Here is a 72089-nt window from a genome sequence, read left to right on the forward strand (position 1 = left end):
GATCTGAATAGATTGCTTATTTTTCTTTGATCTGATTAGTGCCATTCTCTTTGTTATAGGTGTTCACGTCACTCTAAGCTGAAAATGCATTATTGTACTGTGTCATGCATTGTTTGTCGCATTCTGATAATGAGTGTTGTTTACAGCCTGTCGCCGCTCACGGCATGGCTTGCTTTTGTGCGAGCTACCGCCGTTCACAATATTTTTTTCTTTTTTTTTTTTTTAAAAAAAGAGGAATCGTCTCATTAGCGGAACAATGGCAAGAGACTGCTATTTGTTGTTACTTACACTGCTGCTTTCTTTGATAATGATCAACAAGAACCAAATAATAGACTGCGTATGATAAGAGATGTTGTGAACGAGAGTTTAGCGAAAAAATTTTCTCCGTTTGAAAATCTTTGCAGATGCCTCTTTTGTACATTACATTCTGCACAGAAATTAGTCATCTTAGATTTAAAAATCTAGTCAATTGCCGTGCTTCATTTCTGACTATCACTATTAGGCATAAGAATAATACGAATATAAACATGACATGATATGTATATTCTTCCGAGTTTGCTGTTGTCTCACACTAGTTTCGTAGTTTATTAGGCAGACAGGATTTAAATAAGATAGCAGCAAACACGAAAGAATACATGGCAAAATATTCATAGGCCTATTATTCTTATGGTGAAGAGAATACTGCATCTGATTCACAATTCATAAAAGTTCCTATTAGCAACCATCTCTTCTCACAGGTAGGAAAAAATTCAGAACGTAGAGTTGGTCATATTGACAAACATCCCAAATAGTCTTGCCAGTCCGATTTTCGTAGTACATTGAAATGCTGCTACATTCGAATATGAACAATACGGAATTTGTATTTACTTCGTTAGATAATGTATGAAAATGCAGTGGTCGAAACTCGGGGCGGAGAAAAAAGTTCATCTTCCACCTTTTTTTTACATTTATTTGCTGACGCAGAGGTTTGGCACCAGTATTATCTTTGTGCCTGCAAAGCATGCCTGTGTAGTGCTACATGTATTAGACGGCAGAAGTTAGTTGTGGCAGCACCTACCAACATTTTTCAGAACTTCCGCTTACTTTGCACTCGATTCTAAGCTGCAGGCGGTTTTTTGGATTACAAAAACCTGAAAAAAAGTGCGGCTTCGATTCGAGTAAATACGGTATATAGACACAAGCAGACATATGTAAAGGCAAAGTTCTTGTTTGGTAAGTTACATCATCTTTGTTTTTAGATATATTTTTCGCAGGTGGAATGTTTCCCTCTCAAAGGTATGAAAATTTTAAAAATAATTCTCCATGAGATACTTAAAACCTTCACTGTAATGTAATCCCACAGCGAATCTTTGTAAAGCTCTTGTGCTTCATTATCTTGAATCGCTTTTGCTTCTGTAAGTCATTCTCAAAGCCTCTTCTCATCTTCTTCTCCCACAATCTATCAGTCAGCATTTCCTCTCCAATTCTCTTCGTCCTTCACCTGGTCGATTCGTATTGTTCATGCTCTTCCAACTAGCCCCCTTCTTCTGCCCATTCTGAAGCTCTTCTTGGTAGTCCTTCTTTTCCCCTTCTCTTAATGTGACTAAACTATTTCAGCCTATTTCTCTCCATAGTTTCTTTTAGAGGACTGATCTGAAGCATGTTTCGCGTTGTTTCATTTCTTATGCTATTCCTTCTTTTCTTATCCAGGAACCCTTGTAGGAAGTGCATCTCCTCATACCTCTTTGACCTGGTCCAGCAGTCCAGTTCTTAGGTCAAAAGTGGTAGGTAACGTGACTTTTATATCATCTTTACTTCGGCATGAGCTCTTCTACAGACCAATAAAAGCTGTTATACACCAGCAATTCTCCTTATCAATCTCAGACTGGTTCTCAAGTGAAATCACTTCACTATATACAACAGCATCACCCACAATTAATATTCTGTATGTTGGTTATATTACCAACTTAGACATATATTCGGTTGGTGCATAACTTCACAGTGTTTTTGTTTTGCATGTTGATATTCTAGTTGCTATGGAATTATTTATCAATTGTCATTTTTTATCTGCACTTCGCTGTTGCTATTTGAGTTTAGGTATTGTCATTTTGTCATTTGAAAATAGTAAGTGAAGCTTTGTATGCTAGATTATGGAGTGGCAAGTGGAGAAATCAGAACATTTCCAACATATTCTTGTGTTTGAGTTCAATAGAAGGGTGAGAGCAGCAGAGGCAGTCAGAGACATTTATGCTATGTATTGGGAAAATACGATCAGACAGATCACAGAAAGAAAATGGTTTCCTGGTTTTGAGGAGGATCGTTTTGACAATTGTGACTCTCCATGGTCAGGAAGATCTTTATGGTTTGATGAAGATCTTCTAAATGCATTAGTCCACAATGATCCACATCAGTGTACTTGAGAACTGACAAATGTGAAGAACCATGAGCATTCCACCATCATGTGACATTTGGATACACTGCGGTAGGTTCAAAATTCAAGTGTATGGGTTATGCATCCTCAAAGCCAAAATCACAAAAATCAGTGGGTGTCCATATGTGCATCTCTGCTTGCTTGTCATCAACTGGCTTCTGAACAACACTGAGCATACCTATCATGACTATTAGCAAGAAATAGTGTCTTTATGCTAAAATAGGGAAAAGAAAGGAATAGTTGAGTCCAAACAAACAAACAACACCCTGTAAAAATCCCTGGGTGCATCAACAAAAGACAATGTTACGTATCTGGGGGAACAATGATGGCGTGGAGTTCTACAAATTGCTTCTCCAATGGTAACCATCACTGCTGACATTTATTTGTCAACAATGGAGACATCTTGCAGATGCAATTCAAGAACAATGACCATGAAGACTGTGTGAAGTGATGCTACTCCATGACAATGCCTGCTCACATTCTCCTAGACTTACAAAAACGATACAGGTGCTGGAATTGAGTCAGTCTGCACCCAACTTATTCATCCAACCTTGCGACCTCAGATTGCCACCTTTTCTGCCCTCTATCCAGCAACCTTCAAGGAAATTACTTCCCAGAAGAAAATGCACTCCAAACATGGCTTGACGAGTTCAAAGTCGAGTGATTTCTACAGTTGAACAATTGAGAAGTTACCCAAGTGTTTGCAGACTTGTGAAGGAGAATATATTATTGATGACTTAATTTTCTGTTATGTATATCTGTTATCTTTATTAAACTTATAGAATAATGCAAGGAACTTATGCACCAACTCAAAATATTAATAATTTGTGATAAAATTCTAATTACTTATACACTTGATAATGTTTCACTGCAGCAGCACATATCGATTTCTTTGCGAAAAGCTGCCCTAGATCCTGTTCAGTAACTGTCAGAAACTGTATGACAAGGCTTTTGAACTCAAAAAAATATGGCAATCACCTTATGAATATTATCTACTGCACTACTTTTAATACAATAGACACAGAGAATAAGTTGAATGTTATATGACAATTACTTCTAATATTAATATTGACACCAAGGAAGAAGGAAGTAAAAATCTAGTAAAATGATCATATTGCAGCCCGTTACGTTCCATACCTAAATTCACTGAGGCTTTTGTTGCTGCTTCTTAATGTGCTGTATGTTAGCATACTTCCGTCGATATTCAATGCAACAGTGTGAAATTGTGAAGAAGTTTCTGTAGGGATGGCAGGCAAAACCATAATTATAAGGACCACTGAACATAAAACAGTGCTGAAGGCTGGGAAATACAGTTAAATCAGTCACAGCTGATCACACTCTCGGGTCAGCACGGATAGTGGAACGGATTTCTGTGACACACAAGAGCTTGCATTCAAGAGGAAGCAGTATGCTTGAATTCAAAGACGCAATTGGAATATACAAGGGTGAAAATAGCTTCAACAGGAAAGGAACTTCCATCATTTTCTGGGAACTTCCACCATTGGCAGCAAGCCTGAAATTATAAAGGTATATCCCATTGGTAATGCCACTAAACATACTTAAGATCTCTCACTTTGGACTCAATTCCAAACTACTACGTGTAACAGAAGGAGAATGGTAGCAGCTCAGCTGGTGATATATTACAACAACAACTAAACATATCTCCTTTCGATTCACATTCCCTTGCTTTCAACAAGTAGTTTTAATTTTAGTGACAATTCTGCCAACAGACAATTCTACATATTCTATTTCACATCCTTGTGATGATCACAATAACATGCTGTAAAAGACTTTAAGCATTTTAAATCATAGAATTCAGAATAAAAGCCTCAGTTGTGACCACCTACTTTGATGTCAGTTTAGTTATGTGAGGTTTCATCAGATGAGGTGTAAGAGGTGTTAGCACGTAAGTGATTGTGTTCAAACCTAAGAAACTGTAGGTAGGTATTACTACAGTAAGAGTTAAAACATACTGAATAAAACAAGAAACAACTTTTTCCTTCCACTGAAATACTAATATGTTGAACCTCAGGGTGCAATTCTTGACCTCTTCTTGATTTATGTGGGTGAATTTGTTGAATATATGAGTCCCAAAAAAACTATACTATTTCCCCATGACACCAGTACATTGCTAAGTGTATCCATCCCAGAAAACCTCCAGCTCACTGCAGAAAGGTCTATGAAAATACTTTCAGAATGGTTCGTCAAAAACATACTCATTGTAAATACTGGAAAAAAACTGTGTGTCAACTTCCATTTATTTCCACAACCTAGCCAAACATCTATTCAAGTGAGATTAAAGAATGATTCTCTAGAAAATATAGGTGTTGTGACATGGCATGATGGAGTCTTCTCATCTGTTATGCTTTTTCTCTCCCATAAATAATCTTTTTAAGAATGAAATTTTCACTCTGCAACAGAGTGTGTGCCAGACCAAGACGAACTCGGGACCTTTGCTTTTCGCGGGCAAGTGCTCTACCAACTGAGCTACCCAAGTATGACTCGCAATCCATCCTCACAGCTTCACTTCAGCCAGAGTTTGAGTCTCTGTCCAGCACACAGCTTTAATCTGCCAGGAAGTCACAATTTTTAAAAAAATTTTAATCCTACTCCCAAAATACAAAACTGGCATGCAGCACTTAGATGAAACTCTCAAGATTTTATTTAGACTTAATTGCACTTAAATTTATTGTTCAGGTTATTATTTTGGTTGTTATGTTTACACTGATGTAATCAGTTTTCATTAGAGCACTCATAAACTGAAGATATAATCAACTGATGTCAATACTACAGTTTCCAAAATACAAAAAAAAAAAAATGAGTTTGCGGGTTTTCTGGCTATAACGAGCGGCTGCACCTCTGAGACACCCCCCCCCCACCCCCTCCCTCCCTCCCCGGAAGTGCAGAGCACTGGGGGAAGGACGTGGGCTTCTTCCTGTGTAGTGGTGTTGTGGGATGCTCGCTGGTTGATAGGGGTGTGTGTGAAGAGTCCATGCTGTCTGTACAGGGCGGACTAGTGCTGGTATAGTCCACCATCCAGTGGGGCAGGGGGGTGTGGGGGGCAGGGAGAATAATGTAGTTCGGAAGAAACACTAGAACACTCTGTGGGGGCACTGGGTGCCAACACTTGTGATGGGGTAGTGTCACATGCAACACGTGGTTGGGCCTGAGGCTGTGGATTGTCCCACGCAGTGCCTGAGCGAAATGAGGGTAGAGTATCATCTCACACACAACAACTGATTCACCCACAGGTGTAGGCTCGGTGCACATATGGTCATGGTGGGGTGCAGGGGAGTGGGCAGTCTGTGTGAGAACGGGGTTGTCACCTGATGGAGGTACACTCAACTCAAGAGGGTGTGGTACAGATTCCTCGATTGTCCATGCTGGTTTCATGCATTGAAGGGAAACTGTCTGCTGACAGCCATTGATGAGAATGTCCATAGCATTGACCGTGTGAGCCACTACTCGGTGCGGGCCAGAGTAAGGTGGCTGTAATGCCAGTTTGACTGTGTCATCCCGTAACATAACGAACTCATAAAAGAGTCCAATGCCAAATGCAGAAAGACCCAGGGACAGGTGTGTGGTCATGGAGGGGGGTTGCGGATCGCAGCTATGTGTGTCCGGACATGCTCAACTACATCGGAAACGTTGGATAGGTCAACGATTGCTTCGTCGTTGACGAACCCTGCGGGGCGAACTAATGTGTCGCCATACAGGAGTTCCGCAAGTGAGGTCTGGAGGTCTGTCTTGTAAGCCGTGCATACTACTAACATAACCCAGGGAAGGGTGTCAGACCACTCACCACCGTGGCACCTGAGGGCCACTTTCAGAGTCCTGTGCCACCGCTCGACCAATCCATTGCTCTGTGGGTGGTAAGACGTAGTGCAGAATGTATCCACGCCACAGAGCATGCAGAGTTTGTTGAATAGCAGGGATTCTAATTGGCTTCCCTGGTCAGTGGTGATGGATGTAAAGCAACTGAATTCAGCTATTCAGGAGGATATGAATGCGCGTGCTACGGAATCTGCTGTAATGTCCTGCAGGGGTATCATCTCCTTGATTGCTGCATTTCCATTTCTGTACACTGATTCAATGTGCACGCATTGAGCATTAATTTCAAGTTTCTGAATTGTTTTCTATAACACCTTGCATAAGCATATTATTAATTTATGTGGTAGCAGGCTCTTTCAGGACCAGCAACATGGTATAGGGTTTAACAAAAAATTGTTTTTCTGTAACCTGAGCTTACCAAGGTTTCTAGTAGTTGTTCTTTCTCAGACTCACTCAGTAACCCCCTGCTTTGTTCCTTTTCCCACATTTGCCTCCCTGCAAGTCAGTTTCAGCTTCTGTTATAGGACCTGATATACTATTATGTCCATCCAGAGTTTCTACAGATGCATTTGAGAAAATTATTGCTCTTCCCTGTTCCACTTCCTCAATTTGGCCTCCGCTAATGACTGGCACTTTTATTTCTTTGTTCTTCAGAAGTGTTATTATCAGTTGGCTGGAAAAATCAGGTGCAGCTGTACACTTAACTAACCAATCTATACTGAACAGTTCTGTAAGTTTAACTCAGAAACTATTCAAAATTTATGTTCACCTGTTATCATGTCTAATTCAATTGGTAACAGTAGTTCTTCCTTCATCAGTTTTCCTTTCATTCCCATAATCTGAATAATTTGCATTCCTTCCACTCTATTACTGGGATAACTCCCTTGCTCTCATATTTTTTGGTAGAATTCTTTGCTTGGGACAATTGTCACCTCCCGAGTCTAAAATAATGTGTGTTTTTCTTTCACCATGCTAAGCCAGCTATAATAGGTTTTGTACCTTCAGATCCTGTTTTATTTTTGTCCTCTCCCAAAAGTTCTTCTCGAAAGCACTTTCTTGGTCTACTGCTTTGATTCCTACAGTTGGGCCCTGTATTTTCAAACACTTGGTTGGTCCCTCTGTATGACCCCAACCATAGGATCCTTGTTGTTTTCCTCATCTTGATTATAGCCATTACTATGTTCTGTTGACTGTTAGTTCAATTGTTGTAACACTGGTCGTACTCAACAGAAGCATTGTGTGATTTTTGTCTTTTGTCGTTAAATTTTGTTTGTTTTGTTTCACAATACTGGCTAATGACTGTGTTACCTTCTTTTCTTTGTAATACTGTGGTTATCTGGCACACATTTTGGCCACCTTGTGACCATTCTTCTTCTTCTTCTTTTTCGTGTAATGTTTGTAGTTGGCCTAAGTCAGGAACTGTTATAACTTCAAGTTGAGCAAATATATTTCAAGGAAGACTCAGTACATGAAAGTCACAGATCAAGTAAACAGAGTAAGACGTGTGTACTCTTTAACAGTCAAATCATAACTGAGTGCAAGTCTAGCGGCCGCTGGCTGGCTGGCCGCTTAGGTGGCAGTGCTGCTGCATGGCTGGCAGACAGCGCCGTTTGTAGAGTACGCGTGTAACTGCATGGCGGCACTTTGAAAGATTGGAGAGTCATAACACTTTCCCCCCTTTGAATTTTTTGCACAGGTCTTGATGGAGGTGGCCTGTAGATTGCTAATGTCAATAGGTGATGTTTGACTGGCCGTAAAGTCTCGAGGAGGAGGCTTCCCGTACGGACAGAAGTCTCACCATGATAAAGAGTCGAGATGACAGGGGCCCCGTGCATCAATCTGCCCATTGCGGCAAGTCCGGTTGTTATAACAGGAGACATGGGCGATGTGTTCGCGTCCGTAGGAGAAGGAGGCGAGTAGAGTTGTTCCGACAGATGATGGTCATCTGGTTCCTGCATGGGCACATCTCCTGGTGGCGTCAGTTCTTGTGCTGGCACCGATATAATGGTGAGAGAACTGTGTTGTGAGTAATGAGAGATTCCACTATCCCGAGTGACAGGTAGAGCCGAAGGTGGTATAGTGGCATCTGGAACAGGCGTTGCCGGCACATGAGGTCGGAGCTGATCCGAATGACGCACTGCAACACCCGTATCCGTCTGGATTTCATACAGGCGTCGGCCACGGTGTCGTAAGATGCGGCCAGGACTCCATTTTGCCGCCTGCCATATCCCCGTACCCATACAAGGTCGTCAGCGGTGAACCGGCCAAGCGAAGGCATCTGCGGCCATAAGGTGGAAGGCTGCAGAAGATGACGTAATGTGCGGGGCTGTCGGCCATGTAAGAGCTCAGCCGGGCTGTGGTCGCCCATGGGGGTGAAACGGTAAGAGTTTCATCATTTGAGCCTTAAATGTGCGGACCAGTCGTTCAGCCTCACCGTTTGACTGTGGATGGAACGGAGGGGCCGTGACGTGCATGGCGCCGTGACGGGCACAAAAATCCGCAAAATCGGAAGACGCAAATTGCGGACCATTATCAGTAACAAGAGTAGAGGGAAGTCCTTCCAAAAAGAAAATGCGAGCTAAAGCATTGGTGGTTGCTGCGGTGGTAGGCGACATGAAACGGACAAATTAAAGGAAAGTTAGAGTAGGTGTCAATAACGAGAAACCAATAAGTACCTAAAAAAGGTCCCTCGAAGTCAGCATGAATACACTCCCAGGGCTTCTCAGGCGAAGGCCACAGTGAGAAAGATGACTTCTGAGCAGCAGCCTGTGACTCACAAGGGCCGCAGGCAGCGACCATGTGTGCGATTTCAGAGTCGATGCCGGGCCAGTACACATGACAGTGTACCAGAGATTTCGTGCGAGAGACACCCCAGTGCCCTTGGTGAAGGAGGCGCAAGACCGAAGCACGCAAAGACGCAGGTACCACAACACGTGGCGAAGCATTTTCGGTGGAAAGGAGGATAACACCATCCCTAGCCGTGAGGCGGTAACGCAAAGTGTAGTAGTTCTGCAACGGATCAGAAGTCTTAGCGGACGGACGATCTGGCCAACCCTTCTGAATACAGCGTAAAACCCGGGAGAGGGTAGTGTCAGAACCCGTAGCAGCTGCCAGCCGGTGCCCAGTGATGGGGAACCCGTCCACAACCCGCTGCTCGGCAACATCCAGGTGCAAACACAAAAGTTCGTCCCTATCTAATGCCAGATCAGGACCCATGGGAAGGCGAGACAGTGCATCAGCATTCGCATGTTGAGCCGTCGGCCGGAAATGAATCTCATAATTGAAACGAGTGGAAGGAGTATATAGAGGGTCTATACAAGGGTGATGTACTTGAGGGCAATATTATGGAAATGGAAGAGGATGTAGATGAAGATGAAATGGGAGATACGATACTGCGTGAAAAGTTTGACAGAGCACTGAAAGACCTGAGTTGAAACAAGGCCCCGGGAGTAGACAACATTCCATTAGAACTACTGACGGCCTTGGGAGAGCCAGTCCTGACAAAACTCTACCATCTGGTGAGCAAGATGTACGAGACAGGCGAAATATCCTCAGACTTCAAGAAGAATATAATAATTCCAATCCCAAAGAAAGCAGGTGTCTTAGAAGGAAGATTAAGGAAAGGCAAACCTACGTTTCTAGCATTTGTAGACTTATAGATAGCTTTTGAGAATGTTGACTGGAATACTCTCTTTCAAATTCTAAAGGTGGAAGGGGTAAAATACAGGGAGGAAAAGGCTATTTACAATTTGTACAGAAACCAGATGGCAGTTATAAGAGTCGAGGGGCATGAAAGGGAAGCAGTGGTTGGGAAGGGAGTGAGACAGGGTTGTAGCCTCTCCCCGATGTTATTCAGTCTGTATATTGAGCAAGCAGTAAAGGAAACAAAAGACAAATTTGGAGTAGGTATTAAAATCCAGGGGGAAGAAATAAAAACCATGAGGTTCGCCGATGACATTGTAATTGTGCCAGGGACAGCAAAGGACCTGGAAGAGCAGCTGAACGGAATGGACAGTGTCTTGAAAGGAGGATATAAGATGGACACCAACAAAAGCAAAACGAGGGTAATGGAATGTAGTTGAATTAAGTCGGGTGATGCTGAGGGAATTAGATTAGGAAATGAGACACTTAAAGAAGTAAAGGAGTTTTGGTATTTGGGGAGCAAAATAACTGATGATGGTCGAAGTAGAGAGGATATAAAATGTAGACTGGCAATGGCAAGGAAAGCATTTCTGAAGAAGAGAAATTTGTGAACATCCAGTATTGATTTAAGTGTCAGGAAGTCGTTTCTGAAAATATTTGTATGGAGTGTAGCCATGTATGGAAGTGAAACATGGACAATAAATAGTTTGGACAAGAAGAGAATAGATGCTTTTGAAATGTGGTGCTACAGAAGAATGTTGAAGATTAGGTGGGTAGATCACGTAACTAATGAGGGGGCATTGAATAGGATTGGGGAGAAGAGAAATTTGTGGCACAACTTGACTAGAAGAAGGGATCGGTTGGTAGGACATGTCCTGAGGCATCACGGGATCACAAATTTAGCATGGGAGGGCAGTGTGGAGGGTAAAAATCGTAGCGGGATACCAAGAGATGAATACACTAAGCAGATTCAGAAGGATCTAGGTTGCAGTAGGTACTGGGAGATGAAGGAGCTTGCACAGGATAGATTAGCATGGAGAGCTGCATCAAACCAGTCTCAGGACTGAAGACCACAACAACAACAACAACAACAACAACAAAAACAACAACAACAACAAATTGAAACGAGACAAGTAAACAGCCCAGCACTGGAGGCGGTGTGCAGCGTTGTCGGGAAGTGATGTTGATGGATGAAACAAGGAAACAAGTGGTTTGTGATCTGTAACAAGATGAAATTTGGATCCATATAGAAAAACACCAAACTTATGAAGAGCATAAATAATGGCCAAAGCTTCTTTTTCAATTTGAGACTACTTTTGTTGGGCATTCGTGAGCGTTTTGGAGGCATAAGCAATGGGTTGTTCAGAACTGTCAGAAAAACGGTGCGCAGGGTCTGCCCTGACCCCGTATTGAGAGGTGTCCGTGGCAAGCACAAGATGTTGGCCAGGTCGATAAATAGCCAGGCACGGGGCCTGTTTCAGCATAGTCTTCAATTTCTGGAAAGCCGCATCGCATGACGCGGACCAGTGAAAAGGCACGTTTTTATGCAACAGGCAGTGCAACAGCTGAGTCATCGAAGCAGCAGACGGTAAAAACTTGTGATGGTGTGCTATTTTCCCCAAGAAGGCCTGCAGTTCTTTAACAGATGTAGGGCGAGGAAGGGCATCGATCACAGTAACAGTTTGCTGAAGCAGACGAATACCATCCCAAGAGAGTTGAAACCCCAAGTACGTGATAGATGCCTGAAAAAATTTTGATTTCTGGAGATTCCACTTAAGACCGTCAGTCTGTAAGACATGAAAAAGTGTGCAGAGATTTTGAAGATGTTCGTCAGTGGTGGAGCCAGTGACAACAATGTCGTCCTGGTAATTTACACACCCAGGGACAGTGAGCAATAATTGTTCCAAGAATCGCTGAAAGAGAGCAGGGGCGCTGGCAACCCCGAATGGCAATCGTTGGTATCGATAGAGGCCGAAAGGCGTGTTAAGGAGCAGAAACTGCCGGAAGCAGCGTCGAGAGGAAGTTGATGATAAGCTTCTGACAGGTCAAGTTTAGCAAAATACTGGCCTCCAGTAAGTTCAGTGAACAATTCTTCAGGTCGAGGCATAGGGTGAGTGTCGATAAGGCATTGAGCATTTACAGAGACGAATATCACCATTTGGCTTAGCAACGACAACGACAGGAAAGGACCACTCACTGGAAGTGACAGGAAGCAAGACCCCTGAAGCAGTGATACGATCCAGCTCCAATTTGACCTGATCACGAAGGGCCACAGGAATGGGCCGAGCCCGAAAATACTTAGGCCAAGCAGTGGGTTTGAGAGTGATATGAGCTTCAAAGTCGTTTGCACGACCTAACCCAGGAGAAAAAAAGGGACGAAAATGTCGTCGACAAGGAATCCAATTGAACATAAGGAATAGCATCAGAGATGATATTGACAGAGTCATCTATGGAGAACCCAAAAACGCGAAAGGCATCGAAACCAAAAAGATTATCCGCGTTACTATGCTCGACCACAAATGTGGGAACAGTGCGTACGACAGATTTGTAAGATACCTCAGCATCAAATTGTCCCAAGAGAGAAATCTTCTGTCTATTGTAAGTCCGTAATTGCCTAGTGACAGGTGACAGGATTGGAGAACCCAACTGAAGATACGTCTGAGAATTGATGATAGTGGCAGCAGAACCAGTATCCACCTGCATGCGAACATCTCGACCAAGTATTTGGACAGTGAGGAATAACTTCCCTGTAAGGGAAGAAGTACAATTGACAGACAACACAGAATCAGAATCAGCATCATGTTCATGAACATCATGTATGTGGTTGGATTTGCAAACGGATGACACATGACCCTTTTTTTTTGCATTTGTGACACATGGCTCAACGTTGTGGACAATCTTCTCGTGAATGTTTCGTAAAACACTGCGGACATGAAGGAAGTTGCCGTGGATTTTGCTGCAGTTTCTTAGAGGTTTGTTTATGGTTAGGCCGAGGTTGCGCTTGGAAGTGTACTGCAGCCACATCGGCCGACGGGGACACACCGCACGCTTCGTCAACATCGCACAGGGGTTGTATTTCCCCAATGTCGCCCCATGCCTCTATTTGTGCTCCAGCGGTGCGAGAAATTTCAAAAGACTGAGCAATGGATAGGACTTCATCTAGAGTCGGATTTGCCAACTGAAGGGCACGTTGCCTAACTTCTTTGTCGGTCGCCGATCAGATAACAGCAACCCATACCATGGAATCGGCATAGGATTCTTTGTGAACTTCAGTAACAAAATGACACTTTCTACTGAGGCCGTGAAGTTCAGCAGCCCAAGCGCGATAGGATTGATTTGGTTGTTTCTGACAACGATAAAAGGCAACACGAGAGGCTACCACATGCGTTGGCTTTTGAAAATAGATGGACAGAAGTGAGCACATTTCAGCAAAGGACAAAGACGCAGGATCTTTCAAAAGAGCCAATTGCGACAACAACCAATACATTTGAGGTGAAATCCATGAAAGGAACAGAGACTTACATGTTTGTTCGTCCGTGACATGAAATGCCAAGAAGTGCTGTCGAAGACGTTTTTCGTAATCAGACCAGTCTTCCGCCGTCTCGTCATAAGGAGGAAAAGTAGGTGTAGACAACGACAAGAGATGCCCCGCATTTGATGCCATGACGAAATCACAAATCACATTTGTGAGAAGCGTTTGCTGCTCTACGAGACCTTGCAATAGTTGCTCTAAAGTAGCCATGGAAACATGTGAGTCAACAATGGAAAAGAAAAATCCCATCCTCGCCGCCAATTGTTATAACTTCAAGTTGAACAAATATATTTCAAGGAAGACGCAATACATGAAAGTCACACATCAAGTAAACAGAGTAAGACGTGTGTACACTTTAACAGTCAAATCATGACTGAGTCCGAGTCTAACGGCCGCTGGCTGGCTGGCCGCTTAGGTGGCACTGCTGCTGCATGGCTGGCAGATAGCGCCGCATGTAGAGGACGCGCGTAACTGCGCGGCGGTACTTTGAAAGATCGGCGAGTCACAACAGTTACGAGTTGCTAATCTTTGTACATCCCTTCACAAGAAGTTTTGCCTGTATGGTTATAGGTAATCTCTTCGTTAGAAACCTGGTAACCTACTCTTTGTCCATGTACTTTTTGAATAATTTCACATGTTCTGAATGCTATTTAAAATATTTCTTATAGCCTCCCCATTTCTTGTTCTATGCTTTTGTATCTGACAGTTATAGAGCGAACTTCTCTCGATCCCTCACAAGTACCCCTCTTTGAATACTTCATGTAACTGGTAACCCCCCATTCTTGTAGACTGTCCTCCAGTTTTCATGTGGCACACTCTTACCTTCTTTTCATCAGTTCATTTAGCTGATAACCCTTCTTCAAATGACTCCAGGAACAAAGCTGAGTGTACTCCTCTCCCTTGCTTAAAGGATGGTATCTTCTTTGATCATCCCGTCCCATTTATACTGTCCACTCATCCAAAAATTTTCATAAGATACTGTCTATTTTCTAGAATGCTCCCAGAATAAATATCCATATTATTCTCGTAGGGGCTGCCAATGTGCTTCACTCCAGTTCCTTTTATCAAAACTCTCCCAATTGTTGATTATTCCCTTTCCTTCGTAACAGCTTTTGAGTTCCCATATTCTACCTCCTAGCTTCCTATAATACATAAGTTCTCCATCTTTCTTTTTATTTTTTCAAACTTTCTATAATGACTGTCCCTTTGTGATTTAAGGATGCGTTTTCCTAGCAAACCCACTACATTGCTCCCCAGTCTTATTTTGTTGTTTCCTGCATCTCCTCCTGTTCTGTTTTGAAACCTTCCCACAAAACATTCATATCTTCTCTAAGTTGCTTTAACTGTATTATCATTGAACTGAAGAAACTTACTAACATGTTTCTTGGCCTCCTCTCTTGACTCATTCCTTAAAGTACTTATATCTACTGCCAAATGCTGTATGCTATGATTCTTTGTTTCTTTATCTAGTTTGGCTTGTAAAATATGCCCATCAAGTTTTTTTCATGTTATTATCTATCTATGTTGATAGTTCCTCTATACGATTAGCTATTTGCTCCTTGATGGACTTCTTCTCTATCCTAGATTCCTGAATGTGTACATTCAATTGTTCCTGAACCATATCCCGATTTACCTTCAAACCTGTATGTACTTTGGAATCACAGCTACTTGCTTGAGCATTACACGCCTCTAAACCTTGCTTCACTGCCTGCTTTGGAGTCACAACTACTTGTTTGAGCATTACAGACCACTCAGGCTTCCTTCGCTTCCATAAAACTATCACTGATAGCACTTTATTATGAAAAGGAAAATTGACGAAATAAAGAATGGCGTGCTCAAAACTCTTGTCCACAGAGCTCACACCATCTCCGACAGGGACAGTCTCCAGCAAGAATTGGACCATCTGAAGACCGTGTTTAGGAGGAACGGTTACAAGGAAGGGCAAATTCGGAAGGCTCTACATCCCACACCTGCAGCACTGGCAGAAACTGAGGATGAACCTCAGGAGGAGGCGGCCTTGGCTATTATTCCGTTTTGTGGGGCCTTATCCGGAAAAATTGGATGCATTTTATGTAAACACCAAGTGGAAACCATCTTCTGTCCTCCAAGCAAAACCAAGAGCCTTCTTGATAGTGTCGAGGACAACCTTGGTCTACGTAAATCAGGGGTTTATCAGACACCTTGCCAATATGGTAGTGAATACATAGGGCAGACCATTCGTACCACTGAGGACCGATGCCTAGAACATCAGCGGCACACTAAACTGCAACAGCCCATTAAGTCGGCAGTCGCTGAGCATTGCCTGTCAGAACTCCACGTTATGGATTATGGCCAAACCAAAGTCCTTCCACAGACTTCCAAATACTTGGACTGTGTCATCAAAGAAACCATAGAGATCAGAGTAAGGGAGCCACAACTAAATCGTGACAGCGGTTACATCCTCAGCAAGGCATGGGAACCCGCGATCACGGGATTAAGAAGAAAAAGGATATTTCCCAGAGTGTACCGACTTCGGGGGAGAAGGGAAGAATAACGAGAGCGGTGCCAGCAGACACCCCTGAACGAGAAGACCTAGGACGCAGTGCCCAGACGGTGGGAGAACGGACGCTGTACCTGGACTGTGTGCAGGGCGCGGACTGCACTGACTCATAGGAAGCGTCTGAGGGAGGAGCAAGAGGGGGATTGTCCTATATATACATGGCGCTGGGCCACCACCGGTCAGTACATCAGCGCACCTGATGATGGCAACGTTGTCGATTGCCGAAATATTGTGTCCTATGCACACTCATACCAGGCTGTTTACCCGAGATTTATTTCGTCATAAAATACACCTGGAGAAATTGAAGAATCACAAAAGGAAAGTTGCTACTCACATTATAGTGGAGATGCTGGGTTGCAGATAGGCACAACAAAAAGACTGCCACAATAAGCTTTTGGCCAACATGGCCTCTCACAAAAATAGACCCCACACACACACACACACACACACACACACACACACACACACAAACATGAGACTGCAGTCTCTGACAGCTGAAGCCACACTACGAGCAGCACCAACATTGCATGATGGTAGTTGCAACTGGGTTGGAGTAAGGAGGAGGCTGGGGCAGGGAGGGGGAGAAATAGCACGGTAGGTGCTGGGAACAACCGGTACTGCTGGGGAGTGCACAAGGATGAGATGGAGAGAGGGTAGGGCAGCTAGGTGCTGTCAGGAGGTTAGAAGAGAAATTGTGGGGGGAGGGGGGGGGGGGGGCTAGCGGAAAAGGAGAGGAATAAAAAGACTGGTTGCGATGGTGAAATGAGTGTTGTGTAGTGCTGGAATGGGAACAGGGAAGGGGCTGGAGGGGTGAGGACAATGAATAATGAAGGTTGAGGCCAGGAAGGTTACAGGAATGTAGGATACATTGCAGGGAAATTTCCCACCTGTGCAATTCAGAAAATCTGGTTTGGTGGGAAGGACCTATATGACACAGGCTGTGAAGCAACCATTGAAATGAAGGATGTTGTGTTGGGCAACGTGTTGTTGTTGTTGTTGTGGTCTTCAGTCCTGAGACTGGTTTGATGCAGCTCTCCATGCTACTCTATCCTGTGCAAGCTTCTTCATCTCCCAGTACCTACTGCAACCTACATCCTTCTGAATCTGCTTAGTGTATTGATCTCTTGGTCTCCCTCTACGATTTTTACCCTCCACGCTGCCCTCCAATGCTAAATTTGTGATCCCTCGATGCCTCAGAACATGTCCTACCAACCGATCCCTTCTTCTAGTCAAGTTGTGCCACAAACTTCTCTTCTCCCCAATCCTATTCAATACCTCCTCATTAGTTACGTGATCTACCCACCTTATCTTCAGCATTCTTCTGTAGCACCACATTTCGAAAGCTTCTATTCTCTTCTTGTCCAAACTAGTTATCGTCCATGTCTCACTTCCATACATGGCTACACTCCATACAAATACTTTCAGAAACGACTTCCTGACACTAAAATCTATATTCGATGTTAACAAATTTCTCTTCTTGAGAAACGCTTTCCTTGCCATTGCCAGTCTACATTTTATATCCTCTCTACTTCGACCATCATCGGTTATTTTACTCCCTAAATAGCAAAACTCCTTTACTACTTTAAGTGTCTCATTTCCTAATCTAATCCCCTCAGCATCACCCGATTTAATTTGACTACATTCCATTATCCTCGTTTTGCTTTTGTTGATGTTCATCTTATATCCTCCTTTCAAGACACTGTCCATTCCGTTCAACTGCTCTTCCAAGTCCTTTGCTGTCTCTGACAGAATTACAATGTCATCGGCGAACCTCAAAGTTTTTACTTCTTCTCCATGAATTTTAATACCTACTCCGAATTTTTCTTTTGTTTCCTTTACTGCTTGCTCAATATACAGATTGAATAACATCGGGGAGAGGCTACAACACTGTCTCACTCCTTTCCCAACCACTGCTTCCCTTTCATGCCCCTCGACTCTTATAACTGCCATCTGCTTTCTGTACAAATTGTAAATAGCCTTTCGCTCCCTGTATTTTACCCCTGCCACCTTCAGAATTTGAAAGAGAGTATTCCAGTCAACATTGTCAAAAGCTTTCTCTAAGTCTACAAATGCTAGAAATGTAGGTTTGCCTTATCGTAATCTTTCTTCCAAGATAAGTCGTAAAGTCAGTATTGCCTCACGTGTTCCAACATTTCTACGGAATCCAAACTGATCTTCTCCGAGGTCGGCTTCTACCAGTTTTTCCATTCGTCTGTAAAGAATTCGCGTTAGTATTTTGCAGCTGTGACTTATTAAACTGATAGTTCGGTAATTTTCACATCTGTCAACACCTGCTTTCTTTGGGATTGGAATTATTATATTCTTCTTGAAGTCTGAGGGTATTTCGCCTGTCTCATACATCGTGCTCACCAGATGGTAGAGTTTTGTCATGACTGCCTCTCCCGAGGCCATCAGTAGTTCTAATGGAATGTTGTCTACTCCCGGGTCCTTGTTTCGACTCAGGTCTTTCAGTGCTCTGTCAAACTCTTCACGCAGTATCTTATCTCCCATTTCGTCTTCATCTACATCCTCTTCCATTTCCATAATATTGTCCTCAAGTACATCACCCTTGTATAAACCCTCTATATACTCCTTCCACCTTTCTGCTTTCCCTTCTTTGCTTAGAACTGGGTTGCCATCTGAGCTCTTGATATTCATACAAGTGGTTCTCTTCTCTCCAAAGGTCTCTTTAATTTTCCTGTAGGCAGTATCTATCTTACCCCTAGTGAGACAAGCCTCTACATCCTTACATTTGTCCTCTAGCCATCCCTGCTTAGCCATTTTGCACTTCCTGTCGATTTCAATTTTGAGACGTTTGTATTCCTTTTTGCCTGCTTCATTTACTGCATTTTTATATTTTCTCCTTTCATCAATTAAATTCAATATTTCTTCTGTTACCCAAGGATTTCTATTAGCCCTGGTCTTTTTACCTACTCGATCGTCTGCTGCCTTCACCACTTCATCCCTCAGAGCTACCCATTCTTCTTCTACTGTATTTCTTTCCCCCATTCCTGTCAATTGTTCCCTTATGCTCTCCCTGAAACTCTCTACAACCTCTGGTTCTTTCAGTTTATCTAAGTCCCATCTTCTTAAATTCCCACCTTTTTGCAGTTTCTTCAGTTTCAATCTGCAGTTCATAACCAATAGATTGTGGTCAGAATCCACATCTGCCCCAGGAAATGTCTTACAATTGAAAACCTGGTTCCTAAATCTCTGTCTTACCATTATATAATCTATCTGAAACCTGTCACTATCTCCAGGCTTCTTCCATGTATACAGCCTCCTTTCATGATTCTTGAACCAAGTGTTAGCTATGATTAAGTTATGCTCTGTGCAAAATTCTACAAGGCGGCTTCCTCTTTCATTCCTTCCCCCCAATCCATATTCACCTACTATGTTTCCTTCTCTCCCTTTTCCTACTGACGAATTCCAGTCCCCCATGACTATTAAATTTTTGTCTCCCTTCACTATCTGAATAATTTCTTTTATCTCGTCGTACATTTCATCTATTTCTTCATCATCTGCAGAGCTAGTTGGCATATAAACTTGTACTACTGTAGTAGGCATGGGCTTTGTGTCTATCTTGGCCACAATAATGCGTTCACTATGCTGTTTGTGGTAGTTAACCCGCACTCCTATTTTTTTATTCATTATTAAACCTACTCCTGCATTACCTCTATTTGATTTTGTATTTATAACCCTGTAATCACCTGACCAAAAGTCTTGTTCCTCCTGCCACCGAACTTCACTAATTCCCACTATATCTAACTTTAACCTATCCATCTCCCTTTTTAAATTTTCTAACCTACCTGCCCGATTAAGTGATCTGACATTCCACGCTCCGATCCGTAGCACGCCAGTTTTCTTTCTCCTGATAACGACGTCCTCTTGAGTAGTCCCCGCCCGGAGATCCGAATGGGGGACTATTTTACCTCCGGAATATTTTACCCAAGAGGACGCCATCATCATTTAATCATACAGTAGAGCTGCATGTCCTCGGGAAAAATTACGGCTGTAGTTTCCCCTTGCTTTCAGCCGTTCGCAGTACCAGCACAGCAAGGCCGTTTTGGTTAATGTTACAAGGCCAGATCAGTCAATCATCCAGACTGTTGCCCCTGCAACTACTGAAAAGGCTGCTGCCCCTCTTCAGGAACCACATGTTTGTCTGACCTCTCAACAGATACCCCTCCGTTGTGGTTGCACCTACGGTACGGCCATCTGTATCGCTGAGGCACGCAAGCCTCCCCACCAACGGCAAGGTCCATGGTTCATGGGCAACGTACTCAGCAAAAAGTTGGTCTACTCTTTACTTTGCCACAGTTTGTCAGTGGCCATTCATGTGGAACAACAGCTTGTTGGTTGTCGTGGCCACATAGAATGCACACAGTGGTTGCAGCTTAGCTTATAGATCACATGACTAGTTTCACATGTAGCCCTCCGTTTGATGGGATAGGTGATGTTTGTGATTGGTCTGGAGTATATGGTGGTGGGAGGATGTATGGGACAGGTCTTGCATCTAGTAGGTCTATTACAGGGATATGAGCCATGAGGTAAGGGGCTGGGAGCAGGGGTGGTGTAGGGATGGATGAGTATATTGTACAGGTTCGGTGGATGGCAGATTACTACTGTGGGAGGTGTGGAAAGGCTATTGGGCAGGACATTTCTCATTTCAGGGAACAGCGAGAGGTAGTTGAAACCTGGCGGAGAACGTAATTCAGTTGCTCAAGTTCTGGGTGGTTCTGAGTTATGAGGGGAATGCTCCTTTGTCACCGAATGGTGAGACTTTGGGAGGAGATGGGAGACTGGAAAGATAAGGCACGGGAGATTTACTTTTGTACAAGGTTGGGAGAATAATTACGGTCCGTGAAGGCTTCAGTGAAACCCTCGGTATATTTTGAGAGGGACCGCTTGTCACTGCAGATGTGATGACCATAATGCTGTTACAGTCCATCCTGGATTTTCCATTGTTTGACTGATAGCACTTTATTATTAACAAATAATTTTATTATTTCTTTCATAATTCATGTACAATCTGATATGTAGCCTCAAGTTTCCATGATTGTCTTTGTCCTAAATGCCACAATACCGTACACAAAAACTTTACTCCACTTATGAAGTAATTGTACACTAGAAATATTTCTCTAAATATACGACCACATCATTATCGTTGCCATATTCCCTTACACCACTGTTTCAAGTAATAAGAATCTTTGTGCACAAAACTTTAAATATATTGTCTCCACAGCACTTCCATCAACACCCTGTTTATGGATATAAGGGTTAATGTCTCATAGCAGTGTCATTGCTTGAATTGATAGGAAAGTGTCGTTGAGTTGTGATGACTGGGTTGCTGTGATGACATGATCAGTCAGTGGATCTGCACTGTGAAGAGGAGGAGTGTAACGGATCGCAAGACAGTGCTGTACTTCATGCTGCCATCACTTTCACTCCAACTGCACAAAAGAAAAACCTTTTCCCCTCTCCTTGGCTTCTTCTTCCTTCCTTGTTGTTTTGTGCTTCATCTTTTTGCTTGCCTCCTCTTGCTTCAGCATATCTCTGGACCTCAAGTAGCATCAAAGTTTTTTCTTCAACCACTTCATGATTTGGTGCAATCCTCTGCCAGTCTTCTCGATCCTGCCATGTTTGCCACATACAGTGTGTGTAGTGGTACGACCTTATACATCTGTTGTACTAAACTGATGTAAAGCTCTGACAGGTCAGGTGCTTTATTAACAGCCAGGTCAGATGACTATGAAATTGTTTAAGGCCATTTGCAACAGAAAGTCCAAAGATAAATGGCTCACACAGGTTCTTGCCACTTTTTTTGCGTGTAGAAGATTGGAGGATACCTTTTATCTTAATGTTAAAGATTTAATGTATTAATCTTAGATTTTCTCCACCTTTTTGTGGTCTTTTTTGTACTGATTGCTGTGCCAACGACAGGTAAACTTTGTCTCTGGATAGGTCTGGGACACATAATTAACCAATTTGATTTGTTCAGAATTTGTATCCAAAATCACTGCTCTAATATTATACATGCACCTCGAAGAATGGCTGAACAAATTGTATTTACATAGTCATTCAATGCACAAGCTTTTTGGGTTGCTCACTTTTTGTACAACACTGAGCTGGCAAATAGCTGCATGTTTTTCAACAACCAAAGATAATCAGTAATGCTGAGCACTGGACTTTACTGCCTCTGACTAAAATGTTTGTTACCACTTTAAGCTGTCCAATTCTTGAACATAACTCTTCATCAATTTTATTCATTACAGATAATATATATCTTCAAGCCCTTTCTAAATCATTTGCAGATTTCTGCCGTACAGTGCATGGTGAAGAATACCACTTAACACTACTAGTCATTTCCTTTCCTGTTCCACCTGTAAATAAAGAGAGGGAGAAACTACTACCTATAAGCCCCCATACAAGTCCTAATTTTCCTCATCTCACCAACATAGTACTTATGCAAAACTTATGTTGGTGGCAGTAGGATTGGTCTATAATCAGCCAGTTCCCTAAATTCCTGCAATATCACCTCGCGAAAAGAGTGTCATCCTTCCTCCAAGAATTCCCATTTGAGTTCACAAAGCATCTCTGTAATACTTGCATGCTAATTGAACCTACCAGTAACAAATCTAGCAGCATGCCACAAAACTGCTTCGATGTCTACCTTTAATCTGACCTGTTAGGGATCCCAAACACTCAACAGTATTAAAGAAGGGTTACACTAGCATTCTATAACTGTCTCCTTTATAGATGAGTTACACATTCCCAAAATTCTAACAGTAAAATGAAGTTACCATTTGCCTTCCTTTCCGCCATCTTGACATGCTCATACCATTTCATATCGCTTTGGGATGTTATGCTTAGATATTTGGTTGATGTGACTTTCAAGCCGAACACTACTAATGCCGTATGTGAACATTACAGGATTGCTTTCCCTTCTCATCCACATTGCCTTCATTTTTCTGTTTTTAGAGCAAGCTGCCATTCATCGCAACAACTAGAAATTCTGTCTAAGTGACTTTGTATCCTCTGACAGTTGCTCAATGAAGATAACTTCCCCTACACCACTGTGTCAACAACAAAAAGCTGCAAATTGTTGCTCAATTTGTTCATCAGATCACTTATGTATATAGAGAATAAGAGGGATCCTACAGCACTTCCCTGGGGCACTCGTAATGATACCCTTTTCTCTGCTGAACCCTCACCATCAAGGACAGTATGCTGGATTCTGTTACTTATGAAGTCTTAGGGCTGCTCACATACTGCGAACCCAGTCCATATCCTCAGACCTTTGTACTGGGGCATTGTGTCGCTATCCAAAAATTTATGAATGTGGAATCTGCTTGTTGCCCTCCATTCATGTTTTATGGGATATCATATGAGAAAAGGAAAAGCTTGGTTTTGCACAAGTGATGCTGTCTAAACCTGTTCTTAATTGTGGACAGAAGGTTTCTGTATCAACAAAATTTATTATATTCGAACCTCGAATGTGTTCAAGAATTCTACAGCAAACTGATGTTAAGGATATTGGTCTGTAATTATGTGCATGTTTACCTGAATATAAGATGAGGTTTCTCCCAAATTTGTCATTCAAAAAATACAGTGTTATGTTATATTTGCAAAGTAAACTACTGTCGCAAAGGTCAACATTTTTCATTGCTTAGTAGTGTATATAGTGATAGTCTTATACACTCCTGGAAATGGAAAAAAGAACACATTGACACCGGTGTGTCAGACCCACCATACTTGCTCCGGACACTGCGAGAGGGCTGTACAAGCAATGATCACACGCGGCACAGCGGACACACCAGGAACCGCGGTGTTGGCCGTCGAATGGCGCTAGCTGCGCAGCATTTGTGCACCGCCGCCGTCAGTGTCAGCCAGTTTGCCGTGGCATACGGAGCTCCATCGCAGTCTTTAACACTGGTAGCATGCCGCGACAGCGTGGACGTGAACCGTATGTGCACTTGACGGACTTTGAGCGAGGGCGTATAGTGGGCATGCGGGAGGCTGGGTGGACGTACCGCCGAATTGCTCAACATGTGGGGCGTGAGGTCTCCACAGTACATCGATGTTGTCGCCAGTGGTCGGCGGAAGGTGCACGTGCCCGTCGACCTGGGACCGGACCGCAGCGACGCACGGATGCACGCCAAGACCGTAGGATCCTACGCAGTGCCGTAGGGGACCGCACCGCCACTTCCCAGCAAATTAGGGACACTGTTGCTCCTGGGGTATCGGCGAGGACCATTCGCAACCGTCTCCATGAAGCTGGGCTACGGTCCCGCACACCGTTAGGCCGTCTTCCGCTCACGCCCCAACATCGTGCAGCCCGCCTCCAGTGGTGTCGCGACAGGCGTGAATGGAGGGACGAATGGAGACGTGTCATCTTCAGCGATGAGAGTCGCTTCTGCCTTGGTGCCAATGATGGTCGTATGCGTGTTTGGCGCCGTGCAGGTGAGCGCCACAATCAGGACTGCATACGACCGAGGCACACAGGGCCAACACCCGGCATTATGGTGTGGGGAGCGATCTCCTACACTGGCCGTACACCACTGGTGATCGTCGAGGGGACACTGAATAGTGCACGGTACATCCAAACCGTCATCGAACCCATCGTTCTACCATTCCTAGACCGGCAAGGGAACTTGCTGTTCCAACAGGACAATGCACGTCCGCATGTATCCCGTGCCACCCAACGTGCTCTAGAAGGTGTAAGTCAACTACCCTGGCCAGCAAGATCTCCGGATCTGTCCCCCATTGAGCATGTTTGGGACTGGATGAAGTGTCGTCTCACGCGGTCTGCACGTCCAGCACGAACGCTGGTCCAACTGAGGCGCCAGGTGGAAATGGCATGGCAAGCCGTTCCACAGGACTACATCCAGCATCTCTACGATCATCTCCATGCGAGAATAGCAGCCTGCATTGCTGCGAAAGGTGGATATACACTGTACTAGTGCCGACATTGTGCATGCTCTGTTGCCTGTGTCTATGTGCCTGTGGTTCTGTCAGTGTGATCATGTGATGTATCTGACCCCAGGAATGTGTCAATAAAGTTTCCCCTTCCTGGGACAATGAATTCACGGTGTTCTTATTTCAATTTCCAGGAGTGTATTTGTAGGGGTTGTCTTACATTTAGGGATGAAGCTTTTGCTATTGAGGTCATGTGCAGATCTAATATGAAGAATTCAGAAGTGCTGGGCTCTGCAGATAATACTCATGTTCCAACAGGCTCGATATTTCCCTATTTGCTGAAGTGTTATGTGACACAAACTCGTGAGCCACCAACGCAAGAGATATGTGAGAAACTATGAGCTGTCCACTACGATTAAAATTTGACAATTTTGTGAAACACTAGACGAAATAGCATTAAATTCTATCATCTTACAAAAGTTTATTGTATATGATGGTTTTGCAATAAACCTTCTCATACATGTTTGGATACCATGCACAAGCATTAGTGCCGCTTCTTTAGTAAAGGTATCATTAAAAAACAGAAATGTTGTCCTGCAAAAAACACTAGTTGATCCAGAACCCAGACAAATATTTTATTTAGATATGAGAGACTCAAATGACTTACTAAGTGGATTGCAAATGATAAATTAGGTCACTGTTCACGTAAGAGAGTAGCAGTTAAAACTGTTACCAGCTTTAATCAGTTTTAGAACATGATGGTGACAGTTGAAGCAAAAAGGAAAATTAATCTAGTACAAAATATCTAACAAAGGAAATAAATCATAGTACACTGACTCAAATCAAACAATGGAAACCACAGGTAGGAAAATCAACAATGTAGAAAAATACAGGTTGCTACTTACCCTTACGAAGACACCTCAGGTTGCTGACTGGCACAATTAGAAGACACTTACATAAAGCTTTCGGCCACAGCCTTCATCAGCAAAGCAGAGACACACACAAGCAAGCACACCTCATGACTGCCAACTCCAGATTCTTAGGCCAAAATGCAACCCTATCAAGTGGGATGCAAGCAGCAATGTGGAGGGAGTGGGGAAGGGAAAGGGGTAGTAGTGTACAGGTGGGGAGAGAGATAAATGCTGTCTGGTGGTGTGCAGGGACTAGACTGCCAGCAGGTGCAGCGTCAGGAGGTTGTGGGGCAGGGAGGTGGGGAGAAAGGGGTGAAAAAGAAGAGAAGCAGGGGAACATGGATGGATGCATCAGCAGAGGGCTGCAAATAAATAGGCTGGGAGATGAGAATGGGGAGGAGATGGTAGGACAGAGGAGGTGGAAACTGTTTGGTGGAGCATATGGGGACATAGGCTGAGGCTGGGATACTTACAGGAGAAGAACATGTGGTAAGGATAACTCCCACTTGCACAGTTCAGAAAATATGGTAGTGGGGGGGAAAGATGCAGATGGCTCATGTAGTGAAGCATCCATTGAAATCAAGTGTGTTATATTCAGCTGCATGTCTTGCCGCAGGGATGTCTACTTTGCTCTTGTCCACAGTTTGGCAGTGTCCATTCATCCTGGTAGGCAGCTGGTTGGTAGTCATACCAGTATACAGAGCTGTGCAATTATTGCAGCAGAGCTGGTAAATGACTTGGCTTCTTTCCCATGTGGCTTGGCCCCTGATGGGGTAGGATAAACCTGTGACAGGACTGGAATAGAAAGTGCTGGGTGGATGGATTGGGCAGATTTTGCACCTGGGTCTTCCACAGGGATACGATACTTGTGGCGAGCGGTTTGGATTGGAAGTGTCGTAGGGGTGGACTAGGATGTTGTGTAGATTGGGTGAGCAATGGAACATCAGTTTAAGAGGGGCAGGAAATATCTCTGTTAGAATGTCACTCATTTGAGGGCATGATTGTAAGTAATCAAAGCCCTAGCAAACAATGTGGTTTAGTTCTTCCTGTCCATGGTGGTACTGGATAATGAAGGGGACGCTCCTTTGTGCAGGTTCTTGGGGTGGGAGGATTGGAGGTGTGAGGGGAATTGGCACAGGAGATCTATTTGTGAACTATGACTGGAGCTGGTGTCTCTCTGTGAAGGCCTTGGTGAGACCACCAGCATACTGAGTAAGTCAGCTTTTGTCACTGCAGATATAACATCCTGTGTTGCTAGGCTGTATGGGAGGTATTTATTAGTGTAAAAGGGATGGTAACTGTCAAAATGGATGTCCTGTTGGCGGTTGGTGGATTTAATGTGGACAGAAGTGCAGATGGAGCTATCAGAGAGGAGGAGGTCAACATCTAGGAATGTGGCATGATAGGTTGAGGAGGAACAAATTAAGTGAATGGGAGAGAAAGTGATGAGGTTATGAAGATAGGTTGTCCAGATCTTGAAGATATCATCAATGAACCTTAACCAGACTAGGGGTTTGGTGTTTTGGGAGGCTATAAAGACTTCTTCTAGGTGATCCAGAAAAAGATTGGCACAGGAGGATGCTTGCAGATGCTCATGGTTGTACCACAGATATTTTGTATATACTTTCCCTTCAAATGAGAAGTGGTTGTGGGTTAGGATAAAGTTAGTAAGGTGTATGAGGAATGAGGTCGTGGCTTTGGAGTCTGAAGGACATTGGAGAAGATAGTTTTCAACAGCGGTAATGGAAGTTGGTGTATAGGGAGGTGGCATCAACAGTGACGAGTAGGGAACCAGGAGGAAAAGGGCCGGGGATAGAGGCTTTAAGCAGGGATTGGAGTTTGTGTTGGACTTCTAAATACTTCTTCTCAGAACATCTCGCCTGAATCCACTTTCCTCCTCACCTGTATGACACCCAACTTCTACGTGCTTCTCAAAATCCACAGACCCAACAATCCTTGATGTCACATTATGGCTGGTTATTGTTTCCCCATTGAAAGAATTTCGGTCCTCATTGATAAACACCTCCAACCAGTTGCCTGAAATCAGGCCTCCCACATCCTCCTCAACCCAGTGTACCACCTACCTAGATGTTGACCTCCTTCTCTGTGATGGCTCCATCTGCACCTCTGTCCACATTAAACCCACCAACCACCAACAGTACCTGCGTTTTGACAGCTGTCATCCATTTCACACCAAAAAATCCCTTCCATACAGGCTCGCTCTTCAAGGATGGTGTATCTGCAGTGACAAAAACTACCTTGCTCAGTATGCTAAGGACCTCATCAAGGCCACCTACACGGACAGAAACTATCCCCTATACATAGCGTGCAAACAGATCTCCCATGCCATTTACCATCACACCCCCAAACATCCCACCACCCCAACAAGAACAAGCTACAAAAGATTGCCCCTTCATCATCCAGTACCACCCTGGGCAGGGATAATTGAACCACATATGAGGGGCATCCTACCCAAGATACTTCCCACCCCTCCTAAAGTGGTTGTTCCATTGCCCACCCAACCTGCACAACATCCTGGTCCATCCCTAAGCCAGTTTGAATCCAAACCCCTCGCTACAAGTATCATATCCCTGTGGAAGACCCAGGTGCAAAATCTGCCCAATCCACATCCTATTCCAGTCCTGTCACAGGTTTATCCTACCCCACCAGGGGCCAGGCCACATGGTAAAGAAACCATGTCATTTACCAGCTCTGCTGCAATCATTGCACAGCTTTTTATGTTGCCATGACTACCACCCAGCTGTCCACCAGGATGAACAGTCACTGCCAAACTGTGGCCAAGAGCAAAATAGACCGCCCCGTGGCACAAATGCAGCTGAACATAACACACTTGATTTCAATGGCTGCTTCACTAGTCGAGCCATCTGGATCCTTCCCTCCACTTTCAACTTTTCTGAACTGTGCAGATGGGAGTTATCCTTACAACACATTTTCCAGTAAACCTCCCTGTGATCTACAATGCAGTTGAAAATTTCACACTTGATTTCATTGGCTGATTCACTACCTGAGCCATCTGGATCCTTCCCTTCACCACCAGCTGTACTGAACGGTGCAGATGGTAGTTATTCTTACAACACATTATCTGCTTCCGTAATTACCCCAGCCTCAACCTATGTCCCCACGCACTCCACTCAACAGTTTCCACCCCATCTGTCATATTATCTCCTCATTCTCATCTTCCACCCTGTTTATTTGCAGCCCTCTGCCAATGCATCTGCCTGTCTTTCCCTGCTCCACTCTTCTTCATTTCTCCTTTTTTCCTCACCTTACTGCCCCACAAACTACTCACACTGCACCTTTTTGGCAGTCTACTCCCTGCACACTCCACCAGACAGCGTTTGTCTCTCTTCCCACCCATCACTACAATCGCTTCCCCTTCCCCGCCCCCGCCAAATTGCTGTTTGCGCCCCATATGATTGTTGCATTCTAGCCCGACATGCTGGAGTTGGTGGTTGTGTGCGTGTGTGTATGTGAATGGTGTGTATCTCATTTGACTGATGAAGGCTGTTGCCGAAAGCTTTATCTAAATGTCTTTTAAATTGTGCCTTCTGCAACTTGAGGTATCTTCTTTACGATAAGTAGCAATCTGTCTTTTCAACACTGTTGATAGTACACCAACTGTAATTGTTATCATGAGAATAGCAGCAAGACGCATCATGGAGATAGTACCGATGGATGTCACAAGATCTCGGGATGAGCAAAAGTCTGAGAATGGGACTGAATTTTATTTATGTGTTAATTGGTGTTGTTGCATATAACCTGCACACTAGAATATATGGCAATCTGCTTTTTACAGCTGTTCAAGCTCAGCACTACAGAGGACTTAGAAGGGGAACAGTGACACCAGCTTGGTCGTGAGCTGGGATGATTGTGGGGAGGAGAGCAGTGAGCGAGCAACAAATGTTGTCACGTTACCAACCATGGGAGTGGCAATCTGTACCACTTACTTTGGCTTTTTATGAATGCCCACCACATTTAAACTGTAATTTGCCTGAATCCGTTTGTAATCTGAACCAAACTGACTTAAAATTAGAAAAATACTCATCAATAGTATTCATTTCTGCTGGAAATGGCAAAAGTCTAGATAGAGGCCAGGGGTGTATTTAAATGTTTCTTGCTGCAATGTTGTTGATGCTCACCGTGACATATGATGGGAATGAAAGGAATTGTGTCAGCTGTTTCTACACAGCCAATGAAAGAGTGACGGGCAGGGAATATGTATGAAAGCAAGAGACATTGTAATATTCTCACGGCAGTATGGGAGTGAAATCCAATATGTATCAGGGTGGGGGTGGGGGTGGGGGGGCAGGAAAAGAAAAAAAGAAAAAAAAACAAAAAAAGAAAAACAGGAGTGTTCTCAGATACCAGGGGGAGAGGGGGGGGGGGCAGGAAAAGAAAAAAAACAAAAAAAGAAAAACAGGAGTGTTCTCAGGTACCACCATAATGACAATTTCAGAAATAGCATGGAAGTTTAAGATTTGGTGCAGCAAGGAAACAATGTTTTATATAAGCTAGCTAAAAAGTTCATGTAATTGTAGTGTAGTTATGCCTAGTGCAGATTACTGTTTATCAATGAGTAGTCCATTCTATTGAAATTTTATGATACCTTATTTTACCCATAAGCCTGTTAAACAATATTTTAATGCAATCCATAGAAGAGAAGATTTCATTTTTTAATTAATTACATGAAATGCTACATGAAAAATTGTAATGAAAGGAAATTGTTCACAACTTTCTGTTTACTGGTATGTTGTAAAATCACTAATATGCTTAAAATCTATAAGAATGGCACTCTAATGGTTTTTGTTTTGTCTTCTGTCTAGAGATGCTGGTGAAGTATCCTCAGGCCGTCATAGTCGTGAGTAGTACTTTTATAATTTTATGTATTTGTTGTTAGTTCCTGTTTATTCAAGTTCTGAAAAGAGTTTTGATGAGTTGTAGTAATACTATAGACTGATCTTAAGCTGCACAATGCCTGTCTCACAAGGAAATCAATTTCTACAGAGTTTTTAAAGTGAAGCACCGATTCTTTTTTGTATTTGTAAAGTTTGATAGTTATAAAGTGAAGAATTAAAAACTATAATTTTTGTGAAACTTGACAACATAATTTTCAAGACTTGAACCCATAGTAATTAATGGTCATGATATTAATAGAAGTGATGTATTTGAAAGTTTTGTATCGTATTTGAAAGATTTGTAAAATGACTGTGTAAATAAGTGGCCATTACAATCTTTGCTGTACTATATTTAGATTGTCCATCAGCATAAAAAGGTTTGGAGAACATCATGTACTCTCTGTTAATAGTTACTCATTCTAAAGAAAATCAGAGTTTTTGGATTTTGGTACTACAAATATGCATCATTATTGCGAACTGTAATGTGCAGAATAGAAATAAGTCTTCCTACTTGGATGTTTCATTATTTTACTTCCACATGCTACCAGCAGAACCACATGCATCTGCATAGAATACTAATCCACTTTTCTAACAGACTTTCTTAAATTCCTTGGCTTGGCTTTAAATTCCTTGGCTTTGTTAAGGGATTCTTTGTTGGACAAAGCCTTACATGACTTCAAAAAACAAAACGTTGCAAAGTTGTTAAACAGTACAATTTTACCATTACTAGTTGCTATTCTGTTCAGTGAGGCCTTTGACTGTTTAGAATATCAAACTCTTCTTGTAGAACATGTACACTGTTGGAATTCTATCAGTGGCTTTTAACATTACCACTAGCAGAGTATTTTAACAAATAATGGGAACACACCCTTGCAGCAGGTATTCATTTAGAAACCTTATTAAATACTGCAGAATGTGAGAGTGCAGTTGATGCAGTCATGGTGCACGTGCGGTATGAGGATGTGGGGGGCCTTTTTTCCCTAAATTGCAAAATTGCATCTAAAACACATCTTCTTTTTGTTTTACAATAAAGGCGTCATGTATCCTTGATGTCAATGTGGAATGTAAACCTGGCAACCTAAAAACCATTTACTGGTGAGTCATGTAAGATTTAACACTCCATTTATTTTGTGAATAATTTCATATATTGAAATGAGGTTTCCTGCAATTGATTGCATATAGCTATATTGAAACATTTTTTTTTTTTTTTTTTTTACTGTATACTTTTCATAACTGTGTTCAGTAACTTTTGGAAAGGCTGTTGTAGTAATATAGTGCTTGTTAACATTGATGTTGACACCTTTCACAAAAGAGTCCAAGAAACATACTAAAATTGGAAAGCAATGCTGCCAGACTCAGCTTTCGCAGTTTAAAAACTGGGCTCCACCATTGAACACAGTAAGACGGCTTACACTACTAAGATAAAACCTCATTTTCTACGCGACATAGATACAGGGTCAGCTTTGACATCTTTTAGAAGAACAGGTAGAATGTTCTCAAGAAACTGTGTATACTTATTTCCATTTAACACCCCTGGGATGAAGTAAGGTCTCACAATGGAATTTCATATGATACAGCACCATATGTTTCCATTCCACAGTCATTGGTGTTATACCTGATGAGGTCAGCATGGATTTTCAGCTGTCACCCAACAGTAGTGTGTGTTACATATGTTTACGATACTGTGTAAATGTTAGTTTATCGCTAAAGAGCACACACTGGAAAAGTGTAGTGTTGTCTCCCAGGTGCTGCAGAGCAAACTGACAAAATTCTGTGCAACATTCAAAATCGTGTCCTGATGCAGTGACAGATTATAAGGGTGGAATTTATGTCACTGGAACATGCAAATGATACTCATCTGGCTGATCACACAGTCCTTGGCAATACATGTTGTGCCACCTTGTGGATTGATAAGCATCATAGCCGGAGAAGCTTCTTCATCTGCTCTGTCAGTTGCAGTCTTTGCCCTTGTTCTTCGTTTATTGTTGTAGCTGCCTGTTTGACCCAATAATTTGTGCAAGTGCCAAACGTGATGGGCAAGAGTTTCGACAGCATGTCTTTGACATTTTCTGTATATAAATTGCATATCTAACTTCTCCTCTTTGGTGTTTGTATCTGCGTGCAGGAATTCTTGGAGCAGAAATGATGTGCCTATAGATGACACAGTTTCTGTTAGATCTGCAGTGCAGACAAGTAAACAGTCAGAAGGCTTGAGACAGTGACTTAGCTTGGCATGAGCGTGTTTACAACACAATAGCTGATTCCAGCTACTTGCTTATAAGCTTTACAATATTTCTCGGATTCTTTTGCAAAGAGTTTCAACCTCAAAATTTACAAGCAGTATATCACTGTACTTGATGTTTCAAGTGCTTTCAGATGCATTTAAAAAAGTTTATCGTTATATTAAAAAAATATACTTGCTTAAATATGCAAGTCAGCACAAGAGTTAAGACTCCTTATCATATAAAAATTACATCCCCCTTAGTGTACTATTAATTGCTGAAAACTTGTTTTGATATCTGGAACCATTCACGAAATAAAAGAATGTTATGTCTTACATGACTCGCCATATATATCTACTTGTGGTTGATTTTGTAAGTACCATTTTAGCATTGGTTTCTGTAATTACTGTAAAGTATTTCTCTTCTGTTAGATACATAACCTGTTTCTCTCTCTCCCCCTCAGAAATAGCATAGAATTATTTTTTACTAAACATGTTAGCCTAGGTGTGTGTACCTCAAATATAACAGTATAGTCATCATACTCTTGTGAGATTTTAGTCACTATGTAGTGTATGTTCATTTCTATGATATCTGATTGTGTTGTTTAATAGTTATCAGTCTTTAGATACAGTTCTTGTACACAGTACTCTTTTATGTACTAAATTGCTGGATCTCAGTCATACATTCTCAGTTATAATCTTATTTATTTGGTCTTTCCTGTTACAGAACATTTTTTATGTTCAAATTTCATTTCAGTTGATGTTAACTGTCAATATCGTTGCAGCATAGCTGGGAGGCACTTGAATAGGTGTCACCACTCTGTCCTCAAATGAGCGACTTCTGTTGTTAAGTACATTATTTGATCCGAAAACTGTGACTAGTCCATTACCACTTTGCTGCTTTTTGTGGAAAATCATTAAAGTCAGTTACTAACACCATCTTTGTTTTCCCCAAGATCTCTTAGGTGAGAGACATAATGTGCTCATAATAACCTCCCACATTCTTTGACTGCTTCAGAGTGGATACTCTCTCCGCTGATGAGGTAGAGATTTGCACTTAAGAATGCTTTCATATCAAATGCAAACATACTACTTACAGTTTTTCTTTGATATCACTAAATATGTATGCTCCATGTCAGCTACTTGGCTTATCTTGTACTGTGGGAGAACCCAGAGCTATGGGGAAGAAGATACAATACCAACACTATGTGGAATATCTGATTTTGATTCCTCACATACTGAAGTGAAATATATTCGGATGCAAAAATACTCACACACACACTTGGACAGCCCAGTAGCATTGATTATGCTGGAGGAAAAATCTTTGTTTTCATGATCTCCGTAACTCAAGCTGCAACACTACAAAAGTATCTACATCTAGAAGGTGTTGAAATAAGAGCTCAGTTTGATCTCTGAATACCATTATTCAAAAACCATAATGTTTGAAAATGATACAAACATATTAATCGGTGGGTCGAAATTAACCCTTTTGACACATCCACATGGCAACTGAAAAGGTCTAAAAACTGTAACACAACAAAAATTTGATCCTTTTGTTAGATTAGATACATTGCTTTTTCCATAGACCAATAATATGGAGATGTGGACCACATCAAATAAACAACACTGTTGCCATGCTTATCCCTTCCAGAAGTTTCAAAATATTTCCACAGGACATGAAATGTAAACTAGTGCAGTCTCTGAACCTTCTCCATTGTGCACAAACTGCCTATTGGCTTCTGTCTCGGGTTCTTCGGCCGACGTTCATCTAATGATTTTTCTGACGTTTCGCCAGCACGAGTGGCTGGCATTGTCAAAGCTTCACCCTCCACCGGCAATGGAGGGTGAAGCTTTGACAATGCCAGCCACTCGTGCTGGCGAAACGTCAGAAAAATCATTAGATGAACGTCGGCCGAAGAACCCGAGACAGAAGCCAATAGGCAGTTTGTCAACAAGTGGCCACGAAAGCCTCAACAATTTTGTACTTCTCCATTGTGATATAATTCAACATGGTACAAGTAGGGAAAACAGTAGACATTTAAAACTAACCATTAATGCTTGTGCATGTTTCTTCTGAAACGTCCATTTGTTTGACCGTCCCAGTGCTTCATATGCCCTGTTAGCATGCTTTTGGTCAGTCAGGTAATGGGACTACTATATGCTATGTCTACTATTGTCTCACATTACACATCAAGTACCTGTCATCCAATCACAATGACAACATAAGGGCTGAGAAAAAAATCATTTTCCATTGCTGCTATCTACCTCTGGAATAAGCTACACTACACTCTTGTGCAAAATTCAGTGCCTTGTTGCATTTCAGAAAAGATTGAAGAACTGCCTTTTGTCGGGCTCAGAACTTTTCCTAAGAAATTAACATGGCCCTCTATGACTGTTTCTCTGAGTCAGACGGTAAAGCAGATGCTCACTTTGTCTCCAAGTTACTCTTCTTTCTTTTTATCAATTTTCAGAAGGTCACTTTCTTTCTCCCACTCTTCGTTGGTTGTATTCTATTTTGTACCTCTTTCTTATTCTTTCCCACCCCTTTTTCATGCACATTACTGCCAGGGCCACAATTTAGATACAACTGCCTGTAATTTATCTTATTATTCTATTTTTCACAAATGAGTATAATATGTGTTATTTCTGTTAAAGTTATTATTGTTTGCACTATTTATGTCATAATTATATCCAGGGCTTGGAATTAATGTTAGGCATAATTTAATGTAAAATATGAAGACTGACTGATTACGTATAAGAGAACAATGTGTAGAGGGCTGTATGTATACCTCTAGATTCCTTATTAATACTGGTTTTCCTAGATCCTCCTTTATAAAGGGGCATTTGAAAATGTAGTTCAGCATTTTTTATTTTGCTTTGCTACCATTAATTTCAGTTCATACCTCATACAGAAGGTGTCATCAGTTGGCCTAATTTGTTTATGTGGATCAATGAGTACAAACACAACTGCAACAGCTCACTAATACCCTACAAAGCCCCATATTTTTGTAATTATTTATAATAGTAAACCATAGATAATAAATCTGCATGTTGTCATTGGTTAGTTAATTGTTTTGAAATTGGTATGTGAAGTTGGTTATTTGCAGTTTCACTGGAATGGATGCTGCGTGACAGAAGAAGGGATTTCTGCTGAGGTTCTTCCATGGACTGTAGGTTATGTGTAAAAGACAGGAAAACTATAGAACAAGAGGTGAAGACTTCTGCCCTTCAGGCACACATTAAGACTGCAAAAATTGAATGAGGACAGTTGGGGGTGGGGGTTTGTGATGGGTTGTATCGGAAAAGGTAACAGATGAGGTGAAAAAGGAATGGTTTGGGGACTTTATTACCACTGGGATAAAAATCAGGTACCGACTATTACATTTTGTGAGACAGGTTGGAAACTAAGTTGAGTTGAAAAAGAAAGGCCTTGTTGTCTGGAAGCAGTCATGGGAGTGGTGTAGGCCAATACCTTCCAAAAAAACTAGGATCAGGTTGCCAGATTGCAAGTATTATTGAAGTTAGTGCAAGCCTTGGCCTCATAATGGAGGATATTAAGCACTAACTAGTGATTTGAGTGAAGGGGACCAGGTATTAATAGTTTGGGGAGCAGGCAACAGTCTAAACAAGAACAAAGAATAGAGCATCAGGAGTAACTAGAGAAGCTGTATACACACAAGTGTGGGCTTTATTGATGTTCTGCAGAAGCGAAATTGAGCCTGAATGAGCGAAGATGAGTTAACTAGAAACTGATCGGGTTGCAGCTGACTGGGTGGGATTCACATTAGTGCTATGCCAGTTTCTTCCATTGGGAGACGGAGATACACAAGATATGGCCTATACCATAAAAGAAGGGGAAAGATAATCTGCTGAACCGATAGCTGAAAATGTTTGGTGAGGATGGCGGTACTTCACCAGATGTAGAATTCTTGTGGCTGTGTGCGTGACACACAAGATATTTCTTTAGCTAAATACTTTATTCAGACTGCTTCAAAAGAGATCCAGACAGATTAAATGTCAGGTACAAAAGAAATTTGTGTAAATAACCTTACTATTATGTATCATAAGAGTCCTTATGTGACAAGTCAACTTTAGAATATAATTTAGATCTTCTTTATCAAACAGTGGAAACTCCTGGTAGGAATATCAGCAATGTAGGAAAAGACAGATTGCTACTTACCATAAAGAAGAACCATTGAGTTATGGACAGGCACAATTAAAAGACACGCACAAAAAGCTTTCGACCACAGCCTTCATTAGTGAAAGACACACACACACACACACACACACACACACACACACACACACACACACACACACACCATTCGCATTAAGTCAAGGAAGCATACATACCTCATGCACACACGACCACCAACCACAGCAACTCGGGTGAGAATGCATTATCACCTGGGATGCAAGTTGCAATCTGTAAGGGATGGGGAATGGGAATGGGAAGGGATAGTTGTGAATGGGTGGGAAGAGAGAAAAATACTGCCTGGTGGAGTGTGCAGGGACTAGACTGCCAACAGGGACACTGTCAGCAGGTTGTGGGTCAGGGAGGTGGGAAAAAAGAAACAATAAAGGAGAGAAGCAGGGAAAGATGGGCAGAGGCATTGGCAGAGGGCTGCAAATAAACAGGGTGGGAGATGAGAATGGGGAGGAGATGATAGGCAGAGGGGCAGGAAACTGTTGGATGGAGGGTGTGGTGATAGTATGTTACTGAAGGTTGTAGCTGGAGCAGAAAATGTGTTGTAAGGATAACTCCCAGTTCAGAAAAGCTGGTGGAGAAAAGGATCCAGATGATGTGAAAGGGATGACAGCTATCAAAATGCAGGTACTGTTGGTGGTTGGTGAGTTAAATGTGGACAGAGGGCAGATGGAACCATTAGAAAGGAGGAAATAAACATCTAGGAAGGTGGCACGTGAAACAGATGGGAGAGAAGGTGCTGAGGTTGTGAAGGAATGAAGATAGGTTGTCTTGGCACTGAGTCCGGATCATTTAGATGTCATCAATGAACCTGAACCAGATGAGAGGTTTGGTGTTTTGGGAGACTTGGAGGGCCTCCTCTAGATGACCCATACAAAGGTTGGCACGGGAGGGTGCCGTTTGGGTGCTCATGGCTGTGCTGTGGATTTGATATATACATTTCCTTCAAATGAGAAGTAGTTGTGGGTTAGGATAAAGTTAGTAAGGTGTATGAGGATTGAGATATTGGGTCTGGAGCCTGAAGAATGTTGGCAAAGGTGGTGTTCAATAGTGGAAAGATCATGGGCATGAGAGATTTTGGTGTATAGGGAGGTGGCATCAACAGTGACGAGTAGGGATCCAGGAGGTAAAAGGTTGGGAATGGTGGAAAGTCAGTGAAGGAATTGGTTGGTGTCTTTGACTGTGGGAGGCTAGATTAGGGGCAATGGGTAGGAGGTGTTGGTCAGTAAAGACCGAAATTCTTTCAGTGTGAGCACAAGAACCAGCCCCAATGGAGTGTCCAGGATTGTTGGTTTTGTGGTATTTGGGGAGCTTGTAGAAGGTAGTTGTGGGGTGTCATGGGGTGAAGAAGGAAATAGAGTCAGGGGAAATGTTCTGGGAAGGGTCTAAGGCTTTAAGCAGGGTTTGGAGTTTGTGCTGTACTTCTGGGATGGGATCACTCTGGTACCATAGAGTTTATAAGTGAAGGAGTCAGATAATTGGCAGAGGCCTTCTGCCAAGTAGTCACTGTGTTTCATAACAACAGTGGTGGAACCTCTGTCTGCAGGTAGGCTGATTAGGTCAGGATTTGTTTTGAGGCTCACTCTGGTGCCATAGAGTTTATAAGTGAAGGAGTCAGATAATTGGCAGAGGCCTTCTGCCAAGTAGTCACTGTGTTTCATAACAACAGTGGTGGAACCTCTGTCTGCAGGTAGGCTGATTAGGTCAGGATTTGTTTTGAGGCTCACTCTGGTGCCATAGAGTTTATAAGTGAAGGAGTCAGATAATTGGCAGAGGCCTTCTGCCAAGTAGTCACTGTGTTTCATAACAACAGTGGTGGAACCTCTGTCTGCAGGTAGGCTGATTAGGTCAGGATTTGTTTTGAGGCTGTGTGTGGCTGTTGCTTCTTCTATTGAAAGGTTGATGTTCTGAGGAAGGGACCTGGGGAAAAATGGTGAGGCTAAGTTGGAGGTAACAAATTCCTGGAAGATGACCAGTAGGTGGTTAGAAGGGAGGGGGGAGGACCATGGTTGAATGGTGTTATGAACTGGAACAGGCAGGGTTCAGTGTTGCAATTAGGGTGGGTTTGGTTGGAGGGATTGGCGACAAAGAAGTGCTTCGATTTTAGGGATTGGGAGAAGGAGAGTAGGACTTTGACAAGTCCAGCATGTTTAAATTTTGATGTAGGGCTAAACTTGGGGCCTTTGGATAGGACTGAAACTTCTGTGGAGCTGAGGGTTTCGGTGGAAAGGTTAACAACAGTGTTTTGATAATGTTTTAGCTCTAGATTTGGCGGAGGGTTGGCATGGAGTTTTGGAGGATATGGCAAGTTGCAAAGATCAGTTAGGCAGGCTTTAGTTGCTATGACTGGTGGACGAGGAGGAACATTGTGGGTATGATAGGGATTGGATAGTGGTGTCCCGAGGCAGCAGTAGGATGTCAGCAGGCTGGATAACTTATCAGAGGTGGTGTCTGGAATGCTCTTCCAGGTGCGGGAGAACAAGGGAGTCAATTTCAGAGATGTGATGTGTGAAGTAGGTGTCGCAGAGTATTAGTACCTTATGGAGGGAGCAGAGGAGGTTCTGGGAGGCCTATGCCATGGAGATGTGTTTTTGCAGTACCAGGTTTGTGAAGGCCAGGGATTGTCAGAATCTGAAAAGGTGTAGGTAGCTGTAATAGGAGGGATGGGACCCAGAGAAAGGAATTTGTACAGTTAGGCCATTGGGGGAGGAGGGGGGGGGGATCCATGGGTTAGGCGGAATTTGAGAAACAGGATGTGGGACTATGCTTTAGACAGGGAAAGGGATACTGTTTTTAATTGGTGCAGAAAGATGGAACAAGGGTCCATTGTGGCAGGAATGGTTTAAAAGAAATGGGAATGACACATAAATGGGCAAAATAGGTGTTGATGCTTGTGAGAGGAGGTGGATGAGTTAAAAGATGTGTAAAGATGCATAAAAAATATCCAAAGACACAAAGAAACGTGAATGATGTGTGGGAGTGTGCGTGTGCGCGCGCGCGTGCGCGCGCGTGCGTGCGTGCGTGCGTGCGTGCGTGCGTGTGTGTGTGTGTGTCTGTCTGTCTGTCTGTCTGTCTGTGTGTTTTGCAATAAGGGAGGAGAGAGGAAGAGGGAATGGGTTAGGTTGAGGATTAAAAGTTCATGTGGCACTGCCAGGTGTGGAAAACAAAACGCTAAATTACGCCAGTATGAAGGATGAAGTGGGATCGATAGGAATAAATGTAAGAGGAAAGAATCTTGGGCATCAGCAATCTGCGCAGTCACAAAGTCTTTGTTGTGCATGGACGATTGTTGATACAGTGTGTCTCAGAAGTAGATCTAGTTTGGAAGGTGGTGAATAAACACAGGAAAGAAGAGGAAGAATGGACACTGCAAAGAATAATGCTATGAAGAAGAGTAACAAAGGAAAACATCACAGGGTTGTACGACAGAAGAAAGCCTTCAGCAAAAATCAAACAATGCAAAATTCCAGGTAGAAAAATCAGCAATGTAGGAAAAAATAAATTGCTACTTACCGTAAAGAAGACACATCAAGTTGCAGACAGGCAAACTTCAAAGACTCTCACATAAAGATTTCAGCCACAGCCTTCGTCAGTCAATGAGAATCACACACACACACACACACACACACACACACACACACACACACACACACACACACGTATGCGTACACACACACACACACACACACACACACAAACATACACACACAAAGAAGCACACCTCATGAACACACAATCGCCAAATCCAGCATCTCTGGCCTGGAATGCAACGTCTTGTGGGATGCCAGCAGCGATCTGGAGAGGGCGAGGAAGTTGAAGGGGAAGGGATAATGGTGTGTGGGTGGGGAGAGAATGCTGTGTGGTGGACTGTGCAGGGAATAGACTGCCAACAGTTGCAGCCCTTTTCCCCTACCCCTTACCCTTCCCCAGCCCCTCCGAACTGCTGCTTGCATCCCATGTGATGTTGCATTCCAGCCAGAGATGCTGGAGTTGGCAGTCGTGTGTGCATGAGGTGTGCTTGCCTTTGTGTGGGTGTGTGTGTGTGTGTGTGTGTGGGTGGGTGGGTGGGTGGGTGGGTGGGTGAATGGGTGGGTGGGTGGGTCTTCAACTGACAAAAGCTGTGGTCGTACAGTTTATGTGGGTGCCTTTTAATTGTGCCTGTATGCAACTTCGTGTGCCTTCTTTACTGTAAGTAGCATTCTGTCTTTTCCTGTATTGTTGAGATCTTTATTTTTATTCATGACTGGTGTCCTTTTACAAACTTTGCTCCACCTGATATTGCATAAGAATTTAGAATTGTTGCACCACACTTGTTGTTGTTCTTGTGGTCTTCAGTCCTGAGACTGGTTTGATGCAGCTCTCCATGCTACTCTATCCTGTGCAAGCTTTTTCATCTCCCAGTACCCACTGCAACCTACATCCTTCTGAATGTGCTTAGTGTATTCATCTCTTGGTCTCCCTCTACGATTTTTACCCTCCACGCTGCCCTCCAATGCTAAATTGGTGATCCCTTGATGCCTCAGAACATGTCCTACCAACCGATCCCTTCTTCTAGCCAAGTTGTGCCACATGTTTCTCTTCTCCCCAGTCCTATTCAACACCTCCTCATTAGTTATGTGATCTACCCATCTAATCTTCAGCATTCTTCTGTAGCACCACATTTCGAAAGCTTCTATTCTCTTCTTGTCTAAACTATTTATCGTCCATGTTTCACTTCCATACATGGCTATACTCCATACAAATCCTTTCAGAAACGACTTCCTGACACTTAAATCTACATTTGATGTTAACAAATTTCTCTTCTTCAGAAACGCTTTCCTTGCCATCGACAGTCTACATTTTATATCCTCTCTACTTCGAGCATCATGAGTTATGTTGCTCCCCAAATAGCAAAACTCCTTTACTACTTTAAGTGTCTCATTTGCTAATCTAATACCCTCAGCATCACCCGACTTAATTCGACTACATTCCATTATCCTTGTTTTGCTTTTGTTGATGTTCATCTCATATCCTTCTTTTAAGACACTATCCGTTCCGTTCAACTGCTCTTCCAAGTCCTTTGCTGTCTCTGACAGAATTACAATGTCATTGACGAACCTCAAAGTTTTTATTTCTTCTCCATGGATTTTAATACCTACTCCAAATTTTGCTTTTGTTTCCTTCACTGCTTGCTCAATATACAGATTGAATAACATCGGGGAGAGGCTACAACCCTGTCTCACTCCCTCACTCACACTTCTACCAAATAATTCCTAAAATTCCAGTTCAGTTAACAAGTGGTGTACTGTTTTCACATTACATATGATACATTAGTTTCAGTTTACTTTAGTTTTAGTTATGTTACGTTCCGTTGATCATTTTCGCGATTATTTTATCAATTTGATGTGGAACAAGTCAGATTACAAGATATATATATATATATATATATATATATATATATATATATATATATATATATATATATATATATATATATATAACAGAGGGAAACATTCCACGTGGAAAAATTTATCTAAAAAGAAAGATGATGAGACTTACCAAACAAAAGCGCTGGCAGGTCGATAGACACACAAACAAACACAAATATACACACAAAATTCAAGCTTTCGCAACAAACTGTTGCCTCATCAGGAAAGAGGGAAGGAGAGGGAAAGATGAAAGGATGTGGGTTTTAAGGGAGAGGATAAGGAGTCATTCCAATCCCGGGAGCGGAAAGACTTACCTTAGGGGGAAAAAAGGCCAGGTATACACTCGCACACACACACATATCCATCCACACATACAGACACAAGCAGACATATTTAAAGACAAAGAGTTTGGGCAGAGATGTCAGTCGAGGTGGAAGAGTAGAGGCAAAGAAGTTGTTGAAAGACAGGTGACGTATGAGTGGCAGCAACTTGAAATTAGCGGAGATTGAGGCCTGGCGGATAACGAGAAGAGAGGATATACTGAAGGGCAAGTTCCCATCTCCGGAGTTCGGATAGGTTGGTGTTGGTGGGAAGTATCCATATAACCCGGACGGTGTAACACTGTGCCAAGATGTGCTGGCTGTGCACCAAGGCATGTTTAGCCACAGGGTGATCCTCATTACCAACAAACACTGTCTGCCTGTGTCCATTCATGCGAATGGACAGTTTGTTGCTGGTCATTCCCACATAGAATGCATCACAGTGTAGGCAGGTCAGTTGGTAAATCACGTGGGTGCTTTCACACGTGGCTCTGCCTTTGATCGTGTACACCTTCCGGGTTACAGGACTGGAGTAGGTGGTGGTGGGAGGGTGCATGGGACAGGTTTTGCACGGGGGGCGGTTACAAGGATAGGAGCCAGAGGGTAGGGAAGGTGGTTTGGGGATTTCATAGGGATGAACTAACAGGTTACGAAGGTTAGGTGGACGGCGGAAAGACACTCTTGGCGGAGTGGGGAGGATTTCATGAAGGATGGATCTCATTTCAGGGCAGGATTTGAGGAAGTCGTATCCCTGCTGGAGAGCCACATTCAGAGTCTGGTCCAGTCCCGGAAAGTATCCTGTCACAAGTGGGGCACTTTTGTGGTTCTTCTGTGGGGGATTCTGGGTTTGAGGGGATGAGGAAGTGGCTCTGGTTATTTGCTTCTGTACCAGGCCGGGAGGGTAGTTGCGGGATGCGAAAGCTGTCGTCAGGTTGTTGGTGTAATGTTTCAGGGATTCCGGACTGGAGCAGATTCGTTTGCCACGAAGACCTAGGCTGTAGGGAAGGGACCGTTTGATGTGGAATGGGTGGCAGCTGTCATAATGGAGGTACTGTTGCTTGTTGGTGGGTTTGATGTGGACGGACGTGTGAAGTTGGCCATTGGACAGGTGGAGGTCAACGTCAAGGAAAGTGGCATGGGATTTGGAGTAGGACCAGGTGAATCTGATGGAACCAAAGGAGTTGAGGTTGGAGAGGAAATTTTGGAGTTCTTCTTCACTGTGAGTCCAGATCATGAAGATGTCATCAATAAATCTGTACCAAACTTTGGGTTGGCAGACCTGGGTAACCAAGAAGGCTTCCTCTAAGCGACCCATGAATAGGTTGGCGTACGAGGGGGCCATCCTGGTACCCATGGCTGTTCCCTTTAATTGTTGGTATGTCTGGCCTTCAAAAGTGAAGAAGTTGTGGGTCAGGATGAAGCTGGCTAAGGTAATGAGGAAAGAGGTTTTAGGTAGGGTGGCAGGTGATCGGCGTGAAAGGAAATGCTCCATCGCAGCGAGGCCCTGGACGTGCGGAATATTTGTGTATAAGGAAGTGGCATCAATGGTTACAAGGATGGTTTCCGGGGGTAACAGATTGGGTAAGGATTCCAGGCGTTCAAGGAAAACCACAAACCCAATCATCCCGGCCGCCCCATTGTAGCTGGTTACCAAGCCCCCACAGAACGTGGAAAACCACAAACCCAATCATCCCGGCCGCCCCATTGTAGCTGGTTACCAAGCCCCCACAGAACGTATCTCTGCCTACGTAGATCAACACCTTCAACCCATTACATGCAGTCTCCCATCCTTCATCAAAGACACCAACCACTTCCTTGAACGCCTGGAATCCTTACCCAATCTGTTACCCCCGGAAACCATCCTTGTAACCATTGATGCCACTTCCTTATACACAAATATTCCGCACGTCCAGGGCCTCGCTGCGATGGAGCATTTCCTTTCACGCCGATCACCTGCCACCCTACCTAAAACCTCTTTCCTCATTACCTTAGCCAGCTTCATCCTGACCCACAACTTCTTCACTTTTGAAGGCCAGACATACCAACAATTAAAGGGAACAGCCATGGGTACCAGGATGGCCCCCTCGTACGCCAACCTATTCATGGGTCGCTTAGAGGAAGCCTTCTTGGTTACCCAGGTCTGCCAACCCAAAGTTTGGTACAGATTTATTGATGACATCTTCATGATCTGGACTCACAGTGAAGAAGAACTCCAAAATTTCCTCTCCAACCTCAACTCCTTTGGTTCCATCAGATTCACCTGGTCCTACTCCAAATCCCATGCCACTTTCCTTGACGTTGACCTCCACCTGTCCAATGGCCAACTTCACACGTCCGTCCACATCAAACCCACCAACAAGCAACAGTACCTCCATTATGACAGCTGCCACCCATTCCACATCAAACGGTCCCTTCCCTACAGCCTAGGTCTTCGTGGCAAACGAATCTGCTCCAGTCCGGAATCCCTGAAACATTACACCAACAACCTGACGACAGCTTTCGCATCCCGCAACTACCCTCCCGGCCTGGTACAGAAGCAAATAACCAGAGCCACTTCCTCATCCCCTCAAACCCAGAATCCCCCACAGAAGAACCACAAAAGTGCCCCACTTGTGACAGGATACTTTCCGGGACTGGACCAGACTCTGAATGTGGCTCTCCAGCAGGGATACGACTTCCTCAAATCCTGCCCTGAAATGAGATCCATCCTTCATGAAATCCTCCCCACTCCGCCAAGAGTGTCTTTCCGCCGTCCACCTAACCTTCGTAACCGGTTAGTTCATCCCTATGAAATCCCCAAACCACCTTCCCTACCCTCTGGCTCCTATCCTTGTAACCGCCCCCGGTGCAAAACCTGTCCCATGCACCCTCCCACCACCACCTACTCCAGTCCTGTAACCCGGAAGGTGTACACGATCAAAGGCAGAGCCACGTGTGAAAGCACCCACGTGATTTACCAACTGACCTGCCTACACTGTGATGCATTCTATGTGGGAATGACCAGCAACAAACTGTCCATTCGCATGAATGGACACAGGCAGACAGTGTTTGTTGGTAATGAGGATCACCCTGTGGCTAAACATGCCTTGGTGCACAGCCAGCACATCTTGGCACAGTGTTACACCGTCCGGGTTATATGGATACTTCCCACCAACACCAACCTATCCGAACTCCGGAGATGGGAACTTGCCCTTCAGTATATCCTCTCTTCTCGTTATCCACCAGGCCTCAATCTCCGCTAATTTCAAGTTGCTGCCACTCATACGTCACCTGTCTTTCAACAACTTCTTTGCCTCTACTCTTCCACCTCGACTGACATCTCTGCCCAAACTCTTTGTCTTTAAATATGTCTGCTTGTGTCTGTATGTGTGCATGGATATGTGTGTGTGTGTGCGAGTGTATACCTGGCCTTTTTTCCCCCTAAGGTAAGTCTTTCCGCTCCCGGGATAGGAATGACTCCTTATCCTCTCCCTTAAAACCCACATCCTTTCATCTTTCCCTCTCCTTCCCTCTTTCCGAATGAGGGAACCGTTGGTTGCGAAAGCTAGAATTTGGTGTGTATGTTTGTGTTTGTTTGTGTGTCTATCGGCCTGCCAGCGCTTTCGTTCGGTAAGTCACCTCATCTTATATATATATATATATATATATATATATATATATATATATATATATATATATATATATATATATATATATATATATATATATATAAAGAAAGATGATGAGACTTACCAAACAAAAGCGCTGGCAGGTCGATAGACACACAAACAAACACAAATATACACACAAAATTCAAGCTTTCGCAACAAACTGTTGCCTCATCAGGAAAGAGGGAAGGAGAGGGAAAGACGAAAGGATGTGGGTTTTAAGGGAGAGGGTAAGGAGTCATTCCAATCCCGGGAGCGGAAAGACTTACCTTAGGGGGAAAAAAGGACAGGTATACACTCGCGCACACACACACATATCCATCCACACATACAGACACAAGCAGACATATTATATTGGTCTTTAAATATGTCTGCTTGTGTCTGTATGTGTGGATGGATATGTGTGTGTGTGCGCGAGTGTATACCTGTCCTTTTTTCCCCCTAAGGTAAGTCTTTCCGCTCCCGGGATTGGAATGACTCCTTACCCTCTCCCTTAAAACCCACATCCTTTCGTCTTTCCCTCTCCTTCCCTCTTTCCTGATGAGGCAACAGTTTGTTGCGAAAGCTTGAATTTTGTGTGTATATTTGTGTTTGTTTGTGTGTCTATCGACCTGCCAGCGCTTTTGTTTGGTAAGTCTCATCATCTTTCTTTTTAGATATATTTTTTCCACGTGGAATGTTTCCCTCTGTTATATATGTAAAGATGATGTGACTTACCAAATGAAAGTGCTGGCAGGTTGACAGACACACAAACGAACACAAACATACACACAAAATTCAAGCTTTCGCAACAAACTGTTGCCTCATCAGGAAAGAGGGAAGGAGAGGGAAAGACGAAAGGATGTGGGTTTTAGGGGAGAGGGTAAGGAGTCATTCCAATCCCGGGAGCGGAAAGACTTACCTTAGGGGGAAAAAAGGACGGGTATACACTCGCACACACACACACATATCCATCCACACATATACAGACACAAGCAGACATATTTGAAGACAAAGAGTTTGGGCAGAGATGTCAGTCGAGGCAGAAGTGCAGAGGCAAAGATGTTGTTGAATGACAGGTGAGGTATGAGTGGCGGCAACTTGAAATTAGCGGAGATTGAGGCCTGGTGGATAACGAGAAGAGAGGATATATTGAAGAGCAAGTTCCCATCTCCGGAGGGATTCCACATGGGAAAAATATATCTAAAAACAAAGATGATGTGACTTACCAAATGAAAGTGCTGGCAGGTCGACAGACACACAAACGAACACAAACATACACACAAAATTCAAGCTTTCGCAACAAACTGTTGCCTCATCAGGAAAGAGGGAAGGAGAGGGAAAGACGAAAGGATGTGGATTTTAAGGGAGAGGGTAAGGAGTCATTCCAATCCCGGGAGCGGAAAGACTTACCTTAGGGGGAAAAAAGGACAGGTATACACTCGAAAACACATATCCATCCACACATATACAAACACAAACAGACATTGGTCTTTAAATATGTCTGCTCGTGTCTGTATATGTGTGGATGGATATGTGTGTGTGTGCGAGTGTATACCCGTCCTTTTTCCCCCTAAGTTAAGTCTTTCCGCTCCCGGGATTGGAATGACTCCTTACCCTCTCCCTTAAAACCCACATCCTTTCGTCTTTCCCTCTCCTTCCCTCTTTCCTGATGAGGCAACAGTTTGTTGTGAAAGCTTGAATTTTGTGTGTGTGTTTGTGTTTGTTTGTGTGTCTATCGACCTGCCAGCGCTTTCGTTCAGTAAGTCACATCCGCTACATAAAAAAGGGGATAAATCGGATGTGAACAACTATAGAGGAATCTCCTTACTTGCCGTCACATACAAGATATTATCAGCTTGTCTTCTTGAAAGAACACAAAAACTGCTAGAACCCAAAATCTCAGATTTCCAAGCTGGTTTCAGACCAAACAGATCATGTCCAGAACAAATTTTAAACTTGAAATTGATTACAAGGATGAGACAAATGCGAAGGAAGCCTACAGTATATGTCTTTGTCGACTTTAAAAAGGCATATGAATCAATTCACAGACCCACACTATTTAAAATTCTTGAAGAACAAGGACTGGATAAGAAGACACGGAACATCATAGAGCAGACATTAACAAATACAAAATGCAAAGTGAAATTCATGGGAAAACTTTCAAAATCATTTGAGATAAAAACTGGGGTTAGACAAGGTGATGGATTATCACCTCTGTTATTTAACTTAGTTCTGGATAGAGTCATGGCAGAATGGGAAAAAGAACTCAAAAAAGAAAAGTACTGGAAACCAATATCACTGGGAACCAAAAAAGATGACCTACAAATCCCCTACTTAGCCTACGCAGACGATCTTGCAATAATGGCAGATTCTAGTGAAATGGCAGTCAAACAGATAGAAACCTTAAAAGAGTGTGCAGGAAAAGTTGGCCTACAAATATCTTTTGAGAAAACGGTGTTTACAACAACAAATCTAGAAATTTCTAAGTTACAAACCAAATATGGAGAAATTAAGAGGGTACCATACTTTAAATATTTAGGAGAGATAATTTCTGAAAAATACTCACAACAAGAAAGAATATTAAAAGCTCGTAGGGGTCTAGGGCTGGCCCAAAACATTTACAATAAAAAATGTCTATCTATAAATACAAAAATTAAACATTATAAGTCGGTAATTAAACCAATAATGCTATATGCCAGCGAAACCTTGACACTTAAAAGAAAAACAGATATGGAAAACCTGAAGAAAGAGGAAAGGAAAATCATTAGAAAAATTCTGGGACCAAGATGGACGAAAGAGGGGTATAGATTACAGAAAAATTCTAAAATTGAAGAATATTCTAACATAGAGATAGACATGAGGAAGAGGCGTCTAAAATTCTATGGCCACATAATGAGACTTCCCGATCACAGACTTACAAAAAGAATAGTAAGATACATAGCATCCCTTGTTAATGGAGGAGAATGGATCAAAAATGTAAAGAAAGATCTGGAATTAGCCAACATTACTACTGAAGACATGAACAAAAGAAACAATTTCAAACTTAAAGTTGACAAATGGGAGGTGAAACCAGAGACAAAAGCGCCAAGAACTGGAACAAAATGGAGCGAAGAAAGAAAAGCTGAATTCTCGCAAAGAATGAAGACCTGGTGGGCAAACAAGAAGAATAAGAAGCCCCAGAAGTGAACCATCTTTACTTAGCGTCTTCCATGTTGGGAGCTTTACGACTAATAATAATAATAATAATATAATAGAGGGAAACATTCCACGTGGGAAAAATATATCTAAAAACAAAGATGATGTCACTTACCGAACTAAAGCGCTGGCAGGTCGATAGACACACAAACAAACACAAACATACACACAAAATTCTAGCTTTCGCAACAAACGGTTGCTTCGTCAGGAAAGAGGGAAGGAGAGGGAAAGACGATAGGAAGTGGGTTTTAAGGGAGAGGGTAAGGAGTTTTCTGCTTCTGATTGTATTTTTCCCTAAAAATCTGTTGAGTAGTAGTTTTATAAAGTAGCTCTGTATCGTGTATGCATGAGCCTAAACAGACCTAGTGACTGTTTCAGTCTAGAATTTTATTCAATTTTGCCAATGTTTTACCATCTTCTGGATTTACCTGGAAGGGCAGCAATAGTTTAGTAGGGCTAAATATAACTTATTCCATTTGTTATCAGACACTTTCACCTGGTACACAGAATCCTATTTCTCCTTTGATAGTTTATATTCAACATTTACCATTGTATCTAACGCTGAATGGTTCTCTGTCCATCTTCTTGGGGCCTTTATGATTCTCCTTTGATAGTTTATATTCAAGGTTTACCATTGTATCTAATGCTGAATGGTTCTCTGTCCATCTTCTTGGGGCCTTTATGATATTCGTCAATTATCTCTTAGGAAGCTTTGAAAAAAATTATAGACTGAAACAGACACTAAGTCGTCTCTGCAGGACAACATTTGTAATATTTGGCGCAGATGAATTTGTGTGCTCTATCAATTGACAGAAATGGACAGAATAGTGAAAACATAAGCTTCTGTAATTCACATTACTTATAACACTTCTGCTGATTACAGCACAATGTATTCTAGGGGAGCAAGTGTCCATTATCTGCTATAGCAAGAACAAATACGGTTTATGGAATGTAATACTTTAGAGAGACGCATAAGATACTACGAAGTACAGGTTGTGCATAGCATTGAACACATTGCATAGACAACAGTAATACAAGTTACATAATAGCAAAGGACCTAGAATTTTTCTCGTCCACTCTGAACATGATTTTTAAAGAATCGACCGAACATTGAAGCCATTGCGAAGCAGTCTGTTTCCAAGGGAAAAAAGCATAAATACATTTTGCCATCAGCATATGATTGTTTGGATAAATTCATTGCAGAATGGTTTTTAGTAGTATGGTAATGTCTGTTCTGGGACACTTTTGTTATTAAATTGATGTCAAATTAATTAATTGATCAGTTGATTATCCCCACCCCCTATTGATGTCATGGGCTTTCCCTGCTGGAACATATCTGCTTCCCCCCCTCCCCAATCCCCACCCTATTCCCCCTCCCACCTCCTCCCCATGCCACTCGCCTTCCCTCCCCCCACTCCTCCCCCTCCACGCCACTCCCCTCTGCTGCCCCTCCTCTCCACCATCTACTGCCCCCTACCCACACCCTTAACTTTACTTCCCCTCCCCCTCACCTCCTCTGCCATCCTCTCCCCACTTCTCCCCTGCCTCTCTACACCATGAATAAATAGAGGGAAATTCAAATTTTGATGGGTAATTCAAAACATTGTGGGACATTCGAAATTTCATGGTTAATTCGAATTTTGACAGTAAATTCAAATGATAGTTACATTGTATTGTGGAGAACATAATAATAATGATAATAATAGTAATATATTCTGTATTTATAGAAATTCAATTTGCATATCATCTTTGCAGTACTGACTCAGTCTAATTGTTGTTGTTGTTGTTGTTGTTGTTGTAGTAGTCTTTAGTCCTGAGACTGATTTGATGCAGCTCTCCATGCAGTCTAATTATGGCATCAAAATCCAAGATGGCCAACCCATAATACTGGTGCTGCCTATCCCCCTCCTCCTACTGCAGCAAATAAGCAATCCAGATGATTGAAGTGTATGGAATATTGTTGAAACAATTTAAGAGATATTGCTTATTTCTTTATAAAAACGATTTGCAGAAGCCTAGGCAGTGCAGACTATCTTTTATTTAAACAATTTAAGTTGGACAGGGATAGTTGCATTGATTGAGCACTAGACAGTAGTACCATCCAGTTTTGTCTGTAACTGCTGGTTGTGTAGAGGATAATTTCACTATTAGTCTAGAACTAGACAGTTGCTCCAGCAAGTCCAACGAATTGCCTTATATAGGCAGGATGGTCAACAATAGTAGGGCAACAAACTATCACTGAAGTACAGGGGAATAGCTGCTGTGTAGAACATAAGGTTAGGTAATAATATTAGAACAATGACCCATTGTTTCAATGCCACTATAAATCCCTGCCTCTATATACAGGACTCATGTAGCTACATCACTGGGGAATTAAACATACTTGTACCTTTTTACCACTTGCAAATTGCATCCTAGTCACCAAAAATATGGGAAATACAACACACAATATTTTTACGAATGCAGTGCTTATTATCGTTATCTTACTTGAACATGGCATCCCAAGACAGAAAAACAACACCACCTTCAGGCTAGTACAGCGTCATGTACCTAGTATATTGCGTACCTGAAGAGCCAGACAGCCAACCAGGAAGCTGCCACTTGTGACAGTCTTAAGGTGCCACGTGTGAATTGTGATTTATTAGTCTCATAACATACACTTACAAATCATGTAATTACGGTACAGGAGACACATCAAAAATTACAAACTAGAATCTAATATTAATTTTTAAAACTATATTTAGTCTATGTAGCAGTATCTATATTTTCTTATTTTCCAGCATAGGTAAATATCTTTCTTGACAGTGGACAATTTTTTTTTCACAATATAATGCTAATTTGCAGTTGGATTTTGCTCAAATTATCAGTTCATCTTCCATGAACTCTTCTAATGAGTAATAATATTTGTGCATAAGAATTTCATAAAACTTCTTTTTTAGTATCCCTAGTTCCATGTTTAGAATGCTATTGCCTTTAAGTTTGTTGTAGACTTTCATGCCCACATATTGTGGGGTCTGAGCATATAATTTCAATCTATGGGCAGGAAGCATAAAATTATCTTTACTCCTTGTACTGTATGGATGATCAAATTGGTTTTTAATGAACAATTCTAGTCTGTTGTGTAAAAATATCGTTAGCTCGTATATGTATAGGGAGGGGACAGTCAGAATTTTTAGTTTCTGTAATAATGGACGACATGATTCTCTTTGCTGTGCAGTGCACATATTTCTGATAATTTTCTTCTGGAGCTTCAGTACACGAGATATATTATTGGAGCTCCCCCAGAAAATAATGCCATATCTTATCACTGATTGCATGGCATAAGCAAAGCTACCCAGTTTGCTGCACAGGTACTCAATATGTGTGTTCCAGTTTAAATTCTTATCGAGGTGTAGTCCTAGAAATTTGGCAGAATGCACTTCTGTTAATTCTTCACTTTTATGATTTATACTAATTTCCTGGTCTTTTGACTGTTTGGTTCTGAATTGAATTAAGTTTGTTTTTCATATGTTAAGCTTCAGACCATTTAACTGGAACCATGATTCTAGCCTGTCTAATGTACCAGTGACTCTATCAGGAATCATTTCTGTTTCTTCCCTTTCTACCAAGACAGACGTGTCATCAGCAAACAGAACGGATGGTGAATTTATGTTTAATGGTAAGTCATTGACATACAATAGAAAGAGAATTGGACCGAGGATCGAACCTTTTGGGACACCCTGTGTTATTGTTTTCCAGTCTGAATGATAGTTTACACCATTTGAAGAGATGATTGTTCTTTGTTTTCTGTTAGATAAGTAAGAAGTAAGCCATTGAAGTACTGCACCCTTAATCCCATATTTTTCTACTTCTGGTTGCCAAACCCCTCGTGACCACTCCTGCCACTGCAGTGGCACAGTGCGAGACGAGCAGGTGTGACTTGCATTAACTGCAGTTCCACCCCTGACATAGACTCCTCAGTTTAAAAAATCAAAAGCAGGGATGTTTGCCGGCCGCGGTGGTCTAGCGGTTCTGGCGCTGCAGTCCGGAACCGCGGGACTGCTACGGTCGCAGGTTCGAATCCTGCCTCGGGCATGGGTGTGTGTGATGTCATTAGGTTAGTTAGGTTTAAGTAGTTCTAAGTTCTAGGGGACTTATGACCTAAGATGTTGAGTCCCATAGTGCTCAGAGCCATTTGAACCATTTGAACCAGGGATGTTGTTTTGTCAATGCACCTCAAATTTCTCATATGAAATGTAGATTGCTCCTTTCTATACAAGTTATTTTTTAAGATAGAAGAAATCAGACCATATACACCTTTTCTCTTTGCTGAAGTATCGTTACTTGTGAAAATCCTGAACAACATTATGGCATAGGCTATATTTCCTTTAAGTATGTTCACACCAGGTAGAAAAATCTGTTCTTATCAGCTTAATATCTGCCATGTCCAGCATCATAGGACTAGAATATTAAACTCATTTTTGGTTCATAATGGAATACAAGGATCATGCTCTTTCTGTCACAGGATGTCTCTTCACTTTCAAACTCTCTTAAAGTAACCAAATGCCTCATCACCTATGAAGTCTCTCAAGGTAGTTGCACAGAAGAATTGTAAATATCAGGTTTACACTATGTATCACTTTATAAATTTGGTAATATAGCTTATTTTATTACAATGATTATTTCTCCCTGCATAGATGGGAGATTAAATTTCCATTAAAGATATTCCCACAACGAAACAACACCTGACGACCACTCCATCTTTCGAATCATATCCATGTTACACTCACCCTCACTTCCACCCACCTGGTGGCATGTAATTGATATCAAATTGATTGAATAATGAGTTAAATTGATCATGAAAGTCCCATTGCATGGTGAGTAGTTATTTTTTTTCCTGCAGTCAGATGAAACTTGCCAGGTAACCATTACAGACACTTTTGTGATGTCTCTGAATGCTTCCCACAAGCTAGGTAGACACTTCCTCCTATAACAAAATGAGCGGTAACTGTCATCAAATAGCTGATGACATCCATTGCTAATAGCTCTCTGTCTCTAGATTGTATTGTCATGCTGGTGAAAGTAAGTCACTTAGAATTTTCGTATTCTGCTCCCGAACTAATTCTACTGAGAATTGATGGTGTGTGGGGTAGTAATGTGTTTCACTCTCCTCTCCACCCCCACAACACCTCTGTCCCCATCCCCAGCTCTGCCACTGGGTTGCATGAGAACTGCTGTCACTGGGTCGCGAACCTCTGACCACACGTCAGGGCTGTACTACTCACAGCGGACAACCACCACTCACCATGCCAGGCAACTGTTAATTGTAACCTCCCTACAAAAATAAAATAAATAATATGAATAATATGATTCTAATTTAGTGTAACCTCAAGACAAAATTCTTTCTCATTTGTAACCTCCCTACAAAATTCTTTTTGATTTAATCTAAGCTCAAAATTCATTCACATTTAGCGTAACCTCACAACAGAGAAATTCCTAAACCTCTCAACAGTAAAAAAATTATAATTATGTCATTCACATTCAGTGTAATGTCCCAATAAAAAGTAAATTCAGTAACCTGGTAATAAAACAATGTAACTAACCTCTCAATTAAATTGCCGCTCACTTATGACTTTTTCAATAATTCACTGTGAATTTAACCTGGTAAATTTTGGACGACAGCAGTGCTGCGTCATGGCCCTGAAAGATCATTCTGAATAAAAAAAGGAAAAATTCTTACCTCAATGAAGTCGCCGGATATATCTGCTCTTACAAAAAAAATTTCCGGCACAGCTCTGTGCAATGCTGGCTGACCTATCTGTCATTTATGAAAGGAATCAACTGATTTTTCTATTGCAATAATCAGGATGATCATGGATGGGAGAAATTAGTAAATTCTTTAAATTGAAATGAATGGTTGTTAAAAGTTACTTTTTATGAGGAAGATTATTATTACGAGATTTTTAAAACATTTACATGCGACTTGAGATAACATTAATACATATGTGCGAGGCTGCTTTTTACCTTATACAATAATACTCAGGCTCCGACATCGCTGCACCGCGACTGGGCCACCCAACACGATACACCAGACCAGACCAGAGCAGACTCCAGACTAGCAACAACTTATTGCTACAGCTACACAGTTCCTATTGCAGTCAACACTGCTCTCTGGTCAGAGATTCTCTTATACCTTACCTATTGCAGGCAACGCATGAGCTATACATTGAAATTACATGTGCTCGGACTTCTTAATGAGCAATACATCGAAATTACATCTGCTTGGACCTCTTACATAATGATTCCAGACTAATGCAGAGCTACCCTATCCTTTTCAGAAGGACTTCATTCTTAAATGTTGCTAGGGTAAATACTGGGAATAAATGGATGGGTACTTTGAGAACTTAAATGGTAATCTCAGGATGGAATGCGATGTTTTTTCGAGGAACATGGCAGGTAGTGGTACACACCATTTAGTGGCTTGCGAAGTAAGCATATAGATGTAAATCTATATTTAGTTTCCCTATTAAGATGCCACTCCAGCCATTTATAGAGACACAAAACTCACAGGATAATATGTCTCTTATTTATCTATAAAAATAAAGACAGACTGCTGCTGCTGACTGTCAGTAAAAATCTTCCTATTAGCTCCTAATTTTCTCATTGCTGTCACTTTGCGAGATCAATGCGAGAGGTTGTAATAAGTTTGTCCATAGCACTTAGAAGAAGCGGTATAGAGCTCAACTCCTCTTTCATCAGAGTATCGCTTACCTGCCGTATTCTTATGAATCTTCCAGTCTTCAATATGTAGCACTTAAAACCACATGATTTCCACAAGTAAGAGATGTTCCTCTAAGCCACACACCCCTGCTAATTCTCTCGAAATTCCATGTTCCGACAGCACTGTTCCATTAGTTAGAGGGGTGTCTAGTCCTCCACCAGTGACTGACTTTGTAGAAGGCTGTCACAATGAGAAAAATAGCACACTAATGTATAGGAGGAAATTCACAACCATGCTGAGTATATGCTGACTGCAATAAAAATTCAAAAGCATAACATTATATATGTCCTGATCTGCTTTATTGTGTTTATATGATTACTACATTAGAAATATGACAGTGTAATGGTGTTAGAGACTTTGCTGACATTACAGTCTCTCTCTCTCTCTCTCTCTCTCTCTCTCTCTCTCTCTCTCTATTAATGGGTTTCTCCACACTGCGTATATCAAAAACAAATACCATCTGGATTTTGATGTCGAGCAAGTTAAATATGCACTTATTGGTCCATTGGAGTAGGTGGCCAGTGATCAAAGTCTTACACAGACCTGTGTTATGTCTTGTCTAACCATACTGTAGGAGGACCATATTCTACAGACTATCAGTCACAGTAGAGGATTCCTATATTGTTCTTAAAGAAGCAGTCTGATAAAGTTTCTTTGCTGTAATACATCCAAGCAGCGTATGATTACAGCTTAGTAAAGTGCTGTACATTTTGTTTCTCTAACATCACTTTGAGGTTCTGTGTCAAGTGTTGAACCGGCATTAACATGATTCGATCCATCGGCTCTCACATGGTCTAAGTTAAGCTGCTCACACAATACACGGGATGGGGGGGAAAAATAAGATAGAGGCAATGTTTATTATTGAAAAAATGTGGAAAACATCTCAATATGGAAACTGGAAGTGTTTTGCGGCATTGTGGAGCATTTCCAAACAGCTGTCTGAATGTGATCACATGTACATTTAATCTCGTCTTCCACGGTGATAAGGTAGCAGATGTCTTGGTGTTTTGTTTCTGAAGAGATCCAGAGAGCTGATTCCACATATTGGTGGTGCATATTGCATGCAAGTATGTGGCTGTTGGTTTGGTGTCCTAGGTGATAGTCATCTTGAGCCCCAAATCTTTGGATATTGTGTCATTTATTTTTGTGACATACTATGCATAACTACATGTGCAACAAGGGGGTATTCTGCAGGACTTAAACCCATAGAAAACGGATAGTATGCACCATCAGCTGTCAATCCTACCGGTGGAGGAATGGAATACATGCGGGTGATGGTGTAAGTACCCTCATCCCTCCACATTTTCATTAATGTTTCGTATTGTACATCAATTTTTGTAATTTTACAAAGTTTTCCATAATTCCGATGATTTTACTCAATTATTTGAGGTCCAAACCACCACTCCCGACGAGTTGTCTTGTCAACGAAACATCTCATTGCATCGATCTTGTGAGGCTGTCAGCCAGTGACATTGCAGCACAGTTATGAATTTCTGTATCATTGCTAAACCACCCCCTCCATTTCTTTGCAAGGATCATATAATGTGGACATATTACGAACCCCATTACACTGCGTACATCACATGACACAAATGTTGTTTCTTAGTGTAGGAAATAGCCATCAGCAGAGAGGATGTGCAAAAACTACATTCCTCAGCTGAAACACTTTTTTAAATTTGATAAGATTTTATTACGATTCTCCTCTCCCCCTATGTAGTTGGGAGTCACCTCACATTCGTAGGATAAAGTCGGAGATTCGAAGATCTCTCTCTCTGCCCTTTATTTAGAAATGAGCAACCCCTTCATTGAACTTATTGGCTAAGGACCCTGACAAAACTCTAGACAGCCTCTCTCTAGGATTCTTGTAACTCTTCCTATGTCCTTTAGGCACTGACCAGAAGTAGGGGTGTACTGTACCCACTACATTTGACATCTCGTGAAGGTCAGAACAAGCTCAGTTCACTTTCATATTTTGCTTTTGAAAATAGTATAATATGTGTTCCAACCATGTACTGACCAACTTTAGTAATGTAGACCAGTATTCTCATTCCAATACTGTAACTGCCGTTCTGCAAAATCTGTTCCACCCATCCAATTACATACGATCTCTCTAGGTGCTTGCATGCTGTGGAGTTGAGCACTCCTCATTTGTGTATACCGTATATATTCGAATCTAAGCCGCACCTGAAAAATGAGACTCGAAATTCAAGGGGAGAAAAAAGTTTTAGGCCGCACCTCCAAATCGAAACAAAGTTGGCCCATTGTAATATGAGATACAATTTAGGTCGAATAAATGACGATACAGCTACAGTAGTTTGGTTTGAGTTGTAAGCTTAACAGTTAAGCTTTACCAGGTAAGCATTGCTATGCGTCAAACGCTCCGTCCGTATTTATACGGGTACCATTCCTTTTTCACGTGCTTCGTCTGCAGCAAACACGAAAGAATACATGGCAAAATGTTTATATTCATACTATTCTTATGGTGAAGAGAATACTGCATGTGATTCACATTTCATCAAGTTCCTATTGGCAACAGTCTTGCCAGTCGGATTTTCTTAGTACATTGAAACTCTGCTACATTCGAAGATGAACAATACGGAATTTGTATTTACTTCGTTGGATAATGTATGAAAATGCAGTGGTCGAAACTCGGGGCGGAGAAAAAAAAGCTGGACTTCCACCTTTTCTTTTTTAAATTTATTTACTGACGCAGAGGTTTTGGCGCCAGTATTTATCTCTGTGCCTACAAAGCATGCCTGTGTAGCGCTACATGTATTCGACGGCAGAAGTTAGTTGTGGCGGCACCTAACAACATTTTTCAGAACTTCACTTGCTTTGCACTCGATTCTAAGCCGCAGGCGGTTTTTTGGATTACAAAAACCGGAAAAAAAGTGCGGCTTAGATTCGAGTAAATACAGCAGTAGATACAAACCTGATACGTTTGATACCATTGTGGTGATATAACGGCGATGAAGAAGAAGAAGAAATGTATGGTGTACGCATAATGGAGCTCCAGAAGCAAGGAGTTTGAAACATTTTATGTAAATCTCTTGTGCTATCAACTCTGTAGAATTGTTGTACTGTTTGGATTCCATACGAAGAAGGTATTAGGAATCAGAAATGGTAATAGAACATGAACACATATTCCGAAGACTACACAGTTCCAACTTAAGTATGCTATAATGTTAAAGCAGTGTCGTTTCTGATATATTAGTCATGTAGAATAAAATGCTGTTAATAATCCAGCACAGGAAATATACATTCACCCTCCAAATTTTCTACCACACTCATTGTGGTGAGAAACTTTAAGATGAAAAATTACTACCTTCTACACCAAAGGAGAAAAAAAGAAGCAAACCATAGATTCTTTGTGATCCACGCACTATGTATCTTTCCAGAGATATAGCACAACTGTACACACACAACTACAGTTCAGAAATTGTGCTAAGTTCGTGTTACACAGGCATTGCAGTACCTCACAAACATTTGCCACTAAGTTAGAATCACTGCAGTTATGAAACTGAAGACTTGATTTATGTCCAAGATGTGACAGGGGAATGGAGTACTTCCCTTAGATCTTTGTTTGTCTAGAAGAGGGTGCCAAAATAGATTTTCCATCAGTTGGGAGACATGATTCATCACACATCCATTGGAAGTTCTCTTCTGACTGCGGCATGGAGAAGTTTACTGTTACCGCTGCTTCAATCAGGTTTCTTAATTCAGGGAGGTCTGCTGGTAGCGGAGGCATGTACAAACGATCCTCGATGAAGCCCCAAAGGAAAAAATCGCATGGCATTATGCCGGGTGAATGTGGAGGCCATGCAAAGCAAGCGCTGTCATTGGGCCCCTTGCGGCCTATCCAGCACTTGGGTACATAGAATTTCAACCAATCTAACGGATTGTGGCAGAAACATTGTGTGCTGTGCATGCGCACTTGTGCCAAACACAACTGTTTGAGTTGCTCTTTCATTTTACATATCATTTATAACTGTAAGTTTAATGTAATAAATATTGTAAAGCGTTAAAACCCTGATATTGATTTATAAACACCCTGTATATAGCCTGATTCCTGCTGTTTCCATGTTACCTTTCTCTCTTACTCCTCTTCCTATCACACACCCCTGTTCCACATGTGGCTATGCATTGTAAGTCATAAAAATGAAAGACACAGTGTTCAATGATTTGTGGTACAGGATGACACAAAACAGCAATCACAGACATGGGTGCAATATGCACCACTAATATGAGGAATCACTGCCCTGGATCTCTTCAAAACAGAACTCTGGAACATCTGCTACCCCTGTCACTGTGGAAGATGAGATTAAATGTAGAAGTCATCACTGTTGGACAGCTGTTTGGAAACACTCCACAATGCTGCAAACTCTTCCAGTTTTCATATTGAGATGTCTTCCATATTTGTCTCAATAATAAACACTGCCTCCGTCTGCTTCTTCTTCCTTCCTTGTGTGGTTTTTTTTTTCCGCCCAGCCATCCCGTGTGTTGTGTAAGCAGCTTAACTCAGACAGTGTGATGTCCAGCTGTCTGTGAGAACCGATGGATCAAATCATGTTAATACTGGTTCAGCACCTGACACAGACCTCACAAAGTTATGGTAGAAAAACAAAATGTGCGGTACTGTACAAAGCTGTAGTCAGATACTGCTTGGATGTGTTACAGCTGAAAAACAATGTATCAGGTTGCTTCTTTAAGAACAATACAGGAATCCTCTCTTGTAATTGATAGTCAGTGGAACATGGTCCTCCTACAGAACAGGTGACAAAACATTATTGGAGGCTGTGCAGACAACTTCAATGACTGGCAGCCTGCTCCAGTGGACCAATATGTGTGTACTTAATGCACTCAATGTCAACACGCAAATGGTATTTGTTTTTGGTATATCAGAAGAGAGAGAGACAGTAATATTTTACTACGTTTTCTACCCGGTGACGTTAGCGAAGTTTTTATAGGTTGTAGTTTTTTTCTGTTGAATGTTATAAAAATAACTAGGGCAGAGAGAGAGAGAAAATAATGAGGAGAGAGGTAGAGAGAAAGAGAGAGAGAGAGAGAGAGAGAGAGAGAGATTGTGATGTTAGTGAAGTCTCTGATACCATTACACTGTCAAATTTCTAACATAGTAATCACAGAAATACAAAGGAGAACAGGACATTTAGAGGGTGACGTATATAGACTATCATTCGATATCAATGAATTATTGGTGTGATGCATCTGAATTTCTTTTTGCAGTCCGTATATACTCTGCATGGTTGCTAATTTCCTACTGTACGTTAATGTGCCATTTTTCTCATTGCGATAGCTCTCTACCTACCGGTAGTAGTCAGTGATGGATGGAGAACTAGACAGCCTTTTAACTAATGGAACTGTGCTGTCAGAACACGATGGAATTTCAAGAGAATCGGCAGGAGTCTGTGAGTTTGTGGGAGAGAATTCTTACTCATGGAAATCATTTGGATTTAAAAAGCTATATATCGAAGACTGGAAGTTTTTTGAGAATACCGCAGGTAAGCGATCCTTTGACCAATTGGGAGTTGAGAGATGAGCTCTACACTGCTTCTTCTAAGTGTTGTGGGCAAACATATTACAATCTCTCACATTCAGCTCACGAAGTGACTGCAATGAAAAAATTAGAGGCTAATATGAAGATTTTTACCAAGAGACTATCAGCAACACAAGTCCCATCTTTTGTTTTCTCGGTACATAAGAGACAACATTCTTTTGTGAGTTTTGTAAGCCTGTAAATTGATGGAGTGACATCTTAATAGGTAGACTAAATTTACATTTACATTGATATACTTATTTCGCAAGCCACTGTACCGTGTGTGGCGGAGGGTACCCTGTACCACTATTGGTCATTCCATTTTCTATTCCACTTGCAAAATATTATATATATATAAAGCATTGCATTCCTTCCTGGGATTCCCATCTGAGTTCTCAAAGCATCAGCCCAGTAATTTCACAGGGGCAAATAGGAATGCTTCTAAAGGGCTGTGTTCTGAGGGAGGGAAACCTAGATCTGCAGGCTCATACATGTTTGGGATGTGAACTGGTGGCTCAATCTGCAAAGACAAACGTGCCACATCCTGTTTGTTCCCAAGGCTGTGCAGTATGAAACTGATGTAAGTGGGATTGCAACTTTGTTGCAAAGTCTGATGCTGCAATGGTTTCATCCCTGATATCATGGATGCACACTCCAAGCGGACATGACGATTGGCCACATACCAACTTTGCCGCTGTGGGTAGGAGGTCAGGCTTGAAGACTGTTTGCAATACTAGTAGACCTTCTGTTCACTTGTCTGTTGTGTGATATCAAAGGGCAGATTTCAATTTTTGGTACAGCCGTTCTACCACACCATTTGCTGTGGGATAATAAGCGGTGGACCTTCGTCGCCTAACAACTAACAATGTTGCAAGAGCCTTAAAGAGGTAGGCCTCAAGTTGATGTCCTTCATCAGTCATTATTCTCAACACTACGCCAAAAGGCACAATCCATCTTCTGAAAAACGTTTTTGCCACAGTCTCCACAGTGATGTCTTCCATAGGTAATACTTCTGGCTATCTCAAATATCTCTCCACGATCATTAGGAAGTAACTGCAGCCTTCGGACAGTGATAATGGGCCTACAATATCCATGTGGACATGGTCAAAGTGCTGGTTAGGCAGTATAAATGTACCTAGCTGTGCCTTGACACGTCATGTGATTTTGTTCCTTTGATAGGACGTATATTGTCTGACATACAGTTTACACTCGACATTCATGACAGGCCACATGAAACATTGTACAATCTGCTTTGTGATCCCTCAGACTCTGGATTGTGCTAGATTGTGTATTGAAGCGATAGTCTGGTCTCAAAAGTGCTGCTGAACAAATGGCTGAGGCTTTAGCTTGGTGACATCATAGTGTAGCTCTGTGTTCGTGCCTGGTATTGTCATTCTTTGTAGTTTGAAACCTGACTGTTGTACAAGCAATGTATGCAAATTCTCATCATCTTGTTGTGTCAGTGCCGTGGCATCAAAATCAATAGCAGCAGCTATGACCTAAACGTGTGGTGATGTATACTAAATTACATCCTTTGTCTCTCTCAAAGAGAGTGCATGAGCAGGTACATTAAGTTTGCCTTCCACATATGAGATGTTGCTTGTAAATTGGCCAATACCTAAATTGTCTTGGTGATGCCTTATGTAGCCTCACTTTAAAGGTGTAAGTTAACTGCTTGTGGTCAGTAAAGATACTGAAATGGCAGCCTTCCAAAGAATGCTTGAATTTTTTTTACTGCAGTGTAGGCTGCGCACAGTTCATGATCACACGTCACCACTTCTGTTGTGAGTGTGACAGCATTTGGCTAGAGAAAGCAAGCAGTTGCCAACACTGGTTTATCCTCTGATGCGATGCTACGATACTGCTCCAACTGTGTTAGCAGAAGCATTGACCATTAATGCTAACAGCATGTTTGCTACAGGGTGTGCTAGTAGACCTTTTTCCGTCATTGCTGTTTTGGTAACATTGAAAGCGAAGTCTGCCTCACATGTCCATTGCAGTCTCTCATGTGGCCTATGTGCACCCCTGAAGAGTTCATTCAATGGTGCTATTATCGAAACATAATGCGACACATACTACTGGTAGAAATTTATTACTCCAAGATAACACTGCAACTGCTGAATTGTATCTGGCCATTGGTATGCACGTATGTCTTCCACCTTGTCTTGTGGTGGTCAGATGCTACGTGCATCCACTGTGTAGCCAAGGAACTGTACTTCTTTGATGCCAAAAATATATTTTGATGAGTTCACTATTAGTCCTTGTGCACAAAAATGTTCAAACTATTTCATTAAGTACTGTATATGTCCCTCTTCAGATGCAGACATAATGAGCACATCATCTATATATACATAACAAAGTTCTAGATCACTTCAGAGTCACCAATTATATATGGATATGGTTAACTCATGAAAGGATTTATTTCCACATATAAATCAATTTTGCAGAAGTATGTGGTTTGCATCACATTCAGTGTCAATGAGACAAAACAATGAATAACTACATAATCAAAAACAAAGAATAAACACAATGTCACACACAACCATGGAACTCTCATACAGTCTACACCACTGTGCCGCGGAATGTGTTTCATGGGAGTCACTTCAATCTTATGTTTTAAAGGTGAGAAATGCCACAATGGGAAATTGAGTAAGGAATGGATAACCATATTGCGCAGGAGGCGGCATCCGGATCTACCTGCGATTGGCATTTGGGAAGCAGCAGGGTGGTCTGCAGTTCTGTGCCGCCTCACCAAACCGTGTGTGGAAGTAACAGTATGGGTAGTGCGGTTGCATTTCCTGTGGAAAGTTCATTGCCAGAGGTGGTGGCCGAGGTTTGGTAGCTGCAGCAGGTTCAGTTGCAGGAAGGGGCGTCACCGTGGGTGGAGCCGGTGACGTCCCAGCTGCTTGTTTACTGCTTCCCGGAGTGAGCGGAACAGTCGGTACAGTACGGCCCCGGCTGCGGGACAAAGAGTCTGAACTTGAGACTTGCCAGGTAGGCAGTGGCTGGCGAAATAGAGCAGTGATGCATCATGTAGTTTTTCAGCAATTGTCATTCGTTGCTCGACAGGTTCGGGAGACCTCTGAGCCAGAGCAAAGCGGACGTGAGGAGATAGTTTATCTGACCAGATGGCGAGGAGAGCTATGTCAGAGAGTAGATCGTCGCTGACCAGGGCCCGTAGCCGTCTCCAGAGTTGGGAAGGTTTGTCGTTGCCTAGTTGCTCGACATGGAGCACTTGCCCTATTGCTGTCTCAGTTGAGTGCGCAAGCCGACGTAGAACTGTATTTTTGGCTAGAGTGTACTGGGTAGCTGAGTCCGGTGCATCGACCAGGTCAGCAATCAAGTCGTCCTGGTCGTTCAGGTGGATGATAGGGCACAGAAATCTGGTTGACTCGTCGAGTTTGTAATGGTCGAACACTTCGTCCACATTTTTGAACCAGGTTGTTGTCCTGTCGGGATTAAATGGCGGCAGTGTCGGTAAGCATTGTAGAATGTTCGGAAGAACAGGTTGAGTTTAATTCATCAGGGCACTGCCTGACACGAGCTGGTGCTGCTGTAGTATTGCAGGAGAGTGTGCCTCCAGGGGATGTGGTGACGAGGGCTGTTCAGGTGGCAGCGTGAAGGTGACGTGTTGTGGTTGAGCATGATCCATCGCGACACGGAAGGCCGACGTGGGTGAGACACCCAAAAGCGTCAGTTGCGGTCGCGGAAGCTCAACATGTTGCGGATGAGGCACCGAGATGTGCCGAGAATGGTGGTGGAAGCTCGACTGGACCCAGCGCGGGGGCGACAGGTGAGAAAAAATTCAAAGTTTGAAAACACGTGCTAGTCAGCGGAAAGCTCGGCATACAATCAGAGCCGGAGCCACCTGTGTTGCAGGGAGGCTGCGGAAGTACAGGCTGTCCAGAAGTGCAGTGCGGAAAATGATGTCGAGTGTCGGATGGAATGTGTGAATGTTCACTGTTCATAGTCACTCCACTCAAAATGGTGTGCGGATAAGATGAATGTCATGGCACAAAACACTGAGACGTAGCAGCGGGACGGAGATGGAGGTCAGGCACAGATAACAAGCTATTGTTCCTGTTGCAGGCTGAGGTATCAAAGCAGGAAGGCATGTGCTGATGCTGAACCAAGGCAGGCGCAGGCGTAGGCAGATGCTGAGGAGGTTGACCTGTGAACAAAGCAGTTCCAGCCACATGGCAGGAATCCACGTGATACTGCACGGATTGCGGCATGGCAAATCATTGTCCTGGTGGTGGTAGGTTGTCGAACGAAGCATTTCCAGAAATCGGCATTGCTCCTACACTGCACGGAGATCCATAAGAGGTAACTAGGTAACTGCACTGTCGATGAAGGAGGGCACATGTGGTGGGAACAAAGGCATCTGATAGCTGGAGTCATGCACACTCCTAACCTCACTTAATTGTTGCAGGCTCGAAAACGTCCAGTGAAATCAGCGTAATTGTCGAGTGAGAGGCATCGTGTTGCAGTCCTGGCAGGTGTACATCGCCCACAACATGATGCATGTCGATCACAAAATCTGGTGTTAGGCTGAAGTCATTGTTCAAATGTTGTGTTGATGTAATACATGTGAAAATAACTGACGCGGAGGCTGCGGACACAGTAAAACGGCGAAAACAGAAGACGTTACAACCCAGGGTCACCAGTGAGGTGAATGTTCAGGTCAGTTACACCAAACAACACCATTTTAACAGTAGTTCATTTATTCACCTCTTTGCACAAGCAAGACTTACAAAGAACTGCCAATGGCGGAAGAGAGCAAAGACAATCTTAGCTTAGCGTCCAAATGGTTCAAATGGCTCTGAGCACTATGGGACTCAACTGCTGAGGTCATTAGTCCCCTAGAACTTAGAACTAGTTAAACCTAAGGACATCACAAACATCCATGCCCGAGGCAGGATTCGAACCTGCGACCGTAGCGGTCTTGCGGTTCCAGACTGCAGCGCCTTTAACCGCACGGCCACTTCGGCTAGCGTCCAAAGACGATGCTCGGAGTCTAGAGACAAACGTATATCGATGCTGGTGTCAACCTCATCGGCGCCACACATCCATTCATTTAAAAGGAAATACAGACCATCAATGTGAGAGGATTTGCATTCCTGCTACAAATAAAAGTGAGTACGCCATTTGTTTGTGAATTGTACAATATGTGTAACATAAAACTGGTGCTCCTCTTGTGTCAAGTTAGAATAAGCCTCCTCCAGGATTCCCAAGTAAACGTCACTGTTCATTGTTGTCTCAAAGAATATGGGCTCCATAATGCGTATGGTGGAAATGGCAGACGAAACACCAATCTTCTCATCATGCAAGGTTACATGGTGGGTCATGTATGGATTTTATGTCAACCAATACTGGTTGATTTGGGAATTTATGTAGCCAGATAGGTGAAACCATGCCTCACCACTAATGGTGAACCTTCTTCAGTTCTCTTAAAACATGTCTGCTACATCTCTCACTTGCATGAACCTGTTGAGTCAATCTCCTGGTTGACTTATGAGGACTTCTTATCATTATCTCTGAAGTGTCGGCAGAAGTGCCAACACCGTGTTGTTTGAGGAAGCCGAAATGCACGCTATAAGCTCACGCAGGCTGGCGTGAGGTCTGAAACAGGATACGTAATGAATGCTATAAAGAAAAGTATGTAGCTTCTGGAATATTTAACTTTAATTCATCAGCAATGAGGAAGAACAACATTCCTGAAGATTTATGGACAAATAGAGAAGAGTGGAGAACAATAATTAGTGACTTACTGTAATCTAGAATAGGTGCTGGAAAAATGTACTCACATTGTAAATCCAGAATAATAATAATAACAATAGAACATCGCTCTTGATGATACAGAAGTATTATAGCAATTGAATACGGCGCCTTGCTAGGTCGTAGCAACTGACTTAGCTGAAGGCTATGCTAACTATCTTCTCGGCAAATGAGAGACTCTTTGTCAGTGTCTGTTGCTAGCTACGTCGGCTGTACAACTGGGGCGAGTGCTAGTACGTCTCTCTAGACCTGCCGTGTGGTGGCGCTCGGTCTGCTATCACTGACAGTGGCGACACGCGGGTCCGGCGTATACTAACGGACCGCTGCCGATTTAAAGGCTACCACCTAGCAAGTGTGGTGTCTGGCGGTGACACCACAATCTCCAGCACCTGACTCTTTAATTCAGTTGTGCAGACAGGTGGTGGTCTGCTCCTAGGAGCATTTTGAACTGATCCTGTACACCACCATTTTTCAATAAATTCCTGCATGGTGATTTTTCCTGGCACAGAACAGCCTAGAAATTTCTCCTGAAACAAAATTCTTTGTTTTCACGAAAGCTGCAGTGCAAATGAATACTTCAACAATGGTAACATTCCTTGGGTAATGAATATGGCATTATCTCACATTCACACCAACCCAGCTTCATGACAAGGTCTTTTTCTCAACTGGTTCTGTCAAGTTTCAGTGGCTGCGGCTGCAGCTGCCTTACAGAACAACAAAGTTCCCCACATTGTCGGTACATCAAAGGAAATGGTTAGTTTGTGTGCGACTGTTTGGACATTGTTTCTCGTTTTCCATTATTATAGATTCACTAGAACATAATTGTTGCATAGAACAGGCCGGGTTTACATGCTGCACTCTGTATTTATGAACTTCAAACAGGAGCAACCTATTTTCAGTTATCTGTGTGGATACTCGTTTAGTTTTATTTTAATTTCTTGCATGTTTCTGCACTTACTAGACACAGCCTTCCATTATAATAGCAGTATAGTATAAAGACCCTGCTTGTCTCAACCCTCATAGTGTACAGATTTTTGTTTGTTTATTATTATTATATTTTTTAGAGCAGGTCACTTGTGTTTTTACTTTATACCCAACTTCATTACTACAGTTAGCTTTCTTGTTAGTTATAGTTATATTTTGAAATGAACAATAGTCCTATGATGATGCAACAGTTGAAAAACCCGTACCAAGAATAAAAACTCCATCCAAACAGGCCTTGGAAGGTCCAACGATACCGACTGGCCACTGTGTCGTCTTCAGCCAACAGGTGTCATTGGATGCAGATATGGAGGGGCATGTGGTCAGCACACCACTCTCCCAGCTCTACATCAGTTTACGAGACCGGACCACTACTTCTCAATCTAGTAGCTCCTCAGTTTGCCTCACAAGGGCTGAGTGCACCCCGCTTGCCAACATTGCTCGGCTGACTGGATGGTCACCCATACAAGTGCTAGCCCAGTCTGACAGTGCTTAACTTCGTGAACTGACAGGAACCGGTGTTACCACTGCGACAAGGCCATTATAGCAAGAATGTATCTTTATTTTGTAAACTGGAAAGTAAAATGTTGGCACAATACATGTAGATAAAAATAAAAAAGATTGCTGTATACTTTTTTCATTATAATAGTCTGGATATATTTTCTGCAATGTTTTGTCACATACTAGGTATGTAGGTGCAATTTTTTAATCCTAAAAATTTTTTAATATTACTAATTAGTAATCAGATTAAATAATATGTTTCATACTAAAATTTAAGATTTCAGATTGTTAGGGCAAGCGTGCATACATGAGAAACAATATTTATCAAGCACTACTACACATGCCACATAGCTCACATTCTTCAGAAAATGAACTTTCATATGACATCTGTCTCATTATGAGAAATGGCGTAAGTTAATTCATGCTCTTTTATACCTCTTTTTGTTTTGTTTTTACTCATCTTGAGGGCCATAAAATAGAAGGTCTGCAAGTGAGAGGCGAGGGTAGGTAATACCTGATTTTCTTTTCAACATATCTCTTACTCTTTCTTTAGGTATAAGACGAGTTATACCAAGTGTGGTGAAAATATATATTTCTATAATGTTCTATTTCTAGGAAACTTTTTTTCTACAGATATTTAATGAGAAGAAAAATATTACTGAATACATTTTATTTCTCGATTAAAAGCCAGGGCACTTATGTCTCCCAAATGATTTTCTCGGAACACCAGGACATTTATGTGAAGACCAGCACTGTTCTGGCAAAACGGTGATGCCTTAGTCTATAGATTTGCTTTACATATTGTCAGGTGTGTTTTTGTATTTATCAGGCCACCTTTAGTATAGATAGGACCTGTATTTGCTGTGTTCAGATGCGAGGCAAGTTGGTGACCCTTTGCGTGCAGTTCCAGGTGGTGTTGGCTTCAGTCATGCAGCTTGAGGCTGTTACTAATGGGCAACACTGTGGGGGTCGAGATGGGGTGATCTGAGGGACGACCAGTATGACCCATGTGTATATCCCCCAATTGGTCCACTACTGTGGCCTTTGTGAGTAGTGCCCATACTGAGGTTGACCCCTTACCCATGATTGAGTGGTAGTTTGTTTCAGGGTGGGGCCGGTAGTGAAAGACTTTCCGAGAGGCTGATGGGGGAGCCTCACCATTTGTCTGATGAACAGATTTTGGGCACTATCTGTGGCTGACAAAGTCCCTGAGTCCAATGAAGTCGCTCGCTCTGTTCCAGTGGAATCCTGTTGGTCTGCAAAGCCTGGGCATTCACAGAGGGTGGGATTACTGGTAGTTGGGAGCTCCAACATTAGTAATGTAATGGGGTCCCTTAGCGATATCGCTGTGAAGGAGTGGAAGAAATCCAATGTGCACTCTGTGTGCATGCCAAGAGGAGTCTTTCCAGATATGAAATGGGTGCTTCAGGATGTCATGGAGAGGAGGTGATGGCTTACGTTGGTACTAATGATGTGTGTCGCTTTGGTATTGGAAGTGATTCTCTCTGGTTTTGGGCAGCTAGCTGAAGCAGTAAAAACTAACAGCCCTGCTTGCAAGATGAAAGCAGAGCTCACCATCTGTAGTATTGTTGACAGAACCAACTGTGGTCCTTTAGTACAAGTGGAGGGTTTGAATCATAGGCTAAGGCAGTTCTGCGACTGTGTAGGTTGCAGCTTCCTTGACTTGCACCATAGCATGGTGAGTTCCTTGGTTCTGCTAAACATGTTGGGAGTCAACTACAGGCGGGAAGTGGCTACAAGGGTAGCTGGTGGTTTGTGGAGGGGACTGGGCAGTGTTTTTAGGTTAGAGGGTCTCGAGAACATGCATAAAGGGCTTCAGTTTCAAAGAGTGCAGGACAAACACAGGAAGAGGGTAGACATAGGAACAATCAGTATTGTAGTTGTAAACTGTCATTGCTGTGTTGCAGAATACCCAGACTCCAGGCGCTGATAGAAAGCACTGAATCTGAAATGGTTATAGGTACGGAAAGCTGGATAAAGCTGGAAATAAGTTCAGCCACAATTTTTACAAAAGAACGTGTTCAGGACGGATAGATGAAATGCAGTTGGTGGTGGAGTATTTATTGCTGTCACACATAGTTCACCTTGTAGTGAAAGTGAAGTAAATAGTTCCTGTAAGTTAGCAGGGTAGGGATGACACTTGACAACTGGAGTAAATTAGGAGTTGATCCCTCTTACCAACCCCCGGCTCAGATGATACCAATGCTGAAGAGAACTTGAGTATCACTTCAAATGGGTACCTCACTTACACAATTATAATTGGTGGTGACTTCAATCTACCCGTGATATTTTGGCAAAAATACATGTTTAAAGTTGGTGGTAGGTATAAAATGTTGTTCGAAATTGTACTGAATGCCTTCTCAGAAAATTATTTTGAACAGCTACTTCAGGAGCCTACTTGTGATCTCTTAGCAAGAAATAATCCTGACTAAATAATGAGCATCATGAGAGGTGAAGGTATTAGTGACCACAAGGTTGTTGTAGCTAGACTGAATACCATAACATCCAAACCCACCAAAAATAAATGCAAAATAATCTATTTAAAAAATCAGACATATATAAACTTGACACCTTCCTAAGGGAGAATTTCCACTCCTTTGTGTAGGAATAGACCAGATGTCGTTTGAATTCAAAGAAGCAGTATAGACTGCAGTTGAGAGATATACACCAAATAAATTAATAAGAGATGGTACTGATCGTCCATGGTACACAAAACAAGTCAGAACACAACTGCAGAAGCAGCAAAAAAAGCATGCCAAATTTAAATAATTCTAAATCCCCAAGATTAGCAAAGTTTAACAGTAGCTCCAAATT

This window comes from Schistocerca nitens, chromosome 2 (genome assembly GCF_023898315.1).
Source record: "Schistocerca nitens isolate TAMUIC-IGC-003100 chromosome 2, iqSchNite1.1, whole genome shotgun sequence".
Taxonomy (NCBI): Eukaryota; Metazoa; Arthropoda; class Insecta; order Orthoptera; family Acrididae; genus Schistocerca; species Schistocerca nitens.